Source organism: Scardinius erythrophthalmus (genome assembly GCF_964197995.2).
Source record: "Scardinius erythrophthalmus genome assembly, chromosome: 23".
Lineage (NCBI taxonomy): Eukaryota > Metazoa > Chordata > Actinopteri > Cypriniformes > Leuciscidae > Scardinius > Scardinius erythrophthalmus.
In genome coordinates, this window is record NC_138243.1 from 10,394,875 (window position 1) to 10,458,449 (window position 63,575).

The window sequence follows — 63,575 nt, forward strand, 5'->3', positions numbered from 1 at the left end:
AGTTTTCATTTTTAGGTGAACTATCCCTTTAACCAGGTTAAACCTGCTATCTAAAATAAACATTATCTACTAAGTCACAGCCTTAATCAGTCAAGCGTATCTTGCATACTGTATAAGTGACATTGACATGAAAATCTAAATGCTTTGGAAGTATTGTTAACCTTTTTTCAATTTGAATTAAAGTGTTTAAATATAGAAAGCAATAGCCTACATAACGTGATTATAAAATAATTATAATATAAAAAAGGGGTGAAAATAAAAGGGACATGTTAAAAATAACCAAAAATATAGCCTATGAATAGGAAACGATAAAATTGTCAAGCAAAATGTCTGTTAACGAAATGAATGAATAAACAAGCCCGCATTTGTTGAGATGCTCGAGGCTCTTCTTCTGAAGCGGGCTGTCCTCGGCACGCGACGGGTGATGGGTCGGTCACCTCTCGGCAGCGGGCGCAGCGAATCAATAGACGGGTGACGTATAGCACAGCTGATCTGGCAACAACTGGAGCTGAGCTCACAGAAAGAGCTGAATGTGTGTGTCCCCGCGCAGGTCATTATTAAACACATCGAGCTTCAGCAGTGCGGGGGAACGGTAAGTGACGACGTATTTGATCATACTGTGCAATCGGACACGGCGGTGCTGCGGATGAGTTGTGATGGTATTATACGCTACTCTTTTGATGCGGACCGGTTAGCTGTTTATTTCCTCTGTGAGGGTCTTGCTAGTGTCATTTATGAAACGTTTTGCTACCACGCTTCACTGGACGTGACAATTTGCGTACGATGTGGCGATCAAGACAAGTGCATCCTTGATATAATCCGACAGTCGCATTACCAAGCGAATATATTAATATAACAACATGGCTTGAACACCCTCTGTGGAAACTATACGGGATATAAAATATACCGATGCATCGACCAGCGTCATTTGTACACATGTACGGCCTTGTTGTTTTGTTATGCAGCGCATTGAACGTCTCATGTTATTGTTTAAACTCATAACTAAGTAATTGTTGGTATATGTGGCTAGGCTGTATACGTTAGTCGTCGCAGTTTCAGGCACCCCATCACGGGATCCCGGATGAAATAAGCCTCTGGACCACACGGTGCGACCATTTGCTGCGCTGTCAATCTAAAAGCCACCGACAGCAGTGAAGTCAGCGACAAACACATTCAGCGACTCACTATCCCGACTGTTTAATTACCATAGCCACTCATTTGTTTAGGATTTGGTTATACTGAATTATTTTCATAGAGTATTTTGAATAAACAGGGCCCTCCAATCCAAAACAGGCAGCGCAACACGAGCCGATTTCTGATTGGTAGAGTCGATGGTTTAATTTCCCTGCGCGCTCCCGGGTCGTGAGAAAACGGGTCCTCCCTGTCTCTTACTGTGTACACACTAACAACATCAAAATATGTTTATAACTGCGTACTAAATAGAGCACAAGAAAACCAATCAGACTATATATTTCACTTGATAAAAGTTAATAAATAATAGCCCAATAATAAACAAATAATTGAACATTATTATCATTATTTTAGTAACTGAAATATTTGGATATTTTACATGATAATTAGCCTACATTAAAGCTTGTTGTGAATACATGTTGGGGTAAATGCAAATGCAAGATAAGCAATCGGGCTGATCAGGTTGTATGCTATGCTAGATTAGTACATTAATAAAACAGACATTAATGGTCATTATAAAATAACAACATAAACAATATCATAATGTGATTTTGTGGGAATTGTAATCAGGCGTTAAAAAGAGAAACTATTACAAGTTCTTTGAGCCAATGGAATCGCTTGGTGACCCGATTTGACACTGGCCTGCGGAGTATCTGAAATTTGAATCTGAACTTACTTCAGACAGTTACAAAAGTTCTATGTAGTATGAGTGTGTAGTATGAATTCATGTAATCCGGATGTACTAGATCTGCCATGATGTTGTCATTATCATGTGACCAAGGCCGGACTTACCCATGGGCCCCGCCAATAGGGGGCCCCGCCCGTTTACATTTGATTTTTTTCAATAATATGTCAGTCATTTAATTTTTCATTTAAAGTTTGTTGATTGGTCTAGCATTGTTACCTGGCCCTGCCCTGCAATGAAAAATGCAATTTAATTAGCTATTAAATTAAATGTCAGTCATCTTGAGTTTTGCTGATTGGTTATTGGCATAGACTGTAAAAAATATGGACAAAGCGTCTGTGACGTCACCCATAGACTTTCTGAAGAACGGGTTTGAAGCCGTTTATGGGGGGTATGGGCGGCGCCATCTTGGAAAATCTTGGGAAATGCTAACCCCGCCCACCTTCTAACGCAGCGCGCGTCACTCAGCTCGCTCTGCTACTCCGGTTATATTTCAGGCAATGAACTATTTTTTTACAGTCTATGGCAACGAACTATGTTATAAAACACCATACTAACTCGTTTCGTTTTCATTTAAAGAAATCTTAAACATTATAGCCACACAAATGTGGTTCAGGCAACGCATATTGATTATATTCAACTGCACATAACGTTTGCCTATTTATGAAAAACAAAACAAAATATAACACAAATCTGCCTCTTTTCATTTTAAATATAATATAAAAATATTAAACATTTTATGGTCCAGGCAATATGTGCATTTGTATTAAAAAACAGATTTTGCAGTAAACAACATTACATAATATCATCTTCGTTGTATTAAAATGACAAAACTCAACCCAGTCTCTTTTTGTTAAATTTCAGTTTTATCAATGTTAGCCATTATAAAAGTATAAGTAAAAGGTATAAGAAGCTATACAAATAAAGCAAACAATTCAGTCAAACATACAAAGTCAGCGCGAGTTTAACCATACATCGGTAAAGTTAAATAGCTTATAAAGTTATGAAACTTCCCCTCAGCCAAAACGATTGCCCAGGGAAAAAAATATAGATTCACGAGACCAAAAATCGCCCATTAGATACACACAAGATGAATTATATCTCGTTTTTAACCACTACAGAGACGCCAGAGTCCGCGGCATTGGCGGCAAACCTTAGAACGTCAAGCCGATGTAAGACTGTTTCAGGCGGGGTACATCGCGCCGAGCACCCGGTCATCGCTGGATCAACTGGATAAAATTTTCATAAATCTTTAAATAAACCACAGATTTGAGCTTTAAACAACTACATTCTCGCCTGAAAAACTCTTAAAACTACATTTCATGATACAGAAACAGTAGTATTATATGTCAACTGTATTAAAAAATGGCGCTTCTTATGTTGTCATTCTCCGTGGCGCTGCCTTGTTAGCTGTCAATCAAGCTGTCAATCAAAGTTAACCACGCCCTTATTGTCATACATTTTATATCTAAATACGATCTAAACTAACGAGTTAGAAAAAAATTCACTACCCTCGCCGTTGTCAGGCACTCGGAACCTATCGAAAAATACAATAAAAGTCCATGGGACCAACCTGTAAAGACATGAATTTATGCTGTGAAAACGGACATTTTAACATGAGGGCTATGGACATTTGCTCCCTTTTGGGTCCTTCCCCTAGCGGATTTTCGATGTATTGCAGTTTTTCGCACTTCCGGGTAGGCTTCATTTTTCAGATCAGAATGTTGCCGCTTGGTTATTGGCAGTTATGTAGTGCCTCGTTTACTGCCAAACCGTTGAAAAAACCTGTCTGCATTAGACAGTAGCCACGTTTCCATTACCCTTCAAATTGCGCACCAGTCACCTTTTGAAAGTAGCTTTGCACTTCAAATAACGATTGGATCGATTATATTGTTACGCCACCAGATGGCGACAAATGACTTGAAAAACATTTGTCATTGAATCGTTCATTCAGGAGACTCGTTCAAAAATGCTGATTCATCTATGAAACAAGTGTATTTGATTGAGGAATTGAATCATTAATTCAAACCCAAGTTTTTTTTATTTTTTATAATTCAGATTAATTAAACATTTTTAATAGACTTCAGCAATTAACATAAATTATGTTATTTCGTTTAGTTGTTTGTTCAGAATCGTGATCTCTATTTTTATTCTCAGTTTATCCAGAATTGTGTAGCTCTAATACATAGCTTGTGTATGTATCATTTTGTTCTATTTAAAGTAATGTAAAGAAGGTAGGGCCCGAAAGTGACTCAAGCCCAGGGGCCCCCACCACCCTAAGGCCGTGTGTCCACCAAAACGTTATTAGCCAGCTGAAAACGCTAGGCGCTCTGCTATAAACGCTCAGCTGTGGGCGCTTGAGAGCGTTTTGGCAGCGCAGCGTTTTTTTCAGTTGAGACGGTTGAGACCGAGACACTTTGCTTGTTATGATACGGAATATCCGCGAAAGTCTTACTAGTATCTCATTTCACACATATTTTTTTTCTGTGTTGATTCTATATTAAAATGTCAATACAATGTAATGTATTTTATCTGGCTCTTGATTTTGTTCCGTTATTATGCTTGTTGTTGTCATCTGTTGACGTTGTAAAAGCAGAATGTGGCGGACGTGGTTGGTCGGTGTGGTATTAGTCCCGCCCTCCTCCACTGTGATTGGACGGTTGGGTAAAAAGTGACAGTGATGAGCGCTGCGTTTTACCAAAAGTTGAACATTCTTCAACTCTCGGCGACCAGTAAAAAACGCCGAACGCTCAGCGCTTCAGCGTGAAAAAGACGCTCAGCGCCTCGTTACGCTCATGGCGTTTTAAAAACGCGGCGCTCCCATTGAAAACAATTGAAAAAACACGCCAGCCGCGAGTAAAAACGCTTTGGTGGACACACGGCCTAAGTCTTGCCCTGCATGTGACCTACCAGTGTCAGTTGCGTCGCTTCACTGCCATTCATAAATCCTCTCCCGTGGCCTCATGGGATAGTAAAGTGTTCATCGTATGCACACTTCAGAATCTCTTTGGAAGTAGTAGGTCATCCGGGTACTTTTTTGCATACAGTTTTTCATTACTCTTTCCATTCTTGCAATATAAAGATTGAAATATTGTTATTTTTTCCCCATACTGGAAAACTGTTTGGTTACCCATATTCTCCAAAATATCTTATTTTGTGTTCAGCAGAAGAAAGAAACTCATACAGTTTTGGAACAACTTGAGGGTGGGTGAGTAAATGACAGATTTTTCATTTTTGGGTGAACTGTCCCTTTAAGAGGGCACATGACTAATGATGTGCATGGTTAAATATTTTATAATAAATGCTACAATATTCCATAAAAAAAGGATTGTCGATTTCGATCTTACGGTGACTTTAAGCAGACAAGTGATGAAGTAAAAAGACCACAAGTGTAGGTATTGGGACAGGCCCTAGGAGTAGTATGCTATTTCGAGTCATAAGAGTCGGTAATCGGGATTCATTCAAAAGTTCCGATTGATTCCCGAATGAAACAAATGCCTAAAACAAACGCCGCCCGTGCCTGACGTCACCAACCATACCCACGTAACACGTGTAGACTAGACGGAATGTTGTTTCTGTCTGCTTCCAAAACACACGGTTGCTATAGCGGGTTAAGAGTGACACACACACACACACACACACACACGGCTTCAGTCCTTCAACAGAGAGTGAATAAGTCCTTCAACAGAGAGTGAATACAACTTACTCATATTGCTACTACCTGCTTTTTTATGTGACGAATTATCCATTTACTTTGAAACTTAATATGTGTTTACCCTGCAGGTGCGAAGATGAAACGAACATGATCTGTACCGATGGCCCTTCCACCAAGCGCGCGGAGACCCGGGACACGGGGAAGAGAGAGAGGACACCGCCAGAAATGCTGCACCTCATGTTCGCGGTCTCCGTGTGGCTGGTGACGGGCACCACCATATCCAGCCTCAACAAATGGATATTCACCGTGTACAATTTCAGATACCCGCTGCTCCTGTCAGCCCTCCACATGCTGACGGCGATAGTGGTAGACTACGGGCTGATCAAATGCAGGGTTATCCGGCACAGGGGTATCGGCGAGCAGGATTTAACCGCCAACGCCAAATTCAAAGTGTTCCTGCTGAGTTTGACATTCTGTTCCAGTATCGCGTTTGGAAACGTGGGACTGAATTATGTGCAGCTTTCGTTCGCACAGATGATCTACACAACAACGCCGCTGTTTACTCTGGCGATTTCCACGCTGATTCTCGGAAAGCAGCACCACATCCTGAAGTACACCGCGATGATGCCCATCTGTCTCGGGGCGTCGTTCAGCATCATGGGCGAGGTCCAGTTCGACCAGATCGGCTGCCTGTTTGTGTTCGCCGCCACCATGTTAAGAGGCGTAAAAACCATTCAACAAAGTAAGTAGCGTTGGGGATTCGATTCTTTTAAGTGGACCGATTCATTCGATTCATTTTAGTAAACTGATTATCACTCAAATCTGTGTAGCCATACATTTTTGCATTTATGACTGTTTTAGATCTAGTTATACAGATTCATGGTTTTCAATGTCATTTAAAACCTGGAAATATTAGGGAATTTTAACTTTATGATTCCAGACCTATCAGATTTATTAAAGATTTTTAACTTCTTCTTCGCTACAGCGACATGTTTTATGTTAGTTTGCCCAAAAATGAAAATTATTCCATAATTTACTAACCCTCAAATTCCTCAAGCCATCCCTTTCATGGATGGATGTTTTTTGGGGCTTCAAAATCTAAGGTACCATTTACTCCCATTATAAAGCTTTGAAGAGCCAGCATATTTTTTAATATAACTCCGATTGTGTTTAGCTGAAAGAAGAAAGTCATATACATACACCTTGGATGGCTTAAGAGTGAGTCAATTGTGGGATTTTTTGGTGAACTAACCCTTTAAGCTTTAAGATACTTCATTGTAAACAAGTTTTTGTCTATATGATTTTTTATGATTTTTTTTTTTAAAATCCATATACTGATCTGTAAAAGTCAATGTAGAGTCAGAGAAATTAATAGGTCAAATTTAGGCAAGTAGATTTTGCGTTTGCAAGTTAATTGATTCATAACGCCTTTCGAATCGTTTCGACCGAATCATTAAAACGAATCGGCTCACAAGAACGATTCGTTCACGAGTCGAATGATTGTGATCTTTCACATAACCATCTTCTGAACTGCAGAGCTTTTTCTTGTTCAGTTTGACAATAAAACATGTGTTCAAATTTTTAGAAAGGTATTTGATGCTATAAATTCAATGTCATAATTTAAAAGGTCACTGGCTATTTTATTGACATATGAAAATATTCTTAACCAAATGTTCCTGACAGCAGAGCCTATTTTTGTCTCAATAAGGCTAGTTCTTGGTCATTATGTTCCACACTGCTGTAACATCCTAGTGTTTGAGTCAGAGCAGGACGTCCTGTCCCAGAGTCACACGAGCGACTACATGCTGCTGTTGTTCTAACCCGATCTACCAAGTAGCAAATGAACTCACAGTAACAGATGGGGATTATCTACTTGACTGTTTTTGATTACTTAAAATGAGTGTCAGTTGATCTCCATTACACTAAGTGACCTCCTCCCTAGAATAACTATGTAGGCGTCAGGGTCTGAGAACATCAAGGAGTGAGAGCGGACTGAGGGCATGAGTCTGCGCTTTAGTTTACTGGGAGAACCGGTTTTGGTTTTAGTCTTTTTATGACTTTCTAACTATTCACAAACAGCTGCAACCATACATACTGATGATATTCAATGCAATATATGTCAAAGAAAATGTTTTAGTTATTGTACTGTTGCATAACATAACCTACAGCTTGCATACAAGCTAAATGGGCAGTGCCTTGTTTTTAACAAATTGAACTTAGGTTGTAGTGTATACAAGAAAAACTATGATGTGTAAATATTAGGAAACCAAGAATTAACAGAGGCTAGGTTTTTCCCTAATTGAAAAATCTGGTTCGTATTATTATTATTATTATTAACATTATTAATAATTAATATATTGTAATGATTAATATCTCATAGAAAACTGTGAAATAGGGATTTAAATGTTTTTTTTTTTTTTTTATAGAAGTTCATCTTCCACCGGAGATACTCCATGTAGACTTATCTTGCTCATCTGTTGGTGTGTTATGTTTCAGTGCACTATTTTAGTTTTATGACAGAGGTTAAAGTTGTTTACTATATGTGTTACACCATAGCTCAACATGCGCTTTCGTAAATGACAATCCAGATGGCCAAAAAATATGTGTCAGTAAGTATAGAGTGCAACAGCTAGGTTACAGAAGTAAAAATCCATTCAATTTCCCTATAGGGAACCTTATAGTATAACCCTATACTTATAAACCTTTGAAGACAGTCTTACTGTGAACAACAACATTACCCATGATGCTGTACAAAAAAAGTCACTAGTCCTACGTTCTCAAGATACTTAAAGGGGGGGTGAAATGCTCATTTTTACTCAATCTCCTGTTAATCTTGATTACCTATAGAGTAATATTGCATCCCTCATATCTCCAAAAAGTCTTTTGTTTTATTATATTTTTAATTGAAAGATTGGCTGTACCGAGTCTTTCCGGAAAAAAACGAGCGGCTGGGGGCGGGCCGTGTGGGCGAAGCTAAAGCTGTGCTAACGCGCCGAGCTAACAACACACAGAGACATTTGTTCAACAGTTTTACTCACCGTTCCAACGCACGACCGCGAACCTTTATCGTTGTGACTGCTCGATCCTTAAGCATTAGACGATCTGGGCTTTGTTTATAAAACAATCATCGTCGAAATGCAGGGAACTCCGTTTATGCTCCGGAAAACAAACTCCATCCACGGGTGCCTTAACGCCGGGTTCTTTGGGAATCTGTGCAGGGTTGTCTTGCCCTGGCAACCAAAAACACACTTCTTTGGTGACATTGACTTCCCTAAAAGCCGGGCAGGGCGCTTTGATGGCGAACTGCTTTCACTCTCTTGCTCTGTTTTACGAGTGCGCGCGCGCCCGCGATCTTACCGGAGAAGTGCCCTTAGGACCCATATAAGGAAATTCCGCCCTCTCTTACGTCAGACAGAGCCATACTCGAAAAAAACTTTCCGAAACTTGTGACAAACCGGAAGGACAATTTTTGGAACAAAAATACTCCTTCAAACGTACAACTTAACTTTTGAAACTTTGACCATGTTTAGCATGGGAATCCAACTCTTTAACAGTGTAAAAAACTCAGTATGCATGAAACAGTAATTCACCCCCCCTTTAAATATTTGACTATATATGTGTATATTCATATATATTAGGGGTTTAACGGTACACAAACATGACGGTTCGGTATTGAAGTCACGGTTCAGTACAGGTTTCGGTAATTTACTTTTTTTAAATTCAACATTTTTTATGTTTATGTGTTTAAATAAATTCTATCATAATTAAAATGTTCTAAAGGATAAAAAAAACTATCTTAGCTAATGCTTCAAACAATATATGGGGAGACCTTAATTACACATTACTATTAGCCTAGAAATCTAGAAGCACCCAAGCGGCAGCAAAATGTATTTCGCAGCCAGGGTAGTCTAGACACTCTCAATAAACCTTCTAGCTGCAAAAACCCAGATTGGGTCAGGCCAATCACGTTGTGTATAGAGTAGGCGGGGCGGGCTTAACATACACGACAGAGTTGCGACGGTTACCTGCTGCTACTTGAAAACAAAGAATGACGGCTGCTGATGGAGAACAATGGTGTTTGGAATCGGCTTTGCCGCGACTCTGGAGGACTTGGAGTTATTTTTTTCTTTGAGAAAAGAGCAAAGAACGGCACTTAAGTCATTCTTAAAAAAGGGAAGATGTGTTCGTCGTTTTGCCGGCGTATAGCGTGCCGAGGGAATTTGAAAGACAGCCGTTTATCCCGCCCCTCGGAGTGAGCCGTGACTATGTAAGTTTCCAGACCTAACATCTTGATGTAGGTCTGGCTTGCCAGGCTACATTACTATAATATTTAAGATTATAATTAACAAGAGAGCCCAAATGATTAAACTCAGTTGCTATTTATTTTTAGGTATAATAATCAACACAAGTAGAAAACATGTACTGTAAATTGCACATAAGGCAGGTTTTGCATTAACTTCTAAATCTAATTATAAAGTTAATTTTCTACTCCAGGTCATTTTTGAAATATAATAATTTACACAGTGGCTGTCATAAATTGTTTTCATGACAAATTTATTTAAACATAAATGAATGGAAAAAATACATCCAGAACCAAAGCTGCTGAAAAACTGTTGCCCTCGATAAAGGCTAAATTGCACCGCTTTTTCTTTGTATATTTGTAATTGTCAGGCATCTTGCTCCAGGAGGAGAAGATCAACTCTATCTTCCTGCTGTATCTGATGTCCATCCCCAGCTTCTGCATCCTGGCCATAGCCGCTCTGGTTCTGGAGAACTGGGCAGCGATGCAGTCCCCTCTCCAGTATGACCGTCACCTCTGGGGTTTCATCTTGCTCAGCTGTCTGGGTTCAGTGCTCTACAACCTGGCCAGCTGCTGTGTCATCACCCTGACCTCCGCTGTCACGCTGCACATCCTGGGAAACCTGAATGTGGTGGGGAACCTGCTGCTCTCCCAGCTGCTGTTTGGCCACCAGCTGACGGCTCTCAGCTGTGCTGGAGCGGCCCTCACCCTCTCAGGCATGATCATCTACCAGAACTCGGAGATCATTGTAGCTTTCTTCGACGCACGTAAGGCCAGGACACCAACCAGTGACAGTGGAGAGGGGAATGACTCCACTGCAGAACCAGCTCCACAACCTCCAGAAGAAGAAGAATCCTCTCCGGAACCGGCTCAAGAACCTAACGAGAGGACAGAGGATCCGATTCATGAGAAAACTGACTGAAGAGACTCAACAACGGCTGTGTTCCAAAACCTAGCGAGTTGCAGTGCTGTCTGTAGTCAAACTCATAGAGCACAAAAGGAGTACAATAAAAGTGAAAGGTGACCACAGATTTCTCTGGTTCCCAACCACTTTCATTAGATGGAAAAGAGCAGCTTGGACCAGAGTTATAATAGGTAACTAAAGTAGAAACTAAAACTAAAATCATTGAAAAAAAAGTCATCGTTATTTCTGGCGTAAAAAAAAAAAAAAAAACGTTACCTGGAATAAAATACAAATATTTAAAAAACCTAAACTTTTTTTTTTTAAATTCACATTTCTCATTTTAATTTTATTTGATGTGCTGAAATAAAATGAATAAAAACTACATAGACACTTTAAATATATATATATTTTTGACACAAACAACAAAATTAAAACTTTATCTAAACTTTAACATTTAACTAAAACTAAAAGTGCCCCATTGTGCTTTTTTGGGGATATTACCTTTCATGCAGTGTGTAATATAGCTGTTAGTGAAAGCAAAAATTCCAGTCTCACTTCCTGTAACATACCTATGTAACATTGTCACAAAATTACATAATGTCAGCCTGTAGTTTTCATTGGCTGCCCGCGAACAACGTCTACTTTGACCCTCAAACACTGTAGTTGTAGCTGAGGCCTGGAAGAATTGGGTTTGGGTTGTTGACATGTTTTCTGATATTAAAATAACCCTGGCTTGTTAAATATCTCTTAAGGTGATGATACACAGAGCAACTTTTTGAGCAATATTGCTGGGCAATGTTGCCGTCAACGGGCAACCAGATGAGACACAGGACCCACGACCGATCTAAATTATCCAGATAGAAATGTATTGCCCATTTTCAATGGGAAAGTGCCCAAGCAACAATCGCTCGACAAGATTGCCCAGCAACATTGCTCAAAAAGTTGCCCTGTGTATCATCACCTTAGTGTCCTACAGAAGAAAGATTGTCATACAGGTTTCTCACCTCATAAGGGTGAGAAAATAATGAAAGCAGTTCATTTTGTGTGAACTATTCTTTTAACGGAAACTGGCCCTCATAAGTGACCAATCTGGAACTCTTTACAAAGACAAAACCTTTGCGTGTCATACAGATATTGCTCCTCACTCACAGGAAACTCGCCTCACAAGTGATTTTAAATTATACTTCAGTTTTGGCGTGAACGCTAGTGTACGCGTATAGCCAAACGCATGGCTCTTGAAATTATACTTTATTTGGTACTGTGTCCGCCAACAGAGGCGCTCAACACACACTCTAGAAAGTGTACTGTACGTATAACCTAGCATACACATAAAAACCGAAGTATACTTTGGGTTTAGAAAGAATTTGATGTTAGCATGTTGCTAAGCTAACACGGCGATTCTCTAATGAGCATAAAAATACATAGCACACAAATATCGGATAAAATAGTCTATTATAATGAGACTGAACTATTTTATTGATACTTTTCACTACTGAATGAATTAGGAGTATTTTTCAAAAAAAAAAATGTGTTTGAATATCGACAATCCACTAGGTTTTGGAACTGAAGACTGAGCGTCATCCAGCGTTATCTGGTTGAATACGGAGTCTGATAAGATACGAGGTATCCTGGTCGGCGATGATGAAGATGAAGATGATATCGGAGGTGTAGTTTTCCCCAGTACCTCCTCACTGTGCCAATACTTTTATTTCAGTCATTCTTCCAATGGAGACTGACATGTCTTTTTGATGCCGACCGCAACCATTTGTTTGGATTTTATTACCTCTGTTCGGCCAACACGTTCACACATTCGTAAAAACTTCTGCATGAGCATCAGGAAGATCTCCAAAATCCTGCCATATTCATTCTGTGATTGTGTCTATCTAATGCACTGTGAAAAACAACTGCTCGATTTGCTCTGACCCTCTTTATTGGTCAGCATAGCTGTTTTTGGACTTGTTTGCACTTTTTAAATATTAGAGATGGGCACAAAAAAAATACATAGGAATAATGTATTTTTAGATACTGTAACTCCGCCGTCTTGATTCTGGTGAAATGGACGGTACATTTAAGGCAGCTTTCTGTAGGATGCCATGTTTGAACGAGTATCCTATGTTCATCTAGGTTACGTTTACATAATGGAGACGAGCAAGACTACCGGATCCTCATTTGGGCTCACTTTTATTTAGCCTGGTGCACTTTTCTTTTCAGAAAATTGGTTGGTTACACTTTATTTTAAGGTGATGTAGTTATATTGTACTAAAATAAGTACTGAGTAATATTAACTACATTAAAGAGTTTGGGTTTGGTTTAGGGTTAGTTACTTGTAATTATGTTTAATTTACTGTTATTACTATAACAAGTACATGTAGTAACGAGTAACTACGTCACCTTAATATAAAGTATTACCAATTGGTTTTATACCTCTCTGTGTTATAGAAAAGATCTAGTAGAAATAAGTTCACAAGTAAGATTCCTAAGTCATATTTCACCACAAAATCATTTGCAGATATTTTTTTTCTTATTGCGTTATCTCACTGCCGCAATTCATCTGAATGTTTTTCTTTTGAGTTTTATAATTGCCATTATTCTCATTGAGGCTTCTCACTACTGTAATATACAACAAATATTATTATAATACTGTATAATTTTTTATAAAATATAATTTATTGCAATACGGAAATGATTTTCACACTGCATTAATGAGAATTGGGGGAATAGGTGAAAATAAGTTTTAATTCATGCAAAAACTATAAATATATTTACTTTTTTGCACCAAGAACATGAAGCATTTTTGGACAATTTTTCAGTCCACAATACTGTACAGAAAAGCATCCTGGACAAAATTATTATAATTTTATTGAAAGCTGCATAAATGAAAGACCTACTATGATGTTTATGCAACTTAATTTAATTAAAATTGATCATAATTAATGACATTGAGAATTATAAAGGAACTTCAGCATTACGCTACTAAGAATTTTACTAAGAAGAGCGGAAATGTGCTTAATTGTCATGAAAATAATGTCACAAATCAAAACATAAGCATATGCTTCATTTTATTTATGCAAAATATAATTTCATAAGGTTTTCCTTTGCTTTTGGAGTGATGCACGACCTGGACGTGTTCCTGACAGGCTTGGGTGAGATTCACCCGAAGTATCCATTGAGAAAATTGGCTGTTTTTTTTTTTTTTATGTAATAATATAAATGTGACTGTGTCCCATCATAGACAGGCAGGTATAAACTGGTGCCTCTTATGTAATTCCCAGTGCAGATAATTATTAATAGGTCTCTCTAAGGAGTCTCACTCATCTTTAGCACACTATGATCTCTCAGGAGAAATCAAAATGATATGTTCACCCTCGTCCTCCACAAAAGGTTTCCTTGCTCTTGCTCGTCTCCTCTTGAGTAGGTGCTCATCTTTTTTCACTAGTTTCTTTGATTTATTTTATTGTTTTTGTGACACCTGCTGGACAGTATTATTCCCCCTCCTATTTGAATTGTGTGTTTTGCAGCTGTCCTAAGAAATTGACACTAACAGATGTTACAGACCACGGTACATAGCAAGGTCATTCCCTCAAAGAGGTTTTGTTGCCATCTGCTGGATAGAAAGCGGATTAGCATTTATTATTATTACTTTATTTTTTATAACTGAATTGAAGTGCATTAAATGCAAATATCACGGGAATTCATAGTTGGGGTTTAATATATTCTCATAAAAACTGACTCAACCCATTTTGGGTTCTTAGAATTGGGTAACTGGAAATGTACAAGGATGTGAATGTATCCTAGGGGATGTTGAGGTGTAGGCAGTCTCATGGAGATGATCAAATCCATGATAAAACCTACACTAACTCAAGTGTGCCTACCTGAGGGCTGTTTTCATAAGGAAACACCAGCCTTTCAAGCTTTATTTATTAAGGTCTCCACTGTCCATCCATTCTGCATTACTTTATTTCTAGTGAACAGCATCATAGGATAAGCATGGTACTAAGAGACTAAAAGAGTGTCTAATATATATCGGCATTCGTTTTGACAAATTTTAAACGTTTTTCTTAGGCTGTTATATTTTACTAAGGGTGGCACAAGGGGGCGCTAACACTATTATTCGGCTATGCTTGCACGGTTTTCGGTTACCTATGCCGATCATTTCAAAATGGCCCATGAAACGTTCTAGCTCTAGCTGATACATCAGTCTATAGTTGCCATCACATTTACTGTTCTGCAAAATTTTGCAATTTTGCAATTGGGAATTTTGTGCAAGTGTGAAAGATTTCCATGCTAATTTACTGTGTTGACCAACAGAAAGCTGCTTTGTTTTGAAAAATTGACTTCTATGTGAGCGATGCTTCATATATCGCTACGCTATTGATAATTGGCAATGGACCTTCATTGTCCATATGAAATTTCACTAATATGACCGCGCCTTATTAGTGAAAGCGACAGCGTATTCACGTAATGTTCATCCAGTCTCTCTGTACCACAAGCACAGTGGTTAACTTACCACAATTAGTCTAAGTTTCTGATACATTTTACTCTTCACCGTGAGGTGAAGGTTGTCAGATAAATACCTCAGCTGTTATTGTTTGTTCCTGTGATGACGTTTTACTGGGTCACTAGTGTACTGGATGATGTGTTCAATGCTGAGATCTCTTAACATAGAGTGGTACTGACGGTTTTGATGTGTCTTTCATTGGTTGCAATGCAAAATTGCGCTGACGATTTGCATAACTCTGTGGCTCCTGTGTATATATGGTTTCTGATGTCAGCAAAATATCTGATGCAAATGCTTATTTTATTATATTTATGTATTTTACAATCATGGAAAGCTGGACAAATACACCGGTTCAAAAACACACTGTCTGATGTCTCTTTTTCTTATGTCTAATGCTATCTTACATTTTAGTATGTAAACATTTTTTGTTTGCTATTATTATTGTTCATATCAATATCTACTTGTTAAAACTAGCAGTGTTTTAAAACATAAAAAATATGCAAGCAGCATGCTAACAACAGTTAATACATGCTAATTGTCTTAAAACATGCTCTGAGATTTGTTTTCCTGTCTTCATCTGACGTTCTGTTTATCTGACAATAAAACATTAAAGTCTCAAGCTTTTAAAGATATTTCATGCTTTCAGGCCAGGCTTTGTCAACATCATCAAACTTTAACTTTCATTTGTTCCTTTCAAAACCAACGTTACTGTGAGAAACTTACAATGGAAGTGAATGGGGGCGATTTGGAAACATTAAAATCCTCACTATTTGTTTCAATAGTATAGCCACAAGATGTAAACAATATGCATATTACCATGATTTAGTGTGTAAAAAAAACCCTTCTCTGTGTAAAGTTCTTTCTAAATGTACAACTTTGTTGATGTGACAACATAACACTGTAAACACTGAGTCTTAATTCTTTTTTTGAGGTAAAATTAACAATGCCACAAATGCTGGCGATTGAGCTCAACTTGTATTGTACCAAATGTCTTAGATGTATGTTGAAGGAGGACGTCTAAAAGACCAAAATGTCTTAGATTTGAGTTCGTAAACAACCACAGAATACCTTAGAAATCACAAAGCAACATGCTAACTACCATTCAGGTCACCATTACAAACGCATAAGAATGACCCGGTAACCACAGCACCCTTCCAACATGTTTCTCATTAGTGAATGACTCACTGGACATCCAGTCTAAGCCAAGGTTTCCTTAGCCCTCACTGTTTCCATATGTCATGCTAGCTCACTTCTGCCAGCAAAAGATTACGATAACCATCGGCCACCACTAGGTGGAGCCAAACACTCCTTCATTAAACACACAGAACGCCTCCATCATAGTCATTCTGTAATGGTGTGAGTGTGAAAATGTTTATGTGCCAGTGACATTTCTGGCCTCAGCTTTTGCAGATCGGCACTGCGACAAGTATGTTTACGTCTGCAGAGGAGAAACGGATGTGTCCGACCTGTGTAAACATGAAGCCGATTCGAGGCAACATCATTCTGGTTATGCCTTAATAAGGCAGTGTTCTCTGTCTGTCCAGTCATTCACGGTTTAGTTCTGCGTAGAGCCAGGCCACATGCTTATGCAATCACTGTCATCACAAAGCATGCTGGGTGAGCACCATTTATCTCAACGTCTCCTTTCCTCTGGTTTTTAAATATATAAAAACCCTGATAGCACTTTTTAAGTGACAGTGTTTAGATAAAATAATGACGCATTGTTATCTCCTAAGTAGTAGATACGGCAAAGCTGACAGTAGAGAGAGATCAGAACAAGCAGAGCCAAAATATAGTCACTAATGCTTAATGTCCCGTTCTACTGATTCCCCGTTTTTCCTGGTCCCTTCAGGAGAGGGTGATGAGGGTCGGGGTGGGAGTGGCTCACGGTGGCTCTGAAAAACTCACTCACTCACTCACTCACTCCAGCATCAGAGTTGAGTTGAGTTGAGTGTATGTGACCTTTCTAGATCAGACTGCAAGACCTTTCCTCTGGACAGCCGCAGTGAGATTGGTGAGCTTCATCTTTATATGCTTCTTATTTTGCCAGATTTTAGGAGAATTTTGTTGTTTTTCTGGTGAATTTCCATTTATGATGATTGTGTGATTACATAACAGCTATTACACCAGTGTAAGAGCAAATTGTTATTGAGCGGTTATATAAATTCCACCAACATTATTATGTGTTATTAGGGTAAAACTGTATTATGGCATCCACAAACAATATTACCCATTCTGCTAGCTTCAGCCCACACATTATTCCCAACACATGCTTGACTTTTAATTAACTGGTCAACACAGGTGTCCTGTTAGAGTAACTATTTAGTTTATGTCATTGACTGTGAGGATGATCCACTAACGTTTGACAACATGGGACATGGTGATGGGGAGAAATATGAGATTATTTTCAATGCCTTTGTGTTTGCTCGTAAAACTTTTGGGTAACACTTAATTTTAATGGTCCGCTTTAGATATCCTACTGACTACAAGTAACTTTGCAACTACATGTCAGCTAACAGTCATTAGAGTATTAGTAGACTGTCTGCTTATTATCTGCTAACGCTTTATTTTGATGCTCCATCAACAGACATTCTACTGACTATAAGTAACTTTGCAACTACATGGCAACTTCTACTTGAACACCAAACAGTCTACTACAGTCTACTAATACTCTAATGACAGCTAGTTGAAATGTACTTGACAAGTTACTTATTAGTAAAATGTCTAAAGTGGACCATCAAAGTTTAATCAGCTTTTGTGTTCCCCCAAGAAACTTTGCATTCACTCACAAAAGAATGCAAAAACGGATAATAGATTTTATATAAGGTGGAATGAAAAACTTTAGTTCAATGCTTTTGCTAGTGAACACAGACTTTTTGTGGCCGCATGCAAAGTATCTCAGGGAAACTTAAAACTTTTGTGACCAAAAACAAAACTGCTGCTGGAAATAATATGAGGTTGGTATATTTTTAATGCTTTTGTGAGTAAATACAAAGTTTCTTGGGGGAACTCAATAATTTTAGAGAATAACTAGTGGGAACGCATGCAGAGTTCGAAAAGCATTGAAATAATGTTCCTCCCTTCTCATATTTTTTTCAGTAACCATATTTTCCGTAGACCCAAATACTTAATTTTAAACAGTATGTATTGTTTTATCATTAAAACCAAAGAATTTCTCTTTTTTGCTTAAAAAGTGCACTTGTACTATCTTTTTTTAAAATAAATGCCACTTGGTTTGATATTTTCTATCTAATCTCAGTCTTAAAGGGTTAGTTCACCCAAAAATGAAAATTCTGTCAGTAATTACTCACCCTCATGTTGTTCTAACCGCGTAAGACCTTCGTTCATCTTCGGAACACAAATTAAGATATTTTTGAATAAATCTGAGCTATGTCTCACTCCTCCATAGGCTGCTATGTGACCGAAACTTGCTGGCCCAGAAAAGTCATTAAAGAGATCGTTAATATAGTCCAAGTGACTCCAGTGGCTCAATCTTAAGTATATCAAGCGACGAGAATACTTTTTGTGCGCAAAAACAAACAAAAATAACGACTTTATTCCACTTTTCATTTCCTTCTCTGGGCCTCTAGTTGGTTTGCGTAGTCTTTTTGCGCAGCGCGTCTGTGTTACACATCACCACGTAGGCTCACTATTGGCCGACGCCGGTCATGTGTGTGATGCGTGATGACGTGCAACACAGACGCGCAGCGCAAAAACACTACGAGGCCCAGAGAGAAGGAAATGAAAAGTGGAATAAAGTCGTTATTTTTGTTTGTTTTTCGCACAAAAAGTATTCTCGTCGCTTGATATACTTAAGATTGAGCCACTGGAGTCACTTGGACTATATTAACGATCTCTTTAATAACTTTTCTGGGCCAGCAAGTTTCGGTCACATAGCAGCCTATGGAGGAGTGAGACATGGCTCAGATTTCATCAAAAATATCTTAATTTGTGTTCCGAAGGTGAACGAAGGTCTTACTCGGTTGGAACAACACGAGGGTGAGTAATTACTGACAGAATTTTCATTTTTGGGTGAACTAACCCTTTAAAGATAGGGATGCACCACTATGAAAATTCTGTCCGATACCGATAATCGATAATTCTTTATATTTGAAAGCCGATAGCTGATTTTTTTTCTGATAAATCTAAAATCCAAATTTTTATATAATTTTTGACATGAATGAAAGTCTCACCATTAAAAGCCATGTCCCAAACACACAATTATAATGTTCTCATTTTAATCTTATGTATGACGTATGTATGCCTTACGTATAACTTCTTATCGGCCCGATAACGCTAACATTAAAAGCGAACATCAGCCGATACCGATGTGGTGGCTGATATATCATGCATCCCTACTTAAAGAGATAGTTCAGGCAAAAATGAAGATCCTGTCATCATTTACTCACCCTCAGGTTGTTCCAAACCTGTATGACTGACTTTCTTCTGTAGAACACACGCACACACACACACACACACATATATTTAAAAAGGTCTTTCTTTTGTTTGTTTTTTCATTCAGTGAAAGTCAAATGGTGTTTTTTTTGGACCACAGGAAATGGATAAGAAATAGTTTTGATTCTTCAAAATATCTTATTTCCACAGAAGAAAAGTCATACAAGTTTGGAACGACATGAAAATTATGACAGAATGTTCATCCCTGTAAATAGTCTCCACTCATAAATCTCTTTGTTTGTGTTTGGATCTCAGTTGGTTTACAGGACGACAGGAAAAAGGTGCGACAGATATCCTAAGCTTCTGCATGGTTAATGTCAGCGCCAACCAACATGGTTTTTGTTTATGTTGAGATGAATGTTTGGATTTTTGCTGTTTAAATGTCCTTTTCCATTTATATTGATGCACACAGTCATCATTATGTGTGGCTGGAAGCAGCGTGACATTTAATCTGAGAGAAAACAATCACGCTAAATATTTTTTTATTAATGAAACCTGTTTGTTTAGAAGCCGCTCAAACCCTTTGGCTGTGACTAGTTACATCAGCGTTTAGTAGCTACAGACTATCTTGCTATCCCGTACTAGAAGTTCTCACACAAAGCTTTCAGCTAGAACATTTCTCCTTCATTTTTCCTTTCCGTAAACGTACTCCCTCATTCCCACGCACACATGGAGATTTACACATCTCGTAACGTGGCTGCATCAACACCTCCTGTTCCTCCTTCTGTCCCAGCTGTCACTAAAGATGGAGGGTGAGAAGGGAACATTAAAGGCAGGTATCAAAGAGCAACCTGAACCTGATATGACGGGTCCACTGACAGTCGAACAGCTGGCAGCTATAGAGGATGAAGAGATCCTCAATAATATGGTAAGAGGCAACAATAGGCGCTACAAGTGGAGCGGGCTTTTTATCGTGGTTTGTCTTGGCCATATTTGGGAAAGTGTGTTTCCCTTTTGTTTATTGCATGTAATAGCTAGATAAGGCTGTGGATTTCGAGGAGAGGAAAATGATCCGGGCTGCCATGAGAGAACTGCTCAAGAGAAAGAGGGGTGAGGAGTGGGTCATGTCCCTAATGCCACATATTCAATATATATAACTCAAACATTTTGTTAAGTCTAACTTGATTCCCGACATGCTTTTTGGTGAATTTTAAAACCTGTCAAGAATCTGGATCACAATTAAAAGGAAAAAAAATGTGTTGCATTAAGAATATTTAGCTTTTTTTTGTATGACATTAATTTAAGCATAATTCATGGTTTGTGCTGCTGTCTTAAGTATTTATGGTAATTATAAGTGGGGAAAAGCATCTGGACAGGGTTGTTATCATTGCATCATTGCAATTTTTTTTGCATTATAATAATGACAATTTTGGGTGAAAATGTGATCAAATGTCATTAAAATCAAAAAAAGTTGGGGTTTAAAGGAGTATATTGTTGTATTATGCAATATTCTCATATCGTAATAAATCTAGACAATTCTCATTATTCTCAGTGTTATTTCCCATTGGAGTCTCATTATCTTAAAGGCACACTAAGATTTGTCGCCGCTGGCAAAACCAGCAATGCAAGTTTGAGAGGTGGCGCCCTGACAAATCTCACAAGAATCACGACTTGCTACGGCACGAGGTTTGAAGCAGCCTCTATGGAAGACACTAGCACGCATTTCAGATGTGAATCATGGCAGAGTCGACGAACGGAAACTGCATAGTGTGCCTTTAATCTCATTCTCAATTTCATATTCGTTATTATCAGCATTATGATACTATTAAAAATGACTAATAAAATACATTTACAATTAAAATCAATATTAAGAAACATGTTAAAGTCAGTAACAATTATGTAAAATAAAAACTATTTTAATAATATAAGATGATACATAAAAGAAAATTTCTGTAGTTATAAAAATTATATTTTTTATTACAGTAATTTCAAAAGTGGACAGAGGTCAAATGCCATGAAAATAATGCAACAATGCAAAACATCTATTCAAGTCCGTAAATTATTTTTAATATTTTTGAAAGAAGTCTCTTATGTTCACCAAGGCTGCATTTATTTGATTAAATATACAGTAAAAAAAATGTAATATTGTGAAATATTATTACAATTTAAAACCGTTAAAAAATTTAAATAACTGTTTCTATTTTAATATATTTTAAATTGTAATTTATTCCTTTGATCAAAGCTGAATTTTCAGCATCATTGCTCAAGTCTTCAGTGTCACATGATCCATCAGAAATCATTCTAATATGCTGATTTGATGCGCTAGAAACATTAGGGATGCACCGATATGGAAATTGTGGCCGATATTACCGATAACCGATAATTCTTTATATTCGAAAGCTGATTACTGATATATTGGCCGATAAATCTAAATCCAAATTTTTATATTCTTTGAGAGCCTGGTAACAAAAACAAAAATCTCATCATTAAAAGCTATGTCCCAAGCACACAATTATAACGTTCTCATTATAATTTTATGTAACTTATATGTGCTGCACATGTTGCATTTAACTGTATATTCCTTTTTTGAAATGATTTCAATCATATTTCAAGCAATTCAAAACCATCATGACGAACAGAGCGCATTTGAAGTGTCTCAGCTGAAGGAAATTATCCATTATTTATCATCTTTAAGATATCGGCCTAATTTTCTAATTGGGCCGATAACATTATAAATGATCATATTGTGCATCCCTAAGAAACATTCATTATTATCAATGTTGGAAACAGTTCTGCTGCTTTATATTTCTGTGGAAACGTGATTTTTTTTTTTTTCAGGATTCTTTGATGAATAGAAAGTTTAAAACAGGATTTATTTGCATTAGAAATCTTTTGTAACATTATAAATGTCACTTTTGATTAATGCATCCATGCTCAATAAAAGTAATTTCTTGTAAAATAAAACATTTACTGACCTCAAACTTTTTGAACAGTATTGTGATAAATATAACCCAGACATGTTCTTGACAGGTTTCATGAGATTCAACCTTAAAAAGTCATTACTATTACACAAACAACCACAGGAAGTAAACTCAACAGAATAAACCACTACTAGTATTTGTTTAACTTTTCTATGCAGAATGAAAAACACGATAGTTTGTTTATTCTTTTTTGTGAGTGAAAAATGTCCTCCTCTCGTCTCTATCTCTCTCAGAAAGGCGTGATAGGGAGCGGGCGGCCCGGATGGAGAACCTGCGTCAGCAGGGTAGCGGAGGCAAGACAGCTGCTGGACTGAATAAGGACCAGAAAGCAGCTAATAACCCGAGCGGCGCTCAGTTCAACGCACACAGTGAGTAACCATTACTCTTGAGGATCTGAACACTATGTACGTTTACTGCAGTTCTTCTAACTGCAAGGCTTTGATAACCTCCCCTTTCTCTTTCTACTTCAATTCGGTACAGAGACAGCTCAGGCAAAAACATTTTCAACACCAACCTCTACTGTCTCTTCAAAAACTGTGAGCAGGTGAGTCATTCCTAGAGGCCTGGCAGGATGACAGGGATGAATCCCATCGTCTGATTGTTTTATTTTTTCTCCTAAAGCCCCGCTCAATCCCACGTGGCCAGGGATAAAAAAGTGCCGGGCGGCTCGGCAGTCGGAGGGCCAAACACTAAAGATGTCAAACAGATGCTGCTGGACTGGTGTCGTGTCAAGACTGAACCGTATGAGGTGGGCCTGAAGAGAGCAAATAAGATCAAATCAAACAGTTTCTGTTTTGCTATACATTTCTCTGGCTCTGCAACCCTCCCTGTGTGAATCTCATTGAAACATGTCCAGATTCCATTTCACCCCAAAATATAAAAAAAGAAAAGAAAATCAAACCTATTGTAAGGATTTCTTTTGCATTTTGATATTTGTATGACAATTAAGCATGTTTTCCCTCTCATTCTCATTACTGTAATGCTTATTATTTTTTTAATACCTTATTTCTAAGACCGATTATGCTTAATGATCATTCCCTTTTTTACTGTATTACTGCCAAAAATAATGTAATATTTTTTTAATCAGTTTAAAAAAAATGTTACTCAGCATAAATTGTTTTACAACAAATGCTTTAATACTTTATATCTTTTTTATTTGCTTTATTAAAATGCAAATTAGGAGGGTGGTGGGAAAACCCCAAAATAACCTTAAAGGTCCTGATATACTTCAAGCGTAATCGTAGAACAAACTGGTGTGATGTCATTTTGAACAAAGTTGGGCCAAAACTAAGTTAGTTTGGAATTCATTACAGGAGTTAACAGCTTGCCAAAGCAAACTTTCCAGAAAAATTTCGATCTGGCTTTGAACAACCATTGGTCTGTGGTGATTACGTAATAGGAGAACTGATTTATAGTAGAAACTGAAGTTGTAATTCTAATCAAAAAATTTCAGACACTAACACAGTTTTTTCGCTGCTTTCTTTAAAGTTCCCCTGTAGTTAATAATTGTATCCCTTAAAACTCATCTTTGATCACCAAAATGACAAATTTAAAAAAGAAATCCTGTGAAAAAAAATCTTCATGCGTTAAAATACCTTAAATGTGAATATACACCCTTGTTTAATTTAATCTACGCAGAGCCATGTATATGCTAATTAGCCCCGCCTCCACTCACTCACACCAGCTCACAGATTCCCTCAGGCAACTTTACTGTAGTAAACGCTGCACAATGGTATCCCTCTTTACAACATCGGACACATAACATTAATTTATACGATTAGCCTTTTGCTTGACTATGTTATCAAACAGCTAATAATGTGTTGCTAATGTTACACAAACTATGTTCCCGTTCACCATCTCAGTCTGCCTACCGTGTCCTAACTACACGCGACGCCGCGATAAAAGGTCGTCATAAAAGTGTCGTCAAGATTACTCTCTGCGCCGTGCACTCGTAGCGAGACTCCGCCCACACGCTGTTCTGATTGGCTGTGGGTTTTGTTTGATTTCGACGCATCTCGCAGTCGCGTCGTGTCTAGTGTGGACAGACAAATTATTTGTAGCTGGAATCGTATCGCATCGAGTCTGGTTAGGACACGGTGTAACAATCATCAGAAGCGCTTTGAACAACTTGTTGACTTATGAATTTGCACATGGATTGTCTTACAGCACATTAAAAACACCACATAAGGATATAAACAACATTAAAAGCTTGATTTTCACCACAGGGGGGCTTTAAAACAATCTATTGTATAAAGTGCTATATAAAAAATATGGTGACATGACTTGAGAACTGAATTGCAAAGCTCAGACAAACATCCACATCACTATGAATATGATCAGATGCTTTCTTAACTTAACTTTTCTTAAGTTTTCTCACCACTGTCATTTTAGTTGTGTGTTTACTTTGTTATTGAGAGAAGCGTGCAACACTAATGTAATCATTCATCTAAATGTGGGTGCCGTCAGGATGTTCAATAACAGTATACCACCTCCTGTCACGTATTTCAAGCTTCTTTTTTCCCCAACATGTAGAATGAAAAATAAATTTGCTCTGAGTATATCAGGGCCTTAATGGTCTTAAAAATAAGCTTAATTTTCAATTAAACAAAAAATATATATAGTTCTTATACTAATTCTTATACTTAATTAATTAATTCTTATACTTGTTTCTATGTTTAGGGTGTGAAAATCCAAAATTTCTCCTCTAGCTGGGCAGACGGTCTGGCGTTTTGTGCCCTGGTGCACAGGTTTTTCCCTGAGGGCTTTGAATATTGCACTCTCGACCCCTATGATCGCAGGGCCAACTTTGAGAAGGCGTTCAAGACTGCAGAGTAAGACATGACACTAATAACGCATCCTCATCTGCATCACATGAAGAAATGTCTGAGTTATATATCACCCGAAAAATAACTAAATTTTAATCATATAAAATAATATAATACAAAATAAATATTATAATAATTACATAATTTATAACAATTTCCTAATATTAATAATAGTAATATATTTCATTATTTAATATCATTCATTTTATAAGTATACGTAATAATTATATTATACTTATGTATTAATGTATTTAACAACTTTTTAAATTACTTTTAGGAGACTAGCTGACTGTCCTCCCCTGCTGGACGTTGAAGACTTGATGCGGATGCGAGAGCCCGACTGGAAGTGTGTGTACACGTATATCCAGGAGTTCTACCGCTGCCTAGTAGAGAAAGGCCTCGTCAAGACTAAAAAGAAGATGCCATAGAAACTTTTTTGAGTGTTTTCACTGTAAATGACCAATGGGCCACAACAGGTACACAACATAGCGCACATGTGACCTGACCTGCAGCTTTTACCTAAGATCAGACAGATACTCTATTATACTCATGCTCTTCTCTGTTTCATAAAAGCACAAGCAGTGGACGAGGATTATAACCTGCGTGTTTAGCACTAGGGTACAGCTGGGGCTCTGAAACAGCGCATTCCAGTGAGATTACACATGCATTAATCTCAGTCTATGCTTAGAGATTGTGTGAAAGTGTGTGTGTGTGTGTGTGTGTGTGTGTGTGTGTGTGTGTGTGTGTGTGTGTGTGTGTGTGTGTGTGTGTGTGTGTGTGTGTGTGTGTGTGTATACGCAGAAGGCTTTTTATGGTACTGCTACTCCCTGTTTTGATTGCACTCCAGCACAGAGACATCAGGCTTATAAGGGCATGAGATCTAATGCACAATTATTCTTAACTCAGATTAATCGTTTGTTTAAAAATATAGACAGGGAACTTTTGCTATTATATAAACGCGTTCAGAAAGGACAACAAAGTCTAAAGCCTCAGAAATGTCTCTTTTGTCTCCTTCAGAATAGAAGTGTCACCTGATTTTGCTTATAGGGTGAAATATGACAGCTTGAATGGTTTTCAGTTACTCTCATCTTGTTCAGGATCAAAAGTGCATTGTACTGAGCCCTTGCTTGGTACTAGAAAATGACCCTAGAACTGCAGAGATTAGGTCCAATAAAACCTCTCACTCAGGGATAGACAGGCACATGAAGCCTGTACATGCCTGTAAGTCTTGTTTGTGGCCAATGGTAATTTTTAAGTGCTTTTAAAATGTCCTCGACACTTTAGTTGCTGCATGGCTAATGACTTAAGTGCACCATAAAAATATGACTTTCAAATATAATAAAAAATTATTTAAGTAGGCTATTATTAGTATCTTTAGTCATACAAGTACAGTTGCTGTCAATCTGTATCACTGTTCTGGTTTGATTAAATTATGGGTGTTATTTTCCTCCCACAGTGCATCACCAACTGTTTGCCAAGTATTATTAAATGTGACATTCTTTCCTGTGCTTTTTTTTTTCACTTTACTAACACGTACACACACACACAAAATTTTATGTATTATTGGATTTTAGTGATAGACCAAATAATACCACAACACAGCACAAAATTCATCAAATCACTAGCTAATACATTGAGGACACAGTCAAATAAAACTATAAATTGATTACTAATTAAAACACTATTCTCAGGAAAATGTGTTCTGTTTACATAAAATATTTTCAGTTTTTTGAGTTGCGAATTCAGCGCAGCACCCAATGACATGACAAAAATGGCAATATCCACTCAAATAAGAGCCATGAAATTACTTCAAAATCCATTTCTATGTTCAGAAAATAATACTGTTGTGGTAAAAGAAAACTAATCCCTGGTGAAAAAAAAAAAAAAAAAAATGCTAAGTATACTTGCAGCCAGACTAGTTTAGTATACTTCAAGTGTGTTAAAGGAACACTCCACTGTTTTTTTAAATAGGGCTTATTCACCATCTTTCCTACATTTAGATAGGTGGGCAAACGCATTTTTGTCTCAGTACATGCATTGGTTTAGTTTGGCAGTGCCGCCGATAGCTTAGCTTAGCATAATGAATGGAATCTTTTGTTGCCAGCTAGCATGTCATGAGTAAAAGTGATAAAAATAAATAAATAAAAAAAACGAATTACTTCTTGTGGCCTGCGTATTCACAACGAGTACAAATAGCGATGCAGATTAAGACTAGGCGATTTCCTATGTAGATATTGACTTGGGACTATATTGGGGTGAAGCACAGGTGAAGCACTGCTACTTGGGCGCAGAGATGTCACGCAACACATGAAATCCCGCCAACTTCCGTCAACATACCAGCGTGAATAGTAGCCGGCTATTTTTCCTATAGTAGACATAATGAATGGCGATGAACATGGCGGATTTTGTGAGAGACGAGGAGGGTGACTTCTCAGACAGTCAAGATCCAGAACCATACCTCTATGAACCAGAGTTTTCAGTAGAGGAGCTGCGTGCTTTGGAAATAGAACGACAGGAGGAGGAGGTTGCGATCGCTCAACAGCCCGAGGACGTGAGGATGAGAGTCAACACCAAATGGTGGTGAGTGTGATATCTCTGCGCCCAAGTAGCAGTGCTTCACCTGTGCTTCACCCCAATATAGTCCCAAGTCAATATCTGCCTAGGAAATCGCCTAGTCTTAATCTGCATTGCTATTTGTACTCGTTGTGAATGCGCAGGCCACAATAAGTAATTTGTTTTTTATTATTTTTTATTTTGATCACTTTTACTCATGACATGCTAGCTGGCAGCAAAGAATTCCATTCATTATGCTAAGCTAAGCTAGCGGTGGCGCTTCCAAACAAAAACAATGCATGCACTGAGACAAAAATGCATTTGCCCACCTATCTAAATGTAGGAAAGACGGGGAATAAGCCCTATTTCAAAAAATGGTGGAGTGTTCCTTTAGTTAACTTGAAGAGTGCTATTTTGAAACAACTAATTTTGTGCTAAGTATATTTTAGTTGTAATTAAATTGTAGTAAAGCATAACTTTAAGTGTATTTAGTGTACTTTTGTGTACTAAATTGGAACAACTTCAAGTATACTTTGTTTGTATACTTTAAGTATATGCCTATGTAGGGACTAATTACATGCTTGATTAGCGATATTAAAGTGTACTTTATTTGTGTTACAAGTACATTACAAATTCATCACGAGTGTCTTCGAAACATACAAGCAATATAGCATAAGTGTGTGTGTGTGTATATATATATATATATATATATATATATATATATATATATATATATATATATATACTGTATATATATATATATATATTTTATAAATATATAATTTTTTGTCTTTTATTAGGATAGGACAGTAGCTAGACAGGAAGTGAGGTGGGAGAGAGAGAGGGGGACGGGATCACGAGCTGGTACTCGAACTTGGGTCTCCCGAAGCACGTCAACGCACTTTCCCACAAGGCTATCGGCGCCAACCACAAGGGTATAGATATATATATAACAAATACAACAAATGCACATTAATAGACAAATAATACTTAGCTATACTTTGTACAAAATACTATTGTATTTTCAAAATACATTATAATATACAAATTGTATACTGTAATGTATTTTGAAAGTATACTTCCAATGCACTGTTACAATGATCATTTCCAGCACAGTTAAAATATACCTAAAATATATTTTAAATAAAGTGCAAATAAATAAAATGTTAAATTCAAGTAAATTTTTCAAAAATATATTTTTAGAAAATATACTTAGTACAATTATTTTATAGTGTGTTCAAAGTTTTATTGTGAAAATAGGTAAAAGCATGCTAACATACTTTTAATATATTTAAAGATAGTAACATTTTTGTTAGTATATTTGCAATGTAGCCAACTATTGAAAAAGGGAATATATTTCAAATACAATAAAGTACACTTTTTTTCAGAAGGGATTAGCCTAATATGAAACGGAAGCTGAAGTCTGTTCTTCGCTTTATTGTGTACATTTATTGTGAAATTTGTGATACAAGTAGCCTGTATTCACGAGAAATGGCTTCTTGGACAAGCGAAATTTAGGGCGGGACTGGTTGGATAGTGGTTTGCTATTGCTGGTCGATATTATGTGATATTGATCGATATTGATACTTATGTGAGTGACAGGTTGTCCCGCCTGCACATTGATAAACAATTTATAATAATCACGGCAATATTCCATAAAAAAACAAGAAAAAAATGTCCATTTTGATTTCATGGTGAAATTTTTCTGTGAGTTATACTTTATCCAATATTATATTATATATTAGGGCCCTAATAGTAGGCCTAGTATGTAGTAGAAATTACCCGACCTTCAACATCACAATCATTATTGATTGCAGTGTGAGGGAAGTTCTGTGAGTTGTGTGGATGATAGATCCAGTCCTGACTCCTGACCCCACGTGTGAGAGCCCGCGCGTGCCAGCTGGACATTTCTATTCCGCACACGACGATGCGGCTGATTTTACGTCGCCTTACGTCATTTTAGGTCCAATGTTAGTCACTACTAGTCAAGTGTCTGCTGGAGATGTTTCACTCACAGTTTTCGCTACCTTTCCTCGTGTCCTCTTGGTACTGACGTATCCGCTCCCCATCATTCATTATCACACCAGTGGAAGTGTGTGTGAGTGTGTGTGTGTGTGTGTGTGTGCGTGTGATGTGAGCGTCTCTACAGGACAAACATTTGCGCCGGTGCAGAGAAACAGGACAGGTAAGATTTCTTTCGATATGATATCAAAAACAGACAACTTAATTGTGATCAAACATTACTGTGGATAGTGTCTTACCGTGACGCTCATCTGTTTAAAGCGCGAGAGATGCGCGTGACATCCTTCACCTCGAGACACTGCAGCGTAAAAACAAGTGTCGTCAGACAAACAACTTTGAAAATATCTAACCAGCTCGTCTGTCAAATAGACTCGCGTTCATTTCTCGTCATTTCCATAACATAAAATGTCCATCCCATCAGCGTGTCAAACGGTGAATTATCTCATACGCAGCGCGTGCTGCTGACTCTTAATTGTCACGAGAGGACATATGACCTTGTTCATAATATCGGTTCATTAGGCGCCTGGTTGGTGGAAATTACGATTATTAATATTATACTCGAGATTTTATTTGATGTCCAGCGTGCTCTATGATATTTATAAATATTATTATTCTTGCGACCGACGAGTAGCCTACTCACTGGTTCTTGTGACAAAACCAAATTAAATTAAAAAAAGTTTAGATTTAATTAGCATATAATAATTATTTTGTCTCTGTTCAGTAGGCTATATTCAGTTGGGTTAAATTTCCTGCTTTTTCTTTTTTTTTTCTTTTTTTCTTGCCTATCATTGAATATCAGTCAAAATGATCTGATACAAAAATAATGAGAACACTTACAAAATACAAAATACTGGACATTCACTAAAATTAATAAATGGAAAATAGGCCTACAGGATAATTTCAAACTAAATTGTCACTACTATCAGACAAACATATTTAATGTGTTGACAAAATGACCAACTAATTTTGCATATATGCATTTTGCATATAAGTTCTTTAGGACGTAGTTAAAATGAGGGACACTATTTAGAACTCTATTTAAAATTGTATTTGAACTTTGGGGTTCAAATACAATTACTAAAATTATATATAAACAGAAGTATATTTATAGATCTTTAAAACCCACCAGAGCACATTACCTTGTTTAGCTCTTAAGGTGAAAAATGGCCAGGTGTGAATTTTTTTATAAGCTTTTTAATGACCTTTTGTGACCCCAAAAGCAGAGCATGTTGTCTTATAGGCTTTTCTGAAAAATACAAATAATAAGGAAGCACAAAACAACATACAAACATACCACCAACCAACAGAATTTGTAATAAAAAAAATTAAACATGAGTGACAACATGAGTGGCCTCCTTTATAAAATGAGCTGACACCTTGAGTGTCATACTTGGAAAATTTGTGTCATGTTGTTGTTGCTTCCTATGGTTAAATTTTTGTGAATGTATCTTTCCACTGAATTCCGATGAGCCAATGCTATTATTGTCATCAATATAAATTTTTAATGATGACCTATTTTCTTAATGCCATCCTATTATTGTGCACTATTATGTGACCAGGTTAGCTTTTATATTATTACCTTACTGCACTGAACTGTGGGATTTGTTTTATTTATTAATAACCGGTACTAGTACTATATATAACACTTGATTGTTGTAGAGTACATTAATGCACATTTGAATACTTACCATGAAAATACATATATAAAACCCCCCATATAATACATTTCCTTATCCATATGTGACATTTCACACATCACATTTGTGTTGCATAGCATTGTGTTGCATTCCAAACATTAGAATTATGATTTGCATAGAATAAATCAGCCATAAACATTACAGCTCCAAAGCTTTGCCCAGTTTGTAATTTTGATATGAATTGGTCTGTGTTTTTATTGTATATCTGCATTTTTAGACTGGGACATCTTTGCTAAACTATACATAGCATTTTCTTAGATGTTAATCGTGCTTGAGACAGCGTTCTGTCTTTTTCAACAAAGATCTGTCCCAAGACACCAATGTGTAAAAGCTCTAAGCTATTAGTCTGCAACAGATGGAGACAGATGCATCATTGCTAATGCTATGTGATGGTGATTATCCCCAGCACTTTCTTCAAACATTGCCTTATCGATCAGAATCCTGTTTATTGAAGGAAATATACTGGAATGTTAAAAGGACAGAATGGAAATGTGTTGGGACAGAAAGTTGTTGCCAAGCAACAGGAAAGTAGATCAGGACAGCGGGGAGGGTATATAGTTGTCATTTGAGGAAAAGGATTGATCTTAGCTGATTGTAGTTCATTGATGTCAGCAGGGACGTCCCAGGAAAAACAGAGAGCGAGAGGGGACAGGTAGTGGGGACGTTCAGCCCTGGCTACTGTCCAAAGCTCTTCACACACTCATTCATCCACTGCAGACAGCAGCGGTCTCTGTCTTTGACCATGGGAGAAAGCAGAGGAGTGTGAAGGACACACAAACCCAGGACTCTCATCTTACCCTGCATTCACAGCATATATTTTCTGGTTTGGTCACCCTTATCGTTATTAAAGGCATGTTCAGGGTTCAGTAGAAGTTCAGCTCTTTGAACAGCATTTGTGGTTTGAGTCAGTGGTTCATTTTGTCCAAATCTATTCATTTAAAAGTCAAAGTGATACAGTCTTGATAACAAAGAAAAGAAAAAAGATGAAATTCTTAAAAAGCAAACCGTATTAAGTAGTTTGGTGTAATCATTTATAAGAAAATAATGTAAATGATACAAAAAGGATATCACAGAGAGGGACCCTGTAGACCCTCGTTACTGTGTGGCAAGGTCAATAAGTCACTTAAAATATCAGATAAGGTATTTCAGGTGGTAAAATGTCATGTGGTGCAATTCTCCAAAAATGCACTGATATTAAAGGGGTCATGAATTAGATGAGGTCATTGTACTATTAAAACATCCTGTAAGTTTCAGAGCTCAAAACTTCCTTGTTAGTTCAAAAACAGCTTTTATATAAACCAAGCTCATAAAATGACTAGTTTCAGATTTTGTCACATAATGACGTAAAACCCGACGAAAGAACGCCTCTGCAGAATCAGATCAATGCCTACTTATACATCATCACGTCTTTGGCCCCGCCCACTGGCGTGTTAGTGAGACGATAAGGAGAGAAGAGCGATACAGGATTAAAAATAGGACTGGTCTAAAAATAACTTTACCTTCCAAAGGATCCTAATGCTAGGAATGTGGTTATTTATTTTCAACTATGTGAATGACTCAGAAATCAGTCGCAATTTCGGTGCAGACTTTGCAAACAGACTTTTACTGTAAGATGTGGACCTGACAGTAATGCCACAATATGTTACCTGGCTAATTTTAATGCCTAATCTGTGATCAGTGATTTCTGATATATAGTGATTCATGTACAGTCAGACGTTCTTTGTCTCAATATTATTTTCTTATTGCTGTTTTTGTGTCACTAAATCAAGCCAGTGACTAAACAGTCAACTTCACTTTGTTTCTCTTAGTAGCATAAACATAACCTGTTATTAAAATTGTGATTAAATTGTGAGTTTATACATTACAAGTGGACTCTGGACTTCTGGACTCTCGCTAAAACTTCTGTTATGATCAGTGATGCTGTCTACACTATGAATCTACACCATGAATCGCTTATTTACATGTGTTGGAACTGTTAGTTATGAAGAAAGTGTTTGTGAGAGTGCATAAATCTAGTTGCAATGACGAGATTACTGCATTCATGTCTGTCATCGGCCACAATGCTCATCGCTGCAACCTTTAATGCGATCTAAATATATCTAAACATATTTAGATCTAAATATCTAAATATAATGCTATAATCAACACTTTTCACGATTAGTTAATCTCAACAGCTGTAATAGTAAAAATGTAGTAAAAGTTTTCGAGAGAGTTCCACATGTAATACTTATTTAATTTGCAAATATGTCAGTCAATCACAGCAGTAGGCATTTACACTTAAGTCACAGCAGACACACCCTTAAAACAGAGCATTCAAATCAGAGGGCTAAAATTAGGGTAGAAAATGCCTGTGGCATATTATTAATTTATGACAATTTTTTATGTAAAAATCATACATGCATGTTTAATGTTGATTAACAGCTGAAGACTTGCATTGAACCTGAAAAGTTCATTTAAAAAGTCAATGGCTCTTTGTATCGTCTCTCCAGGTAAATGGATCCAATGCAGCCCATTCATAGCTGCCCTATGCCAGAAGGACCTACTGGAGTTTTAGGACTCCACAAACCACCAGTCCCAGCCCTGCTTGGAAACCCCTGCAAACTGCCTGCATCCTCAGACTGCCAGATGGTCATGACTGGAAACCCACCAGTGTTGGGACAGACCCCGGCACTGCGGACAAATCCAGCCATTCAGGAGAGAGTCAGACTAGACTCTACCGCACAATCCACAAATTGTATTAGCATCAGTCGACCCAGGCCTACTGCACTGGGGACCAAGGCAACAATCAAAGTCTCCAAACCCACAGAGCCTTCTTTGCAGGTTAAAGCTAAGGGAACGCCTAACTTCTTGTCGCACAGCCCAACTGAATCACCATTGCCTTATTGCAACCCCCCAAACCCACTGAGTCCCTCTTCTCAACTCGGTTTCAACCCCCCATCCATTCCCCCAACACTTCCAAGCCCTCCATCACAGCCCATCCGTGCAAACACACACAATAATCTAATCGCCAGACCAGTCCCCAACCCAAACCACAATCCCCTATCTAACCACATTCCTCAACCAATCCTGAGTCCAGAAACACATGTACCCAACGCAGGAGACACTACTGACAAGAAGTTGAGCAAGACCATCAGCGAAGAGGGGGATTTCAGGTGAGACGTTACATACCTTGTCCATATTTATACAACAGTTAGTTATTGTTCCTTGAATCTGATTGGTCAAGCAGCATTCCATGAGTGATGCAACAGTTCAACAGCAGTGAGCATTTTCACGACTCGTCTGTAATTAAACAAATGACTGTCGCTGAAATCTGCCTTTCTATAACAAAATAATAAGAGTGCTAGTACGTGCATGGTTCCGAATTCAGCATGAATCATTCATTCAACAGATTTGTTCAAAAACTCTTGCTGAATTTGGAACAGCATACTTCTCTTACTATTTCTGCCATATAACGATTTGGTAAAAAAAGTAAGACTAGTACATGGTTCCAAATTCAGTAACTGAATCAAGCAGAATGTAACAAGTTTCTATCTTTATTAGTCACTGAATTGTTCATTCAGAAACAGAATAAGTGGCTGTTTTTATGAGTGCGTCATTGAATTATTAATTCCACTGATTTGTTGAAAAATGTTGATTCATTCAGGAACTAAACAATTGCCAGTCTTTATGAGTGAGTCATTAAAGGATAATTCCGGTATTTAGCACTTTGAGTCTCTTTTCTGGTTTGTTTTGGATGAACTAGAGTGGTGGACACAGAAATGTTGACGATGGGTCCTGTCTCGACTTTTTGACTCGTTTAGAATCGCCTTTCACCGCTTCTATGGGCATGCACGAACATGTCCTTAAAACAACCCTTAACGTTCGTTTTCAAAACTGTGCAACTCACCGAGTGGTTAGTGGTGTTTGTTGATGATTAAAAACAAATATATCGGCGCAATGTACGATTTCAATCCGTGTTATTTGCTATAGTGGAGCTATTTTTTCAGATACCTCACAACCACGTATAAACTTCCACTCGATATTTGAGTTTGAAGCGCAGTAATATCAACGAGCAATGAGTCCTCCAACAGAAATCAATGGGATTTTACAAAATGGCAAATAAAACAAGACAGAAACTGTATTTCGCTACGCTACTTGTTTTGGAACATCAACAAACATCACTAACCACTCGGTGAGTTGCACAGTTTTGAAAACGAACGTTAAGGGTTGTTTTAAGGACATGTTCGTAGCCAGCCACTCTGAAGCGGTCGAAGGCGATTCTAAACGAGTCAAAAAGTCGAGACAGGACCCATCGTCAACATTTCTGTGTCCACCACTCTAGTTCATCCAAAACAAACCAGAAAAGAGACTCAAAGTGCTAAATACCGGAATTATCCTTTAAATTATTCATTACATTAATTCATTTAAAAATGTTGATTAATTCAGGAACGAAGAAAGTGGCAGTCTTTGAAGTCTTTGAGTCATTGAATCGTTTATTCAGTCAGTTTGTTTAAAAACATTGATTCATGCGCCGTTGAATCCTTCATTAAACCAATTTGTTCTAAAACATTGATCATTCAGGAATAAAATCTTTATGAGTGAGCCATTGAATCTTTCTTTCAACTAATTTGTTCAGAAATGCTGATTCATTCATTTATTCACTCTTGCAAGTGTGATATTGCTTTAATATCTCTCAGATCTGGTGTTATGATTTGACTGCAGTCTCTGTGATTGGGTTTCTTCTGTGTTTGCTTATATCCTCTGGCCTGAGGGGAGAGAATCTGACTGTTTGCTGAGGGAAAAGTCTAGATCAGAATGGGACAATCATTTCTTCAGCTCATGGAGAAGCTCATTGGTCACTGGCAATCCCATGAAAGTCCACCCCATTAACATCCTCAGATTTCAAACTTCCTACATGTCATGTGGTCAGAGAGAGGGCCATCAACCATTAACTTAAATATTGAGAAATCGTCTAATGGAATGGCAGCATAATGGACCTAAAGAACGCATGCTAGCAGAGCTACGATTTTGTCATCTCTTAAATCAGCATAATATTTCTCTCAGAGCCTGGTGACAGAATGGACACAGGAGTGTTGAGCTGGCAGCATTCCTAGACGCACAAATGTGTTCCTGGATCCTTTAGCCTGTCATCTTTGACAATACAGACAGAGCCCTTATAATGCGAAATGCTGTTTACTCATCGTGCATGTGCTCTAATTAGTTAAAAGCATTAAGCATGTTTTGGAAGCTATTAAATACAGCCGGTGACATTTATCACAGGCTTTTTGATTTGAGTAATTATGATGACTCATAATACCATGATGTAATGTAAAGAAGAATATGACCATTGATTAGAAATTATAGCTCCAATCCAATATAGCTCCAAGTGTGTGTGTGTGTGTGTGTGTGTGTGTGTGTGTGATTGCTTCCTATGAAGAGCATTTCAAATCATTTATGAGATTCCATTCCATTTCAGTTGTGCTGAAAGCTTCCTTAGAAGATATCTGCCAATGTAGGAAGTTTACAGCAAGTAATTAATATCATTTATTTTAAAATGTACATTAAAGGTACAGTATGGTTTATTCCCTTTAGAGTGCATATTGTCACGTGGAATGTTGGCTCCAGTATACCACCTGATGACATCACATCCCTGTTTGGGCCCGGCGTTGAAAATGGGAGCACTGACATGTTTGTTGTTGGGTGAGAATGTCTGAAGTGCTGTACAGTGCTGTTTTCTTACATACCATCCATTGTTGTTGATGAATTAATTAACCTTCCTCTGCATTCTTTGTGGGTTTTCTCATTTCCATGTCCATTTTGTCATCTCGCCCTGTTTGTCCTTGTTTTAAAGATATTCTTCTACCTGTCTTATTCTCCTCGGTCTTTCTTTCTCTCTGCTTCTGTCCTTTTCTCTCTCTTTAGACTACAGGAAGTAAACTCCATGATTAACAAGCGGCTTAAAGACGCTCTCTTCACAGACCAGTGGAGTGACCTCTGCATGGACACACTCAGTCGTTTTGGATATGTGTTGGTCAGTGTGAAATCAAATATCTAGTTCAGTCATGAAACTCTTACATGCAATTTGCAAGGTATCTCAGCATTACCACATAACACAAGCTGATTGGCCTTTGCTGATTCAGCAGTCAATGAGATTGCTTGCTCAACATTTAAAGGAGCATTTCACCCGTGGGAACATTCATCTTTATTGAAAGTGGGTCATATATGTAGTCGAAATGTAACATAAATTTCGAATTGGGTGCCTTCTTGACAGAGGAAAGACAGAAAGTAACTTTAGGGCGCATTCTCCCAACTCCCACAATGCACCACATTGCACAGCTCCACAAGCCACTCCTACTAATTTTCACAACACAAACGTCCGTGTCCTCGTCTGATTCAGAGATTTCGTCCAGGAGAAATTGGCATCGTTGAAATTCTTTGCAGCAGACGGACTCTATCTCTGTGTCCGTAGGTGCACAGTGAGAGCACAGGCACCACCCGTCCGCCCCACCTCGAGCCAGTCCAGGCTCCTCGTCCACGACAGGCAGGTCTTCTGCCTCGGCTGCAGAAGCCGCAGCAGCCGCCTCCTGTTCCTCCATCAGCCTCAGATAGCCACGAACATCTGATTCAAGCATCAGACTTTCATAATCCTTTTCTTCCATATCATATTGAGTACCTTCCGCCATTGTCGTAACTTCACATCTGGCTCCACAGCGCCTGTTAGCTTGAGCTTCCAAACAAGATGGTGGATATTGCTTTTAGTTTCTGCAAGTGAAGTCCCACCCACTGATTTGTAATAGGTCTGTAGCGTGAGTGGGTCCCACCCCCTGGAAAAGTGAGGAACGAGTGTTTGTAGTCTCAACCCCACTACAAAGATATGGGACTTCCTGCTTAGAATGACGCAAAATGAAGATTTTTACATCATTATAAGCAGGAACTGCAACACTGAAATCCGTATTTCTCCCGTCTCAGGGGAAAATGAGGGAATAATGCACGACCATTCAAAAATATGACTGGGTTTCTAACGATACAAAGCTTAATGCAAATGGGTGAAGTGTCTCTTTAAAGAGTCTGGTTCAGTGTTTGCAGTAGTCTAGTCCTGCAGTTCCTCTGAAACCCTCTACCTCCCCAGCTCCACCTGCCTAAATCTGCACCAGGATTTATGAATGCTTAATCATGCAGAAGCAGCATATCTTTCATGCTCACAGCAGCATGTCTGTGTATCTAATGGCTGTAGCGAGTCCATACAGTAGCAGCAGAAGCATGGATGAGATGGAATAACAACAACAAACTACAACAACAGGCACTCGCATTGACAAGCACTTGGGTGAGGTGTTAAAAGATACAGTATTCGCAACTCTGGTTTAAACAAGCAAGTTAAACTTCTGGAGAGAAATAGAGGAGACAATGGACATAGATGAAACTGTTTGTGCTGACATTCATAGTAATATAAGTGCACCATCTTGATATATCTAAAGTCTTTGACTGTAGGCATACCTATGCGCATGCATAAAAACTGACGTATACTTTGGGCTTTAGAGGTTTGTTCAAAGTGAAATAGTGATGTTTGCCGTAGTAAACACCACAATGAGAGGTTTAACTTGAAATATCTTTACATTCCTCTAGGTGGCGTCTCAGAGGATGCAGGGGGTTTTCTTACTGGTGTTTTCCAAATTCTGCCACCTTCCCTTCCTCAGGGGAGTACAAACCCAAAGCACACGCACTGGTCTGGGCGGCTACTGGGTGAGTCAAGTGAGCAAAGACCTCTGGGAAATAATTTATAAACGTGTATGTATGTGATCAGTGATTGTTGTGATGCATTAGTACTTTAATGTTGAACATCAAACATCTGTATAATGTCGCGACCCACAGCCGTGCGATGTCTTTGATGATAGCAGGAAAAGCAGAGTCAAAGAGAGACCGTGGAAATGAAGCTGTGTGTTTTTGTGTATGTGGCAGTGTGTGTGTGCGTGTGACCCTGCTGTGTGTTGTTGTCAGCATGGCTTCAGGCTCATTCTGCAGTCTCCCTTGAGTAGGGCACAGTAGGACACGCAGCAGCTCTGTTTCTGATATGTCTTGCAGTGCACAAACACACAAATCAGGTTCATCTCTGCTTGATCAAATACAGACTGAACACACACACAGCAGCTCTCAGTTCTCCCCAGGGCATTACCCAGAAAGAGAGAGCACAACCCATGGGAACTGCAGCACCAGCGCTGATAATAAACTGCATGTCTCTGCACAGCCCATTTCACCCTTGACTGACCAACACACCTGCCCTTCTCAGGACAGTGTTTAAGAGATAGTTCACTCACAAATGAATATTTGCTCATTTACTCATCCTCATGTTGTTCCAACAACAGTTCTGAGTGATCATGTCTGTCAAGCTCCGAAACAGACAGATAAAAATGCAGTGGTGGGGATTTTGATTCATTTTAATGACTTGAATCTTTTGAATCTGTTCACCAAAAAGATTTGCTCAGCTATTCGTTCAGTAACTCCTTGCAGCAGGTTCATTTGTTACCCAGTAGATGGCAACAAGCGAGTGTTATGAATGAGTCGTTGAATCATTTACTCAACAATTAAGTAACAGAATCTTTCACGAATGAAAGACTGAAAAAGATGAAAGTCAGAGTAATACCTATAATACCATAATACCTCTATCTCTTCGGTCATCTAGTCAATTTCTCCTCTCAGTCTCTCGTTCACATTTTAAAACTAAAGGCGACTGGGCTTTTGCTGTGGTTGGTCCTAGGCTCTGGAACAGTCTTCCCCTCCATACAAGATCTTACCCTTCTATTTCTGTTTAAATCCTCTTTGGAGACCCATTTTTATTCTTTATGTTTTAATTCTGGTTGACGGTGTAACATTTTTCATGTGTCCTTTTGGTTTTCTCAATTTTGAATGTTTTAAGTTTTTTTTATATTTGTTGTACTGTACTTTGGTTTTAACAAACTGTTGTTTTTAAATGTGTTTTATACATAAAGAAACTAAACTAAACTAAACTAAATGCACATGTCTACAAATCTACTAAAAGGCCCCAGAAAGTGTGTTTGAGCATCATCAGCATTTTCCAAGTTACAACAGATACAACAAAGCTGATCTATACGTTTTGCTCCATTTTGCAAACTGCATGGCATTACTTTTTATCAAGTGAAACTAGAAAAAATATGTAGCGCTCCAAACAGGAAAAAAGTCCTTGTACTGCATTTCCTTGTACTACAGGTGCGTAGAGCCAATGGTATATTGAAGAATGAACAAAAAGGGTGGCTGACCGCACACTGATCCACTCAAGACTGGAATAGTCTACAAAAACTTTTTATTTATTTTTATAAATTGCATCGTGCAAAAAGTGCAAAGTGCATGTGAGTTAAAAACAAATAGAAACCAGCAAGCAAACGTTTCAGCACATTGCTATCTTCAGTACATGAGTACAGGAGTACTGAAGATAGCAATGTGCTGAAACGTTTGCTTGCTGGTGTCTATTTGTTTTTAAAATGTTTTTGTAGACTTTTCCAGTCTTGAGTGGATCAGTGTGCGGTCAGCTACCCTTTTTGTTCATTACTTTTTATCAAGCCATAAAAAGACAACAATAATATCTAAATAAAAACATTAATTATTCAAAAAATAAAGTCGTTGATTTTTTTCAAATGTGAGACTGAATCATGCCAAATGGTTTTCAGTTGAGTTTTAGTAATTTCGTTATGTGCGTTTGTCATTTTTTTTATATATTTCTGGATAGTTTTAATATTTATTTCTGTTTTAGCTTTAGTAATTTTTTTGTTTTTCATCTAATATCAATACTTTAATTTTTTTAATAGCAAATTAATTACCAAATTTACCAAAATGGCTGAAAACATTATTTTAAAGTTTAAGTTAACAAACAAGATTAATCCCAGTATGTTCACGAATGAGACTTCAGAAGCCATACAAAACTTTTTGTGATAAACCAGCTAAAATTTGATGGTGTTTGTTCTATATTACAGTTTGACAGCAGTTCACTATGAAGTCTTATTGTTTAGAGCTTAAAAGAGCTGCGTGAAGATAAAAATATTTTTTTTCCTTTTGGGTTCCATGGAAAAAAAATAACAACAGCATAATAGTTTGGATCAACATGACTGTAAATCATTTCTGTAATAATGTTGTTTTTTCTTTTACAATTAGGACAGACACTTTACCATGGAGTGCAGAGCTACTGTATTATTAATGTCTTCCCATTATCCTCCACCTCTATGTGTTTGTCTCAGGGGAATAAAGGGGGCGTGAGTGCACGCATGATGGTTTTCGGACATCCTGTTTGCTTTCTCAACTGCCACCTGCCGGCTCACATGCGAAACCTCGAGCAGCGGATGGAGGACTTTGAAAGCATCCTTCAGCAGCAGCAGTTTGAGGGCGGCACCGCCGTGGGTGTGCTGGATCACGAGTGGGTACCTGGGAAAAAAGCAGCCTTACTTATGCACTTATATATAATGTGCAGTTTGCCAGTTATCATCACAAAATCATCACTGAAACACTGCCACAAAGCTAATTACCATATAAATAAATAATTGGATATGAAATAATCATTTAAAATGATTTTATTATGTGATACCTTTTTATTAAACCATTGCATAACTTTTGCACATTTTGTTGGTTTATACAAACTGGAATTTTTATCTTTATTTGAGCATTAATCTGAGTGGCTTTATACAGATGAACTTTGACTTGTTGGGTTCACTGGAAATTATTGCATTCTTTCACAGTGTGGTGTTCTGGTTTGGTGATCTGAACTTCCGAATCGAAGGTTATGATATTCACGTGGTGAAAAGTGCAATTGAGAATGACAAATTGCCTTTACTGTGGGAAAAAGATCAGGTAAGAGAGCAAAAAATGTCAAAAAGAAATGTGTTTAATTGTATTGAATGCACACTTGTAGTTAAGTAGACAATAGAAAATTCAAGTAATTATGAAATTACATATAAAGCTGATAAGTCCTATTTAAGTGGGTCAAAAAAGCACTCTAAAGTTCAGCTAATTGTATTAAATGTAATTGTAAACTATAATACATTTTCATTTAATTGTAAATAGCATGCAAAAAGTGTTGGAAAACATTACATTCAGTTTACACTTAAGTATATTATTTAAAAGTATAATATTGTCATATTAAGTACTGACTTTCTTCTTGGTGAACGTGATTTTACCAAGTACATAATGTTCCTGGATCAACATCTTTGACAACAACATTCAAATCAACCAATCAGATTTGAGGGAGTTTACTGCTTATATAAGTTTGGGCTCAAAACCAGGGTTAGGTGCTTCTACATCACTGTTATTCACCCTCATCATTTCCCTCTGATTTTAGAGATATGGGTAGGGTTAGGTTTGGGATAGGGTTAGGACTCAATTTTCGGACAGGAATGTTGAACATGTCTTACTTGGCAAAATCACAGTGACCCTTTTGGATAGTAAGCTAAAGTGTTCTTTTTTTAACAATGGAGGCCCTGTCTCAAATGCCCGCATAGTACTCATGAACACCCTTTTGAATCATAAAATTAATTTAGAAGTCCACCTCAATGAAAATTGTCCTTATCAGTGACAATACTGATTTTTCAAACTGTTACCACTAGAGGTCAGCGTACTACATCTATAAACAAAGCGGCTTGATTCAACTCTTCAGAAAGCGCATGAGCACTGAGAGACACAACACAAAAATACTGGATTGCGTTGTATTGTCTGCTAGATTGGGTTGTTGTTAAAAAAGATTAAGTGAAAGAACATTTTGTATTTTGTTTTGTCTGTCACAGCTCAACATGGCGAAAAAAAGCGAGTCCGTTCTGGAGGGATTTATAGAAGGCCCCCTGAAATTCCCGCCAACTTACAAGTTTGATGTGGGAACACACACTTATGACACAAGGTGTGGGACTGAATTATGCTTTTCTTCATGAGTCTTTCTGTTTCCCTGGCCTCTCGTTCAAACCTGGCTTTCTTTCCTAGTGCAAAAAAGAGGAAACCTGCATGGACAGATCGCATCCTGTGGCGTCTGCGCAGGACGGGCTCCCCTGTGCCGTCCCATTATTCTGCCCTGCAGAGGGGTCTGACCTCATGGCTGGGCGGCGCCACCAGAGTTTCTCAGCACGTCTATCGCAGTCACATGGGCTTCACTATTAGCGATCACAAGCCAGTGTCCTCCCTCTTTACTCTGCATGTAAGTCTAAAATTGGCGGGAAAGAAACTGGATAGTCTGTGAGCAGCCCTGCCTGTATTTTAGGCGCACAGTGTCATGTGAGATATCTATTATCCTGACACTTCGCCATTTATGAGTTAAAACAGGCCACAGACACACTGCAAATAAATTTAAATAGATTTTCTCACAGTTTGTTTGTTTGTTTGTTTGTTTGTTTACTGAAGGCCTCTGTAAAGGGATAAAAGGTTGTATTATAGTAGTAATACATAAATTTTTTTCTAAGATTTGTTTGACACAAGTACACTTCTGTCCCATCAGTTTCCCTTTAAGGTGAACCAACCATTAGTGACACTGGAAGTGGAGAAAGAATGGACCAAGTTCTCTGATGCTACAGCAAAACTCACAATGGCACACGGCTTTCAGAGGAGTTCATGGGACTGGGTGGGACTATACAAGGTAATACATGAATAGAATTTTCACATAAAACAACGTTTAATCCTTTTTTTTTTTTTTTTTTTCTTTTTTTTTACTTGGAACAATTATGCACATTATGTTATTAAAACATTGTTATCACAGTGGTTTTCTAATATGTGTCATTAACTCTGTTAACCACATTTAAATCAAAGTGTGTCATTTATGCTCCACTATCACCAAAAATAATTGCTATAATAATGACTGTTTCTCAGAAATCTTTCCCAAGCATTCTCCCTGCCTACTATTGGTCAATAAGTAGAGAGACCTTCCCCCAAACTCACACCATTGGTTGAGCCAGTGTTGCTATGTTGGGCAAGTCAGGAAAATCAAACAAACAGAGCTTTCCAGTCTTTCAACTTTTCAAGGAAATGAACCTATGAATTGCTTTGTTATTTTTGCATAATTTTATCATAGAAAACATGTACACATTTAACAGCAAAAAACATTAACAAAATAAAATGACAAATTATTTTGATAAAAGTTTTCTAGCCTAACTGGCTTATTCAGTCTCATTTTAATAATAATAATAATAATATGTTTATTTTTCATAGCGCATTTCAAGAACCCAAGATCGCTTCACAAAATAATACAAACAGTTGACAGACAAAGAGACATGCAATCTTCTTATAACAATCAAACAAGCATAAAAGCAGATGGAGACAACCAATAACTAACTAATAATTAACATGTGAAGTTATATAATCAAAGAAAACATCAATTTCGATAAAGTAATCATGTAACAAAAAATCTAAAAGTGGAAGACAGAGATAGAGAGGATTTAATTATCAATTATAAAAAAAAATTACTAAATCTTACTTAATTATTTTAAATATTGATGACCAAAAAAAAAACAGATGCACATGCCCATCCCCCCTCTATAAATAAATTGTTTATATGTACTTACTTTTCTATTGCCTTTTTTAGGTGGGATTTAAGCACCACAAGGATTACGCTGCTTATGTTTGGGCCAAATCTGAGCATTCCACACAGGTAGGACATGAAAATTGTTAGTCGTGTGTGTAAGATGTTTTCTGGAGATCTGAAAGATCTGATCATCCTGACCCTGATCGTTACGTCTTTCGCTGTTGACAGGACAATGCCTTAATCCCAAAATCAAATCATTCCTGGATAATCTTGGATTGAAAGCTTTAAGATCACTGACCAGTATTAATACTAACAAAGTAGATTGGTAGTGTAGCCAGTGCTGACTATCATTATCTGTAACTTGTTTTGTTTTTTTCATGACCTTCAGGTGACATTTTCTGAGGAAGATTTGCCTAGAGACCCGGGGGAATATATTCTGGGATATTACAGTAACAACACGAACAGCATTGTGGGAGTGACAGAACCATTTCAGGTCCACACTTCTCTCACACAGCTACATTCTGATTCCACACAAATGCAAATATTAGTTTGGTTTGAACGAGTGTGTTATTCCAAGGGCATGATGACAAGGTCATTGCGCTCTGACATCGCATCATTGTCAACACTGATTGCAGACTTGATTTGTATTTAAGGCTGGATATTCACAAATAACAAACACAGACTCAGTTGTGTCATTTGAATTTCCAACTACATGTGTGAGACACCACATAATGAAAGCACACACAATGGAAATAAGACACAATGTACCACAGTGTCAGTGTGAAACACAATTTTCCACGGTTTCAAAGAGGTTCTGTCAGTAAAATTGGTATTTGTAGGAACAGAACCAAAACCACTGTGGTAAAAAATATTTTTTACACAAACAGTCACAATGTAAGATATGTCTTTCAAAGCTTCTTCTGGTAAAAAAAAAGCCCACTTAGACTGACATATAAAGTGACTGATCAGATCACAATTTGTTTTGTTTTACATGCTGATTAAGGGCAGTCAAATCTGAAATCAAAGATACTACAAGAATAGACTGGCTGAATAGAAATGAACAGAAATATGTGTAGACTTTCCAAAAGTAGTAAGCATTCATTATTTCACAGACAGGAAACCCAAGACACGAGTTTACTTGCTACTAAGTGCCTCAAACAAAAGTCTGAATATCCCAGATTTGATGACATAATCCTCCCAAATCTCTTTCTTCCATGGAACTCCAGGGATTTTTGAAGATGGTGCTGATTTCGTCATTTATTTGAATGAATACAGACTGAGGCTTTCAAGGAGACAAAAGCACTTTATATGTTCATGGACCCGTCTTTTTTTTTCAAGTCTTCTGAAGTCATATGAACCAGTGTTGTGGTCGAGACCAGCACATACGAGTCCAAGTCTAGACTGAAATCAGAAGAGGGCTGAGTAAGAGTCAAATCCGAGACCAGAAGAGGGTCGAGTCTGAATCAAGACTGAGACCAGAAGAAAGTCAAGACATAGTCAAGACCCAAACCAGAAGGCGGCTAAGTATGAGTCAAGACTTAGACCAGAACACTGTTGAGTCCAAATCTAGACCAAGACCAGGAAAGGGTTGAGCAGACAGCCTCAAGACTGAGACTGAGACCAAAAGAGGCTTAAGTACGAGTCAAGACTGAGACCAGAAGAAGGTTGAGTTCGAGTCAAGACCCAGGGCAAAACCAAGATCATGAAAATATGGTCTTGGTTTTGTCATGTGGACTCTGTCTTGACTTGGACTTGAATAAGCTGGTCTCAATTACAACACTGATATAAACTCTTTATGTGAGAAACAGGCCAAAAGTAAAGCAAAACCACTACGACTGAATCATCCAGTAAAACAAAATCACTTGAGTAGGTTAGTTGAACTTGAACTAAACCAGATCAGTGCAACGAACTGTGAATGAACCATTCACATCAGTTTTGTAAACTGATCGATCAAGTGATTAACTGAAAAGATTCTCTTGTTCACTTGTTTCGTTCTCTCTTGTACTCTCATGAACACATCAAGCTAGGGCAGATGACGATACTTTTAGTGAATAACAACATAAATTTGGGTCTTTTCATTGCAATTGCATTAAAAGGAGCATGAAAACAGTCTTCGAAAAGTGTCCTCTTGTGTTCTGTGGAAGAAAGAAGGTTGTGTGGGTTTAAAAATGTGAAAGAGATTTTAACTCTTAACTTCTATGAAACATTTAAATCATCATTATACACTCACCTAAAGGATTATAAGGAACACCTGTTCAATTTCTCATTAATGCAATTATCTAATCAACCAATCACATGGCAGTTGCTTCAATGCATTTAGGGGTGTGGTCCTGGTCAAGACAATCTCCTGAACTCCAAACTGAATGTCAGAATGGGAAAGAAAGGTGATTTAAGCAATTTTGAGCGTGGCATGGTTGTTGGTGCCAGACGGGCCGGTCTTAGTATTTCACAATCTGCTCAGTTACTGGGATTTTCACGCACAACCATTTCTAGGGTTTACAGAATGGTGTGAAAAGGGAAAAACATCCAGTAAGCGGCAGTCCTGTGGGCGAAAATGCCTTGTTGATGCTAAATGGTAAATGGACTGCATTTATATAGCGCTTTCACAGACCCAATGGCCACCAAAGCGCTTTACAATATTGCCTCACATTCACCCATTCACTCACTCATTCATACACCGACGGCGGTGTCAGCCATGCAAGGCGATCCAGCTCGTCGGGAGCAGCTGGGGTAAGGTGTCTTGCTCAAGGACACCTCGACACTTGGTCAGGTGGAACCGGGGATTGAACCACCAACCTTCCGGTTTGTAGACAATCTACATGAACCACTGAGCCACTGCCGCCCCCTAAAGGTCAGAGGAGAATGGGCCGACTGATTCAAGCTGATAGAAGAGCAACTTTGACTGAAATAACCACTCATTACAACCGAGGTATGCAGCAAAGCATTTGTGAAGCCACAACACGCACAACCTTGAGGCGGATGGGCTACAACAGCAGAAGACCCCACCGGGTACCACTCATCTCCACTACAAATAGGAAAATGAGGCTACAATTTGCACGAGCTCACCAAAATTGGACAGTTGAAGACTGGAAAAATGTTGCCTGGTCTGATGAGTCTCGATTTCTGTTGAGACATTCAGATGGTAGAGTCAGAATTTGGCGTAAACAGAATGAGAACATGGATCCACCATGCCTTGTTACCACTGTGAAGGGTGGTGGTGGTGGTGTAATGGTGTGGGGGATGTTTTCTTGGCACACTTTAGGCCCCTTAGTGCCAATTGGGCATCGTTTAAATGCCACGGCCTACCTGAGCATTGTTTCTGACCATGTCCATCCCTTTATGACCACCATGTACCCATCCGCTGATGGCTACTTCCAGCAGGATAATGCACCATGTCACAAAGCTCGAATCATTTCAAATTGGTTTCTTGAACATGACAATGAGTTCACTGTACTAAAATGGCCCCCACAGTCACCAGATCTCAACCCAATAGATCATCTTTGGGATGTGGTGGAACGGGAGCTTCGTGCCCTAGATGTACATCCCACAAATCTCCATCAACTGCAAGATGCTATCCTATTAATATGGGCCAACATTTCTAAAGAATGCTTTCAGCACCTTGTTGAATCAATGCCACGTAGAATTTAGGCAGTTCTGAAGGCGAAAGGGGGTCAAACACAGTATTAGTATGGTGTTCCTAATAATCCTTTAGGTGAGTGTATATATATACTGTATATATATATATATATATATATATATATATATATATATATATATATATATATATATATATTCATTGTAGATATCTATTTTCATTCTCTGTGTATATTTTCCTCACAGGTGCAGCTTCCCATGTCGACACCACCTGCACCAGGGTGTCGTTCGCGCTCTGACAGTTCAGATGTCAGCTCTGAAGACGACAGTACGCTGGTCCTGTTGGCTCCCAGCTCTCGTAGTCCCAGCCCTGGAAACCACACCGGCAAACGGCATCACCACCACCAGAAGCGGCAGCGCAGCCGCAGCCCCGCCGTACCTGCGCTCTCCTCATCGCCCCTCCCCTCCCTGCAGTCTCTCAGCCTGTGCCCACGGCCCCGCGACGGCCCCGCACGGAGTTCCTCCCCACACCCTTCCGCCAATGCCAAGAAAGAGCGTCTGGTTTCTCCAGACACGTTAACCTCGCCCTCCCTCAGTCCTCTTAGTCCACGGAGCCCTGGGTCTCCTAGGAACGGAGTCAGCGCTCCGGAGGCTCTGATAGCAGCCATTTTAGGAGAGCCCAGGTCCGCTCAGATAGAAAAAGCAGGGGATGTGATTCTCTGACCAATCCCCTCCGCCCCTTCCTTTCGATTCATTTCTAGACTTTAGCAGATATCGTAATGCAACTTTAGAGAAATGGCCTGTTTCAGGTCGTCCTCTGCCGCTTTTCAGACCTGCAGCTGTTTGTGATCTCATGCCTTGTCGTGCTTAATTGTTTCACAAATTCTTCCTCAGTTCTCAGTGGCTTTGCCAATAGAGATTCAACTGGTCTTGCATTATTTATTAATGATAGATTGTAAATGGCGACAGTGCAACAGTGCACATCCGTTTTATAGTGCAGGATAACCTGACCCAAGGTAAAACTGTGCTGTTACTGTAGAATCAAAGCAAACAGTGATGTCTGCATTCATCTCAGCCTTTACTCTAGTAGTTGGTTGGGTTTTAATGCCCAATGTCTAGAGATTGTTGAAAATGAACAGAACTGTCCTTTGTTAAAAAATTATTTTTTTTGATTGACATCAACAATGGCATGTCTTTTATCTTCCCCTTTTGAAGTATAATCATATTAATTGTATTGTTTTAACTAGTTTGCAAGCCACCAGTTGAGAAGCACTGATCTAGAGTCAATATAATGTTAATATAATGTAGAGTCCAAAACTTGTGTGCGTGTGTGTGTGTGTGGGGGGGGGGGGTGTTTGTGTGTGCGTGCATTTAGATAACTTTAAACGTTTGGGGTCAGTAATATTTTTTCAAAAATAAATACTACTTATTCAGCAAAGGTGCATTAAAGTGATCAAAAGTGACAGTAAAGACATTTCTAATGTTAAAAAAAAAATTAAATTTCAAAGAAATGCTGTTATTTTGAACTTTCTGTTAAGAATCCTGAAAAAAAAGTATCACAGTTTCCACAAAAATATTATGTAGCATTGATAATAATAAGAAATGCGCATCAAATCAGCATATTAGAATGATTTCTGAAGGATCATGTGACACTGAAGACTGGAGTAATGATGCTGAAAATTCAGCTTTGCATCACATAAATAAATTACATTTGAAACTATTTTCAAATAGAAAACAGTTATTTTAAATTGTAATAATATTTCACAATATTACAATTTTTATTGTATTTTTGATCAAATAAATGCAGCCTTGGTGAGCATAAGAGACTTATTTCAAAAACATTTAAAAAATATTACTGACCACAAACTTTTTCATGATAGTGTGTATACATATATAAAAATTGACAAGAACTGACATTTAGTGAAAAGGCCATTTCTGTTAATTGGCCAGTCGACACAATTTGCACAAGTAATTCAGAACAGTCCGTCTTAAAAAGGCCAAATGTCGTCCAAGTAGTTACCAATGTATCAGTCTATTAATACCAATTGCATAATAAATAAGTCCAGTAGTATGAGTACACATATGTCAGAGGTTTTGCAAATGCTAAGACCCCCTTCCCTGATTTTAGAATAAGTTACTCATTAACACCCATCATGCAACAGCCTTTCTTGAAACAGAGCAAACCTTTGACATGAGCGGCTGATTAAACACGACCAATCACATCAGCTCTGCTCATCTATAACATGTTGTGGCTTTATTTGATCAGTTTGAGCTGAGTGAAACGTGTGTGGTGTGTGCGTGAACGCACACTGACGGTGCAAAAATACACACCTCAAGGACATGTAGCAAAAGTGGAACTTATGAATTTTATGATTGATTACCCTTTATATATCAGGAGACAATAAAGGCTGACAGTATAAAGATTTTATCAGCACTCCATTGCAAATATAACAAATCTAAAAATGTATATTCACTCATCATGCCGTCAATTGTACAGATCAGTTGTAAATGGGCAGAAATGTCAAATTTACTTTTATCAAAAAAAGTCTGTTTTTGTCTCATATTTTTGACCATTTACCTAAAAAGCAAAGGACACTGAAATTGTATAATATCAATTATACATATTATCTATGTATTTTATTTATTTATTTATTTTTAAATCAATTTAAAGTCAAATGTTGTCCTGTGGTGTTTGTCCTCATAATGAACTGTGAAATACAGAAGCGTGTACAACAATAAGGACACAATATTACCCTAAAAATTCAAGAAAAAACTATGCAGCTTTGTCAACAATTATTGAGTCCTGTGGAGTGACTCACGAAGTCAGTTTTTAATGGTCAGTCTCTTGAGGACCCTTGAAAATGTTGCTAATGAAAATTTCATTATAATCTTGATAATATAGGATAATGATTATTATCATGCTTGTAGGTTAAAGCATGACGCCTTAAAGGGGTCATATAATGCCATTTTTGTACAAGCTAATATGATTCTTTAGGGTCTAAATTAAAAGTCTGTAAAATACTTTAATTAAAAATTCTCATTAGTATTGTAAGAAAACACTCATTTTACCTGGTCAAAAACAGCTCTGTTTTCAGCACGCCGTTTCAGTGCATGTGTCTTTGAATGATAATGAGCTTTGCTCACCCCGCCCCTCTGCTCTGTGCATACACCGTTTGTAATAACACAATAACCATAGCGCGTTGTCATTATAAACGTGGGATTATGAATTATATTGAGAACGTCGTACATAGAAAACACGCCGTAATGTACCCTGAGTGTAAACAACCGCATTCATCGTGAAGCGTGCAGCAAGCGATTTGCAAAGATTAATATAAATATTAATATAAAGGTTAATAAATGTTACACTCCCTTCAGTTCTTCTGGAGGTGCAGCAGGAACACAAATAGTTGGTACCGATCCATTTTTCAGGAGCAGCTTCTTAGCAAAACCAGCTTTATAACATTACTGACCCTCGTTTGTAAAGCAGTCTGGTGTGTGAAATGATTTGCACAAACATGAAAGCATGGACGTTGATCGTGGGGAATATTCCCTTCGAAAACAAACTCAGCCACTGCGTCTTCAGCTGTTCGATTTAGGAACATCAATATGACTGCTGTGTTCCTTATTACACCCAAGAACAGAACACCACAATCGCTTAGACGCCATTCTGCTCATAGACAGTGCTCCAGCGTATCAACAATGACGGCGCCGGTCCGCGCAGACTATGATTGACAGCTCGCTCACGAGCGAGGGCGGGTCTGTGTTGAAACGCTGCTGTCAATCAACAATCGTGGGAGGAAACAGGCACTGCCAACACACATTCAGTACAATCAACTTGTAAACGTGCATGTACCATTATATGACCCCTTTAAAGGACTTTTCAGTAAAAAAAAATTCTTAACACTCCTAGTCTTTACTTTTAGTCTGTTATGAACTCCAAGCTTTTAGTCTTAGTTTGGAATGAGACTTTGGAAACTCTTCCAGACCTGGAGGCGATTAGACAAATTATGAAAGCAATGTGATCATTATGAAAGTTAAAAAAAACAGAGCCAGTGAGCAAAAAAATGTCTGGTAATGTTTTGCAAGGTGTTTGACTCATTCATAATTGACAGCAAACATTGCTCAATTGAAGTTCGTTTCGAAAGCATCTCCCTCAAGCAAAAACCATCACCTGGCTGCAACGTGATCATACATAAGAGTTATTTCCCCCTACAACCCCAAACCTTGCCAGGTGCAATACACATTCCTGTTAAGAAACACACAGTGTAATGGATTCAAACATCCTGCATTCATTAAAAGAAAGATAAAATACCATGTTTTGTCTGCCAGCATTTCTAACATTCCTGCAGAACTTTACACTTACAGTAACACAAACGACCTTTGTGCCAGACCTGCACAAAACTACTTCATCTGGATTTAATAAAAAAGTTATAGTATTGCAATCCAGTAAAAGCACAGAGGATAATGGGAATTGCAGTAAATAACAATAAAACCTCAACAGTAAAAAGCTAATAAAATTAAAATAAAATGTACAAATAAACCACATAAAACTGCTTTCAGGGCATGTCTTTACACCAGTCATGAGATTAGGCTAATAAAACAGACTGTGACATTATACGCTTACCTACAAGAGAGGCAGTGTTTAGAAAAGTAGCATTGATGGCTGATTTAAATACCATCGCTGGTTTTGTTCACAAACACTTGCAGATGAATGCTCATATCAAGGAACGTTGTTCTCTCTTTACATCATAACGGGCCAGTTTACAACACAAAGAGCAATAACAACAAGGTGTTGTAAGCTCTACTTCCTGGAATCAAATAAAACCAAAGACCAAATGGGCTTGTGTTTAACTCTCTCATCACATTTATTTCATGTTGCTACAGGGCTGTTGAATGCTTGAATCTGATTAGTTGACGAACGTTCTCAACTCAAGGTGTGCAATTATTTTCAGGGAAACCCACGGCTAAAGTAGTTCCAGGCAGGTCTTGACCGCATTACAGTTTCATATCACTTCGCCAAATGAATTCAGTTATTTCAAAAAGTATGCTCTGACGGTTTTATGTGTAAAATAGTTTAACAACCTAAAAGCTACAAGACATTTCTCACTAGCAAAGTAATAACAGCCCTGTTCTTGGAGCAGATGAACTTACAGTTTCGCTATTAGTAGAGACGCACAGTGTTAAGATGACACGGTTAGGTAATCTATACACCAGGGGTCGGGAACCTTTTTTGACCAAAGAGACATTTTTTCATTTTTGGATAATGCATTTTTCCAAAAGAGCCACAGTAGGAAAAAAAAATGCCTATATATATATATATATTATTAAAGTTAATATTAAAGACGTGCTTTTTTCAATAAAAAATTCAACCGTAGTAATTATTATTAATATTATTTAATTATTAATATTATTAACAAATATTCAGCAAACAATAAATAAGTTGGAATATGGAATTAATTCTGCAGGGCTTTCACTGTGAGGTTGAGTACCAAGTGATGAGCATATACCATTTTGTGTGCGTGTGAGAGAGAATGAATGCACACAGTACTATCTGCTGTGTTTACGTGAATACTCGACTTAGCATTTTGATATATTTCTGTGTTTATTTGGCCGTTTAGGCGCGCAACCGAAGACAAAGGCTGCTTGTCCGTGTTGCGCTCGGAGCGCGCGCACAGTATCCTGTCAGTTCTCTTTCGCGACTTATCGCGCTTTTAATATTTCTTTTCAATATAAAGCACATCCTGTTCTTTTCTTTCTCATTCATTCATGTTTTGTTTTTAATAACTTTAAACAGAATCGTCAACTGAAATCTGCGCGGATTATCAAAAATACGACACATTTATAGGACATAAAGGGTCTCTGCGGCAAAAGTGAAAGTAGCCTACCAGCGGGTGAAATGTCTCTATGCGCAGCAAAGCACCCGTTTCAATAAAATGTTATATTAAAGTTTATAAAGTCTACTTTTACATTTTTGCTGCTGTTCTAGAATGGTTTTCGCCAGCTTGAATCCCAGTGCAGGAGCTGTGTAGGTTACCACAGAAACGTGAGCGGTTAGTTGATTGCTGCCAGACTCGTGACACTCGCGAACAGCACTGAACACGCACTTTTGCCGGTACAACTTTAATATTATTATTATCATAAAATTTTCATTAACTTCAGTAGGCTGTACTACAACAAGGGAATTGTAATTGGTTGCTTTTTCTGCAGAGAGCCGATCTCTGTTGATGTGTTTTAATTGTTTTTCATCGATGGTTTGTTGGTAAAGGGTTAGAGACCTCGCGAGCCACATGATTTTTGCCAAAGAGCCAGATGTGGCTCGCGAGCCATAGGTTCCCGACCTCTGCTATACACGCTTGATACATCTCTCTCTCTCTCTCTCTCTCTCTCTCTCTCTCTCTCTCTCTCTCTCTCTCTCTCTCTCTTTCATAACTGCATTATGGCATTATCTGTGGTTCAAACCTCCATTACTAGCTCTGACATTTTAGAATTACGGAGGCTTGGGATGAGATGCATAAGAAATTAGTCCCACACAAGAGTGTTTTAAGGACAAAAACCTGACAAATGTCTTGAAATACTACATTGTTTTGAGGTGTGGTAGCCTAACTGTAGTAGGCCTATAGGCGGAATAATTGACTTTGGGCCGTTTAAATTATTGAAAAAATAATACACAACAGGGTGCGACCAAATAGGGGGGGTTAGTTAGCATTACTTTTTTAATAATTCAACGGTCTTTCGTCAATTATTCCTTACAGAATTATATATAATTATAATTAATTGGGAGGAAGACAAGAAAAAATCTGAGGTCACACTGAAAATATGGCTTTTTTATTTAGCTCATTTAAACCTGCAAGTAAAAAAAAAAAAAAAACTATTTACATTTAATTTTTTAATTAATATTTACATTTGAACTCTTTTATTTTGTGACATTGATCATGTGAAATCTTTTGACCACAATGTCAAATGTTCTTGATCATGGCAACACAATCCATGGCAGTTTGTAACTATTTTACGTTTTGGCAAATTGGTGGCTAATTCGTATGAATTCGTATTGTGAATTCGTGGTTATGGCCCAGTGGCAGGTTTGGGGGTGGGGTCAGAACCTTCATGCTATTTTTTTTTTTTTTCTTCTAAATATAGGCCTATTTCTTACCATTCACATTGTATGAATTGTTACGAAAACGCCACCTCATAAAAAATGTTATGAGTTTTCCTTTGAGATATGATCATCAGGTTTTGTTCACACAGCTTGAGCTCTCATTAAATCAAACTGGGTCAAAAGACATTCCAAAATTATTATTATTTTTTTTTTAATTCAGCCTTTCACTCCAGTTCTCAAAATCAAAAGTAAAAAAAAAGTAGAAAAATGCAAAGAGGAGCATCTTGCAAGTTGTCTTAAACTTTTGGACCCCATGAGCACATCTGAGGTTAGATATGGATTGACGAACTCAATGACCTCTGAGTTACACACTGTAAAAAAAAAGTGTAATTTTACAGGTAATTGTCTGTATTTTTTACAGAATTTTACCGTTTTGTCATTATACGGCAAATATCTGTAAAATAAAAGGCATTTGCTGTAATTTAAAGGTCCATTGTTAAATTTACAGGTAATTGCTTGTATTTTGGTTTTACAGCAATTTTACGTTTTTTAAAAGAAACTTGTCTGTATTTTTACAGAGTTATGTGTAATTTTACAGAAATTATTAAGTAATATTTTACAGATTTTTTCTGTGAAATTAGAAAACAAAGAAAAGAAGGTATAACTGCGGAAATCTGCATCTATTCAATATGTTTTCCTTACAGATTATTAAGCATGTGGAGGTTAAAGTGAGTTTTTTTTTTAAGGTTAAATAAAAATATTTGTACCATAGACTGTGATTTGTACATACAGTACCCTACATAGGCTACAGTAGGCCTGAATTATTTTTTATTTCACATTTTATTTTATACTCATTTTGATCATTTCATTGTCTTATTCTCCCATAATTTCATGTATATTTTATGAATATTTTTTCAAATCTCAGTTGCTTCACATTTAGGGCTTTGTGTGTGTGTGTGTGTGTGTGTGTGTGTGTGTGTGTGTGTGTGTGTGTGTGTGTGTGTGTGTGTGTGTGTGTGTTTGAGTGCGCGCGCGCGATGACGCAGATTCAAATTCATTTCCGCTGTTTACTCCCGCCCTCAACGGTTAGCGTTAGCTGATCAGTCGAGTTTGGGCAAGCGGGAGATTTGAATTCAGTCTACTCTCGTGAAGTGGATTGAGAGATCAACAGTGGTTCAAAGCAATCGTATTCGTCAAGAGGCGAGCAGCCGTGAGCAGGAGCTCTGTTTTCAGTCAGTTCGTTTTGATTCTTCGGAAATAACGCCCTTTTCAGTGAGCCTTGTTCGTCACAGCGAGCGGACATCATGCCAACGGATCACCGGCTGAGGTAAGAGTCTCATTATACTAAGTTACATGTGAACGATATTTTATATTACATTTGTGTTAAGTTTATAGTTTTCAAGCCAACGTTAGCATTCTTAAATGATGTTCAGTTAACAGGCGAGAGCTGGAGGGCAAAACACTGAAAATGTAGCATGCGTCTTTACATTTTCCATCTGTTTTAAGAAAGATCAGTTGAACCTACACCTCAAAAGACCTAAAACGAGCTTTCGTAGACATGTTATACATATCTGTTTACAAGTCCGTTTAATTGTATATAAAATATTCGTTAATACGCGATAGTTGACTAGAATATGAACACAACATGATAAATTGCATATTCTGGCTGCATCTGCTTGCCAACACGTAACGTTAGCTATAGAATACATACATGTGCATGCATATATTAGGCTTATAAAATAAAAGTTGATAGAATGTTTGTGTTCTGATGAAGAAATGAACTTATCTACATTTTGGATGCTTCATAGGATACTTTTGATCATTGGTTATGAAAATTGCATTGATCCAGATGAACAGACAGTTACACCCCTAACGTTAGGTGTCTCAGCTTAAAACATCACTGTTAGCCTTTCCTGCTCAGCTTCCAGATCATAGTCGTTTGAGGTTTTGCATTGTCCCAGTGGAACATATTCTTCTGACATGTGTAAATGTAATACTGAGTTGTTAAAACAATATTTTATTTACAATATATATATATATATTTTTTTTGTGTGTGTGATTTCAGGTCAAGTGGAAAGCAGAATGATCATGGCAAACAAGGTATGGGAAGAAGTAATTTAAAATATTGTAATGGCTGAGTCATATGATTGCACTAAAAGTGGCAGAACATTTAATTTGTTTTATACTGTATTTTCCCATGTGAATATTCATTTGATCCTTGTGAGGCCACTGTAGCTGCACAAGGTTTGGTTTTACTACAGTAAGACCACGATTGTGTTAGATTCCACCCATCTATTTATTTATTTTTTTATTTTTTATTATTGTAACTAGGCTCTGTCATTTAGAAACATGACTTTTCCTATCACTTAATGACACATATCTTTACCTTTAATTCCAGCCAGAGGATCTGACGGTTGCTGCTCGCATCTCAGCCTACCTGATGGAAAATTCTTGCTGGATGAATGACCTTCACCTTCAACTCAACCTTGCCAAGACAGAACTGCTTATGGTTTCAGCCAAACCATCCTTGCTGTGTGATCCTGCTAATTTGCCTTATACAACATCAGAAAGATCCGGCCCTTCCTATCGGAGCCACACAACTCCTTGTCTAAGCTCTTGTTCTATCCAGACTGGACTATTGTAATGCTCTCCTGGCAGGCCTTCCAGCATCAGTCAAACCTCTGCAACTGATCCAGATGCTGCAGCAAGACCTAAACTCACTGCTTCAGATCTGTGTGTCTCCAGAAGCTTGTGTTCTGCTAGTGTACGGCGCCTTGTGGTGCCTTCATTCCAAAGAGACACAAAATCACTTTCACTGACCTTTCCCTGGACTGTTCCCTGCTGGTGGGATGACCTGCCCAACTCAACACATTTTCAAGAAACTGCTAAAGATCCATCTTTTCATAAACACTTGACCCAATAATAGCCTACTAAATCTTTGTTTTAATTAAAAAAAAAATAATTGTGCACTGTGCTACACTAACTGGGACTTGTCACTGCACTTGTTGCTTCTATTGTTCTCTTAATTTTAAGTCACTTTGGATAAAATGTAATTGTAAATGTTTGAAATAAGTTGTATTAGAGTATAAAGGCATACAGCAATTGTCTTTTAATGTGGATATTTTGACATGTTCTAAATGATATACTAAGCCTGTATTTCCTATCATTCACATATCTTGATGTTCAGTGTTTGTTTAATGAGTAATACTGTAAATGTGCAGGTATTCCGTCCTTGTATGTTTAGTTAATTTAACAGAAATTGAATGTACATTTGCTATTATTAAGTACTGAATTAGAGATTGGTCAAAGTTGTGAAACTGGATCTGCAAAAAATTAAAACTGTAAATATACAAACTTTGTATTTGAATTTATGTACTTATTACATTTTTATACATAACTTCATAGTTATTTTACACAGAAAAACTATATATTAAAAGATAATTACTGTAGATAGAGCATTATTATAAAATAACTTTATAAAACCCTAAATTTACAGTTTAAGCTTAAAGTTAAATGTTCTTTTTATGTAATTTGACATAATTTATCTGTTTTTCCACGGTTTAATAAGCCATTATTAACAGTAATGTACTGTAATTTAATTATTTTTGACTGTAAAGTCAATTCTGTATTTTTACGGTTTTTGCCTGTAATTTTGTGAAATGGTTATTTGCTGTAATTTAACAGAACCCGTCTGGAAACTTTGCTGCCAGAGATTTACCGTTTTTTTACAGGATTTTTTTTTACAGTGCAGTCTAAAGCCCACGGCCCATGAACCTCCTGGCCCTCGAAGAAATTACTGCCAGATTAGACGGGATAAATGAGGCCCCATGTGAGTTCACAGTGATAATCTGTGATAGTGCAATTGAACATGAATTGAAGCTTTCATGCTTGCAATCACACTGAACGGTTATGCACAGAATATATATATATATATATATATTTGACCCTGGATCACAAAACCAGTCTTATGTTGCACGGGTATATTTGTGGCAATAGCCAAAACATTGTATGGGTCAAAATTATACATTTTTCTTTTATGCCAAAAATCATTAGGATATTGATATTAGAAAAGATCATGTTCCATGAAGATATTTTGTAAATTTTACCACCTTAAATATATAAAACATTTACTTTTGTGAATGGATGCAGCACAATCGCCAATAGAAATGGACAACTTTAAAGGCGATTTTCTCAATATTTCGATTTTTCTGTACCCTCAGATTCCAGATATTCAAATAGTTGTATCTCGGCCAAATATTGTCCTATCCTAACAAACCATACATCAATGGAAAGATTATGTATTCAGCTTTCAGATGATGTATTAATCTCAATTTAAAAAAAATTACACATAAGACTGGTTTTGTGGTCCAGGGTCACATATGTGTAAATGCTGGGTTGTTTCAACGCATGTTGGAGTCAAACATGGACAAACTCAACCATATGTTTACATTTCTACATTTTTTAAACCCAACAGTTGGGTTTGTCCATATTTTACCCAAACATGGGTTGAAACAACCCAGCATTTTCTATATATTTATTCCTTTATACTTGTACCTAGCAACTTCACAACACCACCCCACACACAGTAATTAGCAGAGTGGTAAGACAGGCTTAGCAACTCTGCCTAAGCTTTCATTTACTCACATTTAATAGCTTATGTTGCACTTCAATAATTAATGCTTTGCTCAACAAGTCCAAAGTGCACCTCTCAGTACCGACAAACATTCCTGATGTAGGTTATACAAAGGACGTTTTACATAAATTCTCACCTGCAAAACTGTATTGCATAATCATCTTACACAATTACAATTCACAATGCAATACAATTTCACAATAGACTCAATCACATGATGCATTGTGAAAATGTAGCCCAAAATTTAAACTAGGAGCAGTCAGAGTGAAAATATCCTATAAAACATATTTGAAGGAAACTATAAAGAATATGTCTATATAAAATCTGTTTAAAGAAAAACTTAACCTGAGTTCACTGGTAAAAAAGTGTGACATCTATCTATCTATCTGTCTGTCGGTCGGTCGGCCGGCCTGTCTGTCTGTCTGTCTGTCTGTCTGTCTGTTTATCTATCTATCGGTTGGTCAGTCTGTCTGTCTGTCTGTCTGTCTGTCTGTCTGTCTGTCTATCTATCTATCTATCTATCTATCTATCTATCTATCTATCTATCTATCTATCTATCTATCGGTTGGTCAGTCTGTCTGTCTGTCTGTCTGTCTGTCTGTCTATCTATCTATCTATCTATCTATCTATCTATCGGTTGGTCAGTCTGTCTGTCTGTCTGTCTGTGTATCTATCTATCTATCTATCTATCTATCTATCTATCTATCTATCTGTCTGTCTGTCTGTCTGTCTGTCTGTCTGTCTGTCTGTCTGTCTGTCTGTCTGTCTGTCTGTCTGTCTGTCTGTCGGTCGGTCGGTCGGTCGGTCGGTCGGTCGGCCTGCCTGTCTGTCTGTTTATCTATCTATCTATCGGTTGGTCAGTCTGTCTGTCTATCTATCTATCTATCTATCTATCTATCTATCTATCTATCTGTCTGTCTGTCTGTCTGTCTGTCTGTCTGTCTGTCTGTCTGTCTGTCTGTCTGTCTGTCTGTCTGTCTGTCTGTCTATCTATCTATCTATCTATCTATCTATCTATCTATCTATCTATCTATCTATCTATCTATCTATCTATCTATTCTGTGCATAAAAATTCATGATTTATCACATTGGCTCAAATACAGTATACAGTGCTGAATCCTGTAACAGATTACATGTAAATTACATGTTTTTTACATTTACATTTTCCTTTCTACAAAACCCTATTGTGTGTCAAACTGTAATCAGTGTTTGGGAGTAACATGTAACGGCGTTACGTAATTTAATTACAAAATAAATGGAACTGTAATCCGTTACTGTTCCTGAGAAAATAATTTGTAATTAAATGTTAAAGGTGCATTGCGCCACATTTCATGTTAAAAATACCGGTTTTTCTAACCCATTCATGCTTGAACAATTGCCTGATGGGCTGAATGAGCCCTTCTCTGATCACTGCGATTGCCTCTATAATCCTGTACAGTAAAATAAATAAGAGGGATTCGGGTCGGAATTTGAGACTGGGCCTATTAAATTGCCTATATTGCAGTTTTGCTTCTTGCCAGAGGGGGCATAGTTCTGCAAAAACTCAGAGACTTGCGCAATGCACCTTTAACGATTAAAAAAGGGGTTATATCTGAATATTTTCTGTAAAAGCTAAGTTATGTTGAATATTAAAATGTTGCTTTGCCTGTTTTTGATGTGCACGATGCCTCCTGCCATTTAAAGGCCGTTTAGTAAAGCGATGCTATTCTGAAGCTTTTGATTGGTTCTCTTGTTTGAATTTGCAGCGGACCACGTCTGCCAATTACATCAATCCACATTTCCGCTAAAAGTTTTAGGCTACAATGTGTCTGAGAGTTGCCACCATGGCGAGTGATAAAAATGCATTAGTGCTGGACATTTAATAATCATTTCATTCAGAAATCTGTATTTAACCTCAGAATTATCTCAAAGTAAAAAGAGGTGCTGAAGTCTGACAAAAGTTACACCGTGTAAGAGAAGAATAATGGTGCAAGTTAGTAAACACTGCTGATATGTACAGTAGCTTTGGAACACTATGTCTTCATCATATGTGACCTTTCAGGGTAACTGATTACATGTAATCTGGATTACAAAAATGTAGTACTTGTAATTAGATTAGATTACATTTTAAAATGCTCATAATCAGATTACAGTTACTTGTTATGGATTACATGATTACATATTCACACAATGGCAGTAAATTATTTAAAATGTATTGATTCTCCCTAATTCGTCTTTTTACTGTTTTAAATGTTCCTTTCAAAAAAAAAAAAAAAAAACTAATGTGTGTCATATACCATATAGCTTTGACTATATTCAAAATATAGAATGACGAAGCAAATGTCCAATAAATTTATGTTGCTTCTAAATTTGGGGACAACACCAAGACACCTCTTGGTCGTGTATGAGAAGAATAATCATGCAAGTTAGTAAACACTGATATATAGCTTTGGAACTCTATGTCTTCATCATATACAGTGGCTTTCACTATTGATCTGGACAAAAGTCTGGACAAATATATTTCAAACCCGGAAAACTTTGAATGTGCAATGTCATTGCTGTTTTCATGTTTATTATTGTTTGTTCATGTATGCAGCGATTTCCGAAAGTTTTTGTTGGAAAAACAAATATTTACTTGACCCTTGATATTTTAAGTTAATGTTCACAGTTCTCTGATGTCAGATAATGGACACACTGACATGCAGGTAAACAAATAAAATATGAATATTTTTAGTGTTCAATTCAATTCACATTTATTTGTATAGCGCTTTTCATAATACACATCGTTTTAAAGCAGTTTTACAGAAAAGTCCTCATTACAATTTTAAGTGATCTGTTATCAGAGGTAACTGTCTAAGTTATGTATTTCAGAAATGTACATATACAAATCACAGTTAGCTAAAAATGTATTAATTTAAACAGTTTAATAATTTAAGGCAGAAACAATGAGCTCATTGAAGTAATGAATATTATGACATGGAGAATTGTAGCATTGGTGCTGTTTTTTTATTTTTTATTCTCAAATAATTTATTAATTTTAATTGTATATTTGTATGAGTTAATTATTAATCATTGGCTTTTCATCAACTC

The 63,575-nt window shown here is 37.5% G+C and overlaps 3 protein-coding genes across 7 annotated transcripts; all 3 read left to right on the top strand.

Moving 5' to 3' along the window:
- Nucleotides 1-370: 370 nt before the first annotated feature.
- On the top strand, nucleotides 371-15,844 carry slc35e4 (solute carrier family 35 member E4). 4 transcript variants are annotated; one of them, XM_081354062.1, is made up of 4 exons: nucleotides 417-592; nucleotides 5,041-5,084; nucleotides 5,660-6,273; nucleotides 10,203-15,844. In XM_081354062.1, exons 3-4 carry the CDS (start codon nucleotides 5,679-5,681, stop codon nucleotides 10,751-10,753), a joined length of 1,146 nt encoding a protein of 381 aa, XP_081210188.1. In that variant the 5' UTR covers nucleotides 417-592; nucleotides 5,041-5,084; nucleotides 5,660-5,678; the 3' UTR covers nucleotides 10,754-15,844. The 4 variants fall into 4 exon arrangements, with proteins under 4 accessions (XP_081210186.1, XP_081210188.1, XP_081210187.1 ...); XM_081354061.1 differs by having other exon boundaries at nucleotides 584-659; XM_081354060.1 differs by lacking the exon at nucleotides 5,041-5,084 and having other exon boundaries at nucleotides 371-592.
- Nucleotides 15,845-16,929: 1,085 nt separating this feature from the next.
- On the top strand, nucleotides 16,930-27,307 carry smtna (smoothelin a). Of its 2 annotated transcripts, XM_081354068.1 has the most exons (9): nucleotides 17,152-17,247; nucleotides 19,944-19,969; nucleotides 20,422-20,556; nucleotides 20,663-20,738; nucleotides 22,843-22,977; nucleotides 23,090-23,153; nucleotides 23,231-23,357; nucleotides 25,289-25,440; nucleotides 25,712-27,307. In XM_081354068.1, the coding sequence occupies exons 3-9, from the start codon at nucleotides 20,434-20,436 to the stop codon at nucleotides 25,860-25,862; spliced, it is 828 nt and encodes a 275-aa protein (XP_081210194.1). In that variant the 5' UTR covers nucleotides 17,152-17,247; nucleotides 19,944-19,969; nucleotides 20,422-20,433; the 3' UTR covers nucleotides 25,863-27,307. The 2 variants fall into 2 exon arrangements, with proteins under 2 accessions (XP_081210193.1, XP_081210194.1); XM_081354067.1 differs by lacking the exon at nucleotides 19,944-19,969 and having other exon boundaries at nucleotides 16,930-17,247.
- A 6,892-nt stretch (nucleotides 27,308-34,199) lies between these two features.
- inpp5ja (inositol polyphosphate-5-phosphatase Ja) lies at nucleotides 34,200-50,262 on the top strand (the record flags this gene model as incomplete). The annotated part of the gene is made up of 12 exons (XM_081354056.1): nucleotides 34,200-34,858; nucleotides 37,278-37,385; nucleotides 37,608-37,716; nucleotides 39,309-39,425; nucleotides 41,930-42,105; nucleotides 42,425-42,536; nucleotides 43,466-43,575; nucleotides 43,656-43,866; nucleotides 44,164-44,301; nucleotides 45,244-45,309; nucleotides 45,572-45,676; nucleotides 49,024-50,262. 12 exons carry the CDS (start codon nucleotides 34,200-34,202, stop codon nucleotides 49,498-49,500), a joined length of 2,388 nt encoding a protein of 795 aa, XP_081210182.1. The 3' UTR covers nucleotides 49,501-50,262.
- Nucleotides 50,263-63,575: the final 13,313 nt, after the last annotated feature.

Excerpts from the sequence above, each read along its gene's own strand:
- slc35e4 (XM_081354059.1), top strand. The coding sequence starts at position 5,443 with ATGTTGTTTCTGTCTGCTTCCAAAACACACGGTTGCTATAGCGGGTTA. Across the intron at positions 5,568-5,659 it reads AATAAGTCCTTCAACAGAGA|GTGCGAAGATGAAACGAACA; the intron begins GTGAATACAACT and ends TTTACCCTGCAG. Across the intron at positions 6,274-10,202 it reads CGTAAAAACCATTCAACAAA|GCATCTTGCTCCAGGAGGAG; the intron begins GTAAGTAGCGTT and ends TGTAATTGTCAG.
- smtna (XM_081354067.1), top strand. The coding sequence starts at position 20,434 with ATGGAGGGTGAGAAGGGAACATTAAAGGCAGGTATCAAAGAGCAACCT. Across the intron at positions 22,978-23,089 it reads CGCTCAGTTCAACGCACACA|AGACAGCTCAGGCAAAAACA; the intron begins GTGAGTAACCAT and ends AATTCGGTACAG. Across the intron at positions 23,154-23,230 it reads TCTTCAAAAACTGTGAGCAG|CCCCGCTCAATCCCACGTGG; the intron begins GTGAGTCATTCC and ends TTTCTCCTAAAG.